The sequence below is a fragment of the Spermophilus citellus genome (genome assembly GCF_964194105.1).
Source record: "Spermophilus citellus genome assembly, chromosome: 7".
Lineage (NCBI taxonomy): Eukaryota > Metazoa > Chordata > Mammalia > Rodentia > Sciuridae > Spermophilus > Spermophilus citellus.
This window is the reverse complement of record NC_138188.1, coordinates 32,175,259-32,246,570: the sequence shown is the minus strand read 5'-3', so window position 1 is coordinate 32,246,570 and position 71,312 is coordinate 32,175,259. Positions and strand designations below refer to the sequence as shown.

At 45.8% G+C, this 71,312-nt stretch overlaps 1 protein-coding gene and 1 long non-coding RNA gene across 4 annotated transcripts; one reads left to right on the top strand and one right to left on the bottom strand.

The window, feature by feature from the left end:
• Positions 1-19,141: 19,141 nt before the first annotated feature.
• LOC308653760 lies at positions 19,142-45,879 on the bottom strand. Its single transcript, XR_014023107.1, has 3 exons — positions 45,778-45,879; positions 32,161-32,257; positions 19,142-19,287 (listed from the first exon to the last, which is right to left on the bottom strand). It is a non-coding gene; the product is annotated as an uncharacterized lncRNA (long non-coding RNA).
• A 6,641-nt stretch (positions 45,880-52,520) lies between these two features.
• On the top strand, positions 52,521-69,202 carry AMOTL2 (angiomotin like 2). Of its 3 annotated transcripts, none has more exons than XM_081300775.1 (10): positions 52,521-52,716; positions 55,401-56,175; positions 58,991-59,312; positions 60,217-60,361; positions 60,737-60,829; positions 63,971-64,266; positions 65,413-65,720; positions 66,203-66,420; positions 66,988-67,164; positions 68,024-69,202. In XM_081300775.1, the coding sequence occupies exons 2-10, from the start codon at positions 55,463-55,465 to the stop codon at positions 68,080-68,082; spliced, it is 2,331 nt and encodes a 776-aa protein (XP_081156901.1). In that variant the 5' UTR covers positions 52,521-52,716; positions 55,401-55,462; the 3' UTR covers positions 68,083-69,202. The 3 variants fall into 3 exon arrangements, with proteins under 3 accessions (XP_081156901.1, XP_081156902.1, XP_081156903.1); XM_081300776.1 differs by lacking the exon at positions 52,521-52,716 and adding an exon at positions 53,278-53,365; XM_081300777.1 differs by lacking the exon at positions 52,521-52,716 and adding an exon at positions 53,403-53,525.
• Positions 69,203-71,312: the final 2,110 nt, after the last annotated feature.

Sequence of the window (71,312 nt, the reverse complement as noted above, 5' to 3'; positions counted from 1 at the left end):
TTTTCCAGCTTCTATTTCTAGATGCTCATTGCTAAAATAGGAAGACACTATTTGGAGATATGTATCGTCTCTCAAGCCACCTTCTAAATTACCTTATTAATTGCAGCAGGATTTTTTCCCTAAAGTCTTTTGGATTTTATGGGTGAACTATAATATAATCAGAAAATTAAAAGTTTTAATTATCCTTCTCAATGTTTATAGCAATTACTTAGGTTGGTTTGTTTGTTTGCATCATTGCATTTTTTGAGTTAGATAGCAGTAGTGAAAGCAGTCATTTTTTCCAATTTCCTAATTTTAATTGAAATTATTTCAGTGTTTCACTATTTAGAATGCTCTTTGCTATTGGATTTTTTCATGTTTTTTAATGTTTCAGTGGTTTTCTTTCTACTTGTGTTTCACTGTGGAATATTTCTTTCTTTCTTCCTCTTCTTCTTCTTCTTCTTCTTCTTCTTCTTCTTCTTCTTCTTCTTCTTTTTTTTTTTTTTTTTTTGGTACCAGGGATTGAACTCAGGGTCACTCTACCACTGAGCCCCATCCCCAGCCCTATTTTGTATTTTATTTAGAGAAAGGGTCTCACTGAGTTGCTTAGCACCCCGATGTTGCTGAGGCTGGCTTTGAACTTGCAATCCTGTCTCAGTCTCCAGAGCCACTGGATCACAGGCATGTGCCACTGCACCTGGCTTCATTGTGGAATATTCTTTCAGGAATGCAAGTCTGCAGTATCCATCCCTAAGACTGTTTTGTGTTGCTATAACAAAATACCACAGACTGGGTTATTTATGAAGAAAGGAGATTTATTTTGGCTGAAGGTTCTGGAAGCTGGAAAGCCCATCAGCCTGGCACCTTCATCTGCTTGGCTTCTGCTAAGGGCCTCATGCCACATCATAACATGGCCCAAAGGTCAAAGGCAAGAGGTCAAGAGAAAGAAAAAGCCAAATAAGTGTGTGTGACTTGCTTTCATAAAAAAGCCACTCCTGGGATAAATGACCCACTCCAGAGAGAATGGCCTCAATCCGTTCATGAGAGTGCAGCCCTTATCACCCAAACACCTTCAACGAGCACTACCAACCCTGTCACATTGGGAATTAAGATGCCAACACTTGAGCTTTTTCTTGTTCCTCCCCCCAAAATTCGGAAATTTATTGATTCCATTTGTGTAAAAAAGTAATAATAACAATTATTATTATTTTACGAATAAACTAAGTATAGACCTCAATAGTCATATATGATAAAGAGCATAGACCTGGGCCCGGACAAACCCAGCTCCTGACTTCAATTCTTTAGATAAATACTGAGGAATGATATAGTTGGGTCATGTTGGGAGTCTCCTGAGAACTCCCCGGGCCTTTCAAACATGGCGGTGGGAAAATTGCCAGTGGGCAGCTAGAATTCCCCGGGCCTTTCAGATAAGGAGCCCCTAATGCAACATGGCGACGGGCAAGCTGCCAGTGGGCGGATAACAAGTTGTTTTTAAAGCCTTCTAATTGGCCCGCCCCTCTTCCGTCCACGTGGACAGTTCGTCCCCCCCCATGAATCTTATGCAGGGTGGACGTGGGTGCACCCTAGGTGATGACCTGACCTTTACTATGATTGGCCCCAGGAGCTTCCTGGTTTAAGATAACTGACTCTCACTTTCTATATAAGCTAGAACCAGCTTGCAGTCAAGTGCTTCATCTTTGTCACTGCTATCTCTGTGTGTGCATTTTAATCTCCTACGACGAACCTTGGCCTTTCAGGTCATATGGTGGTTCCATGAGTAGTCCTTTGAGTACCCTCCATCCTGATTTCCATGAGCTTTATGGGGCCACATTCAAATCATAGCAATCTATTAATATAATCACGTGATTTTCCACCTTTACCTTAAAATATAACAAATTCTGCTATAAGGAGGCTGATTCATAGTGGGATAGGGAGGAGGAGCATGAGAGGAATAGATGAACTCTAGATAGGGCAGAGGGGTTGGTGGGGAAGGGAGGGGGCATGGGGTTAGAAATGATGGTGGAATGTGATGATCATTATTATCCAAAGTACATGTATGAAGACACGAATTGGTGTGAATATACTTTGTATACAACCAGAGATATGAAAAATTGTGCTCTATATGTGTAATAAGAATTATAATGCACTCAGCTGTCACATATAAATAATTTAAAAATTTAACAAATTATGTTGAATGGAGTTCCTGATATTTATTCCTAGAAAGAATTCTACTTTTTCAAAATACATTATTATTGCTGTTGTTGTTGCTACTATTATTAATATTTTACTGGGATCTACTTGGTATCTTTTTATTTATTTATTAATTTTCATATATATATATATATATATATATATATATATATATTTTTTTTTTTTTTTTGGTGGTACTGGGGATTGAACGCATGGCCTTGTGCATGCAAGGCAAGCTGTCTACCAACTGAGCTATATCCCCAGCTTGGTATCTTTATTTAATAGAAACAAATATTTATACACAGCTTACTGTGTTATAGGCATTGTTTAGATCCATAGTAGTGAATGAAAAGTACAAAGTCCTTAACCTCATGAAGCTTACTTTTTAGCAAGCCATTAGAAAATAAAATGACTTTAGGGCTGGGGATATAGCTCAGTTGGTAGAAGGCTTGCCTTGTATGCAAACTGCCCTGGTTCAATCCCCAGCACTACCAATAAATAAATAAATAAATAAATAAATAAATAAATAAATAAATAAAGTGACTTTAGAGGCGGGGGTGGGGTGGGGGGGGGTGCACACCTGTAATCCCAGCAGCTGGGGAGGCTGAGGCAGAAGGATTTCGAGTTCAAAACCAGATTCAGCAATGTCAAGGCACTAAGCAATTCAGTGAGACCTCGTCTCTAAATAAATACAAAATAAGGCTTAGGTGTGGCTCAGTGATTGGAGTACCCTTGAGTTCAACCCCCAGTGCAAAAAAAAAAAAAAAAAAGTGACTTCAAACAACAACAACAAAAAGATTTTCTTTCTTGCTCACAGGTCTGAGAGTCACCTGTGGGTTATCTGGAATTTCATTTAACTTTCTAGCATACATTTTTAGGCTTTTAATGGAAGAATATAACACAGAAAAACCACAAATCATAAGTGAACTGTGAAACCATGAGTCAGGTCAAGGTAGAGAATATTTTATTATTTGCTAATTATTTTTAGGGTTTTAAATTTATATTAAAAAGTAAAGTTTGGTATACAAGTTAAAAGGTTAGTAAATACAATTATCTGTACACAATTATAGTTCCTTCGTTACTCCACACACCACCCCTGCCTTGCTATGGCTTCATTGAGGATGGATTATATGCCCCCATTCCATTTACTCTGGGTCATGTGAGTTACTTTGGCCAGTGAAATGTGAGCAAACACATCAGATATCACATTCACTCAGGCTTGGCTTGACTTTTTATATTGTTGTCCTAATCCAGTGGCATCGTTTCCCTAGAGAAGACATGTTGAGTTGAATGGCTTTCTGTCACTATGACAAAACACCTGAGATAATCACCTTATAAAGGGGAAAGGTTTATTTTGTCTCATGGCTTCAAAGATTTCAGTTCCTGGTCACTTGGCTCTGTTGCTTTGGGACTGTTCATTCAAGATCCAAATTGTAGCAAATGTGGACCGAACAAATCCCCACCCATAGCAACACACAGCCTTCAGGCAATCTTAACCAATCCTGTCAACCCAAAGCTGACCCGCAGATCTTCAGCTTGTCATGGAGGCCATGGAAATTTAGTTTGGCTCTGAGTTGCCATGCAGCATTACAGCAGCAGAACCTCACTCATATAGCTAACTTGATTAACCAGAAAAATCCCATCTTTTTTCCTGATTTTCTTTAAAATCAGAAGAAAACTCAGATGTTTACCCATCTGATATCAGGAGACCTTTCATCACCTTTGCAGTCATTTGTGATAATGGTTCCTTTCAAATGTTCTATTTCTTCTAGGGCCAATTTCCAAAGTTTATATTTGTAGAGGAGCAGTCACGTTAAGTTTTTGAATTTAGTATTCTTGACAAATATTCTAATTTCATTGCAGTTATTTTTCCTTTCTCATCCCTAATCATGTTTTTGCCTGTTCTCTCTCCCTTTGATTGAAGGATTAAGTTTGTAAAGGATTTGTCCATTTCATTTGTCTTTTTATTTATTTGTTATTTACTTATTTGTTAATGGAGATTTGAATCCATAAGCACTTTACCCAGGAGTACATCCCCACCTCTTTAAAAAAAATGTGTGTGTGTGTGTGTGTGTTGTAGATGGACAAAATTACCTTTAATTTATTTACTTATTTTCATGTGGTGTTGAGAATTGAACCCAGTGCTTCACTCCTGCTAGGCAAGTGCTCTGCCACGGAGCTACAGCCCCAGCTCCCTCAACCCCTTTTGTTTGCTTGTTTGTTCTTGAGACAGTTTCCCACTAAGTTGTCTAGGGTCTTCCTAAGTTGCTGAGGCTGGCTTTGAATAATACTATACATATTGTACATCTCGATATTCCACAGTTTACCTATCCATTCACATACTGAGGGACATCTGGGTTGCTCTCAAATTTTGGCAACGCTGCATAAAGCTACTAGAAACATCCACAGGCAGGTCTTTGTGTGGACTCGTTTGTGTAAATACCAGGGAATATGATCACTGAATTGTATGGCAAGAGTGTGTTTAATTTTCTATGAAACTGCCAGACCCTCTTTCAAAGTGGCTGTGCCATTTTTCATTCCCACTGCCGGGTTTCTGTTCTCGCGACTAAAAGGCTCAGGGGTCACTCTAGTTAAACTGGGCTAACTGGGCTGCACAAAATAACCACACAAGAGACACAAATACCTTTTTCTTTGGGGTTGCTGTGACGGCTCCTCTGACCTTAAGGGTCCACAGAAAGAGAGAGAGCAAGAGCACGCCCTGACCCCTTTTATTGAGGAGAAGCTATTCAAATGAGGCAAGGGGTCAGGTTTCAGGGGGCTGAGTCTATCTTCATGATGTCCACTGTCAGCAGGTTGACTGACACCTGGGTAGGCCACACCCAAGGGCACAGTAAGAGGAGGGGACACACATAAGGCACTTCCATGGCAGATTCTGTCCTAAACAGGGCAAGGGGTTATATTACAAAGGAACAGGTGAGCATAGCTTCATCCATGGGGCTGTAGCAAGACACACCCATTTCTGTGACTGAGCACCTCAGCACCCAGCTGGGGAGTGTAACTCAGTCACCCATAAGGTTGGCCTCCCACACCCACCAGAAAGGAATAAGAGAGTTCCTTGCTCCAAGTCCCTGCTAGGGTTGGGTGAAGCCAGCATTCCAGCCATCTAGAATGGTACACCATCCGTGGTGTTTCCTCGTGGTTTCAACTGGCAAATCCTCAGTGACAAACAAGCATTTTCAAAGAGCATGCTTCCTAACTTTCAAGTGGGTTCGATTTGGGGGGGTCACCCCCATAATTATTGGTCACTGATTTAAATAATTATGATCCAGAATAGTTGGTAAGGCCACTACTTATTAAAATTTGTTAAGATTTTCATTAAGCACGTGATAAGATTTTGCACTTGTTCCATGAAGAAGGATATGCTTTACTCAAGAAAGGAAGATTCACCAGGCACAATGGCACAATCATCCCAGTCACGTGGGAGGCTGAGGCAAGATGATCACAAGTTCAAGGCCAGCCTCAGCAACTTAGTGAAACCCTGTCTCAAAATTTTAAAAAAGGGGGCAGGGGCTAGGGATATATAACTCAGTGGTAAAGTGCCCTTGGATTTGATCCCCAGCACCAAAAAAAAAAAAGTGTGTGTGGGGGGGTTCGTTGGGCTATTAAATTAGGGTTATTGATATATTAGTTGATTCCTCTATATTAATAAACATAAACAATTTAAAAATGATTTGATGTACATTTTTTCACTTGATTTGTTTTGAAAGTGATATTCATTCAATAGAAACTGCACTTCAAATTTTGAATTTTGATCTTTTCCCAGGTTAGCAATACACAGGATGGTGACTCTTTTTTGTGATGCTGGGTAGCCAAATGATCTGCAGCTCCCTGTCATCCACTCAATCACAGAGCAAACACAAGCTCTATGTGGTGGACCAGGTGCTGAGCTGTGACATTCAGTAGTCAGGTGCATTAAATGCACTTTCAATTATTGTGACATAACCCCATTGTAAGTCAAGAAGCAAGTTAAAAGTGTGACTCATAGGAACATAAAATGAATACCTGTAGAAGATTTTTATTCAACAGATTAACTAGTAATCGGCAAAATAGTTAAATGACTCAAAGGGAATTTGAAGGCTGGATTTGTATAGGAAATTTGATCAATCAATGTTAGAGTAATGGGGCTGGGGATGTGGCTCAAGCGGTAGCGCGCTCGCCTGGCATGCGTGCGACCCGGGTTCGATCCTCAGCACCACATACCAACAAAGATGTTGTGTCCGCCGAAAACTAAAAAATAAATATTAAAAATTCTCTCTCTCTCTCTCTCTCTCTCTCTCTCTCTCTCTCTCTCTCCCCTCTCTCACTCTCTCTTTAAAAAAAAAATGTTAGAGTAATATTGTCAGATTAGATGGCAAAATTGGTTAATGTCCTATGAGGCAATGAATCATAACCTTTTGAAACAGACTGAATTTGTCCCCAATTTGAAATTAGGAATGGCTTCCTCATGCGAGAGCGAAGACGGCAGAGGCTGCAACCCTCTCCCAACTGTTTCTCCAATCTATTCCTCCAACCCTAACATCCTCTCTTTCAGTATTCTAAGTTCTATAGCAAGCCCCCCTGTGATACCCTTTCTTCCCCGCAGTTAAAAAGATAAAATGTTTGGCCAGGCACGGTGGCATACGGCTGGGGAGACTGAGGCAGGAGGGTCATGAGTTCAAAGCCAACCCAGCACCCAGCGAAGGCTAAGCAACTCAGTGAGACCCTGTCTCAAAATACAAAATAGGGCTGGGGATGTGGCTCATGGTCCAGTGCCCCTGAGTTTAATCCCAGGTATCAAAAAGAAAAAGCATAAAAAGACCAAATGTTTGCTTTAAAAGGAACTACAGATGGGGGCCTCAGAAGTGGAGACAACTTTTGATATGATAAGGAGGCTCCAGGGCCTTCCACCTCTGAAACACCTGTGACATCCTCTCTTGGAAGGAGGCGGAACCTGTGAAGCTCCTGGCCTTTGTCCTGATAAGTCCCCTTCCCCTCATAAAAGCTTTCCTAGTCCCAGAGCTTTTCTAAAGTGGAACTTTTAAAACAGTGAAGTTTCTTCCACTTCCTTCAAAGTAGGCTTTGAATAAAACCTATTTTCCTGCCAATTGAATGTTTTTGGAGCAGTGAGCTTTATGTCTCAGTCCCTTTCCCCCCTGGTGCCCTATCTTTGCCACCTGGGGACACTTTGGAGCTATCTTTTCTAAAACTCAGAAATTATTGGCGTGTTTACTGGACAAAAATTCTACAAGTGGAGGCTGGGGTTGTGGCTCAGCGGTAGAGCACTCGCCTAGCAGTGTGAGGCCCAGGGTTTGATCCTCAGCACCACATTAAAAAAAAAAAAAAGGTAAAATAAAGGTATTTATTTAAAAAAAAAATTATACAAGTGAACATGCAGTCATACTATGTGCGGGATTGTCAATCAACAGCCCTACTTGACTCAGTACATTCCTCTTCTAAACAATCAAAAGATCTTTAGATGGTTTTGTGCCCCCACAAGACTTTAGAAAGACATGATAACCAAATTTCTACTTTATTTCCAATTTTTAAAATAATTTTTAAACAATGCCATTTTAAAATTTTTTTCTATATTATCTGTATAGGTCAAAGAATATGTATTAATACCCTCCCTACCATAACAGCCCCAGTAGTGCAAAAAGTGGGGAAAATATAAGAAATGATTCTTTCTTATAATTATGCCTCATGTTCTGAGTATCTGGGATTACAGGCTTGAACCACCACACCTCGCAAGAAGTGTTTGTTTGTTAGTTAAAAAAAAAAAAAGAAAAAACCAAAACACTTTTTATTGCTCACCCTTGGATCTTTATTTTATTTATTTTTATGCAGTGCTGAGAATTGAACCTAGTGCCTCACACATGCCAGACAAGCGCTCTAACACTGAGCCACTACCCCAGCCCCAAGAAGTGTATTTTTTAAATCACATTTCTAAGAATTTTGATATATCTAGCTACTGTGTTGTTAGCAAGCATGCAAGTTTATATTAATTGTGCTTTATTTCCCTCCTTATTCTATCTAAGCTTTTAACCTTAAATTCCAATTTGTCTGATTAATATAGATAATTAGTATTGTCTATTAATTAGTATTAATCTATTAATATAGATAATTAGTATTATAATATAGTATTCATTTTTTAGTACCTTTTTATCAATACTATTATTTTTAAAAATTTTTTTCAATATTATTATTATTTTTTAAAATTTTTTAGATGTTGCTGGACCTTTATTTTATTTATATGCAGTTCTGAGAATTGAACCCAGTGCCTCACACATGCTAGGCAATTACTCTACCACTGAGCCACAATCCCAGTCCCAATACTATTATTTTTAACCATTCTATGATTACATTTGTTTGGGGTATTCTCTGTAAATAATACAGGGCCTAAAAAAAATGTATAGTCACATTTAAAGTAGTTGTTAAGCTGGGCATGGTGGCACAGGTATGTAATCCCAGCAGTTCCAGAGACTGAGAAAGGAGGATGGCAAATTTGAGGTCAGCCTCAGCAACTTAGCAAGGTTCTAAGCAACTAAATGAAATCCTGTCTCAAAATAAATTAAAACAAAACAAAACAAAACAAAAAGGCTAGGGATATGGCTCCATGTTTAAATGTCCCTGGGTTCAAATCCCTCGTACCAAAATAAGATAGAGTAGTTGTTGATTTACTTAGTTTTCTTCCTTCCACCCTGCCTTTTTTTTTTTTTTTTTTTTTGGTACCTCAAAGGCACTGGACCACCGAGCCACATCCCCAGCCCTATTTTGTATTTTATTTAGAGACAGGATCTCACCGAGTTGCTTAGCACCTCACCGAGTTGTTTAGCACCTCACTGAGTTGCTGAGGCTGGCTTTGAACTCGTGATCCTCCTGCCTCAGCCTCCTGAGCCGCTGGGATTCCAGGCTTTCGACACTGCGCCCCACCACCCTACCTTCTGTTTATTAGCACCGTCAGGTAACATTCCATCCATCCATTCATAACTTTGTTTTACATGCACTTATGTTTAGAGACACCTTATTTAATATGCACTGTTGATTCGTTAACATTGAGCTCACAGCTAATAGCACTATAACTTGTGCCCGGATAAAAGTTATCTAACTGTATTTTCTCCACAATGTGTGTCATGGTCTTTCAGCACTCAGGAGCACGAGGGAGCCCTGCACCTATACTCTATACTCTGCAATCACTTTAAACAATAAAGTTTAAAATTAGCAAACCTCCAGCCCCACCAAAAAGAAAAAAAAAAAGAAAAAAAAAAAAAAGCCCAAAACGTGGCACTAACCTTTCTGTGAAGTCTGATTGATTTTTCCAATATGCAAAGTGAAACAAGAAGGCTACGCATGGCCATGGCCGCATGGCCTTGATGAGCTTCAGCTGGAATCCTGTTGGACCACTCAGAATTCTCGCTGCTCTGTTCATGTCCACAAATGCTGGGTTGATTTGAGAGTGAGGGTTTGGTGAGTAGGTGAACTTGCAAACACAGAGTCTTAGATTTCTTATTTTTGCTGGTTTCTATCTTTCCCTTGTTATTTTGTTTCTTTCTTGGTACTGAAGATTGAACCCAGGGGTGCCTAACCACTGAGCCACCTTCCCAGCCCTTTTTGAGTCAGGGTCTCACTGAGTTGCTAAGGGCCTCACTAAATTACTGAGGCTGCCTTTGAACTGGTGATCCTCTTGCCTCAGCCTCTTGAGCCGCTGAGATTACAAGTGTGTGCCACAGTAACTGGCCCTCTTGTTATTTTCAAAGATCTGTTCTACTTTGGGGGGAGGGGGAGTGCTAGGGATTGAACCCAGGGCCTTGTGCACGGAAGGTCTAAGCTCAGGTCTAAGCACTCTACCAACTGAGCTGTATCCCCAGCCCCTGTTCTACTTCTCCATTCTCTCCTGGTTTGTTTCTGTTTGGAGAACATTTTTTCCCTGAATATTCTCTCCATATCTTCTTTTTTCTCAGCAAGTGAATTGTTCTACCAGGTACAATCCTATGGACTCTATTTCCCCGGAGTCCAGCTTCTAGAAATCTAGAATTAGATGCTTCTCCCTTTTATAGGTAAGCTGAGGTACAATTTATCCTTTATATCCACAGGGGGGTGGTTCCAGGACTCCCAGGCATCAAAATCTGTGTGCTCAAGTCTCTTATATAAAATACGAAGTATTTTCATATAACCTATGGGTATATCTGCAGATTATTTATAATACCTAATACATTGTAAATGTGACATAAATATTATACTGTATAGCTTAGGGAATATGACAAGAAAAAGTCTGCACTGCACATGCTCAGTACAGATGCAACAAAAAAATTATTTTCATTTAGTTGAATCACAGATGCAGAACTCACAGATATGCAGGGCTCACTGTAATTGCCTGGACTTCCCTTGTAACATTTTTCTCGTTATCACTAATGTTCAGAGGCAGAACTAAGTATTTTCTTGTCAGTTCAGCCTCTAACTCAAAAACGTCTTTCAATTTGTAAACCCAGGTCTTTCTTCAGCACTGCACAATGTTTTTCTATTGGTTTATTTATTTATTCAGTACAAGGGGTCCTCTATCACTGAGCAACACGCCCAGCCCTTTTTATTTTCTATTTTTCATACAGGATCTTGCTAAGTTGCCAGGGCTGGTCTTGAACTTGCAATCCTCCTATCTCAGCCTCCCAAATGGACCATAGGTGTGTACCAATAGACCCACTATTTATTATTTATTTATTTTTTATTTTGTCTACTCTTTTTTGCTTCTGGAAGTCTTATTCACACGTTAGGCTATAGATCTACCCTCCCAAACTGATTTTTTTCCCCCTAATTTCTATCTCTTTATTTTTTGCTTTCAGTGAACTGTATTTTTGTTGTTGTTGTTGTTGTTGTTGTTGCTGGGTTGTTGTGTTTTGGTGGTGCTGGGGATGGAACCCAGGGCCTTGTGCATGCTAGGCAAGTGCTCTACCACTGAGCTACATCCCTGGACCTGGATTTTTTACCTTAGTTTTCTCGGTTATTTATCTGAATCCCTATAATGACCATTCTCTCCTTCAGTTCATCCGATGAGCCATTTAGTTGGAAAATCATATATTTTTAGCTCTGTACTCAGTTTGCTCTATTTAAATTTCTGGGTTTTTTTTTTTTTAAGATTTATGTTGTCATCTTTCTCTTTCAGTAGTTTTATGTCATTGGGTGTGTGTGTTGTTTGTCCCTCCTGACCTCCCTGTCTCTGCCAGCTCACTGGGCTCAGGTCTAAGCCCAGAGGCACCTGAAGGAATGAAGGGATGTTTTCTATTGGTAGAGAAAGCAAGGAAACACTGTCCTAATCATGGCAGCTGCAGGCATACTCCCCATCTCCCACAGAAGCATCTGGAAAATGCCTCCCTGGTCTGGGTTCTGAAAGTATCCCAACATCAGAAACAAGGAAACCTAGCCCACTTGTTCCAGGGCTTCTTAGTCCTGAGATAAGGCACAGGGGACCAGGTGTCTTCATGTAGTGCAATGTCATCCTTCCTTTGGGGATCTCAGTCTTTGAGGTCCAAGCCCTCCCTGGGATCCACTTCTCAGCCCTTGTTTCAAGCCTCCCCAGTATCTGTTGAACTAAGGGTGAAGAGCTAGAGACCGGGCCACACACAGGCCCCCCAGGGGAATAGGGTTTGGAAGGTGCTGGGTGTGCTGCTGGGTGCTTCTCCACAACCTGGTTCACTGGTCTCTACATCTGTTTGACTCAAGAGGGAAACGGAGAAAAAAGAAAGCACAACCAGGTTACCACATCCCCAGAATGGGGTTGTAGTTCAGTGGTAAGCACTTGCCTAGCACGTATGAGGGACTGGGTTCGATTCTCAGCACCATGTACAAACATATAAAATAAAGGTCCATTGACAATGAAATATCTAAAAAAAAAAAAAAAGATTTTAAAAAATAAAATAAATTTAAGTTTAAAAAGATTTGTAAAAAATACTTTGTTACAGAAATCACAAAGATGGTATGTAAACAGTAAAGTTTGAGAAAGACTACACCAGAACAATGTCCAGCTTCCCTTCCCCCTCTAGTGTTTGATTACGCTTCACACAGAGTTTCCAGAATGTTCTAATGGTGTGTGTTGGGTGTATGGCTGAAAATAAAAGGAAAAAAAAAAAAAAGAGGGCTCACGATCATGATCAAGCTAGCCAAATAACTAGTTTAATGATTTTCTTCATGGCTGGACAAACCATACATTTCTATCATACGAGTACCACATGCATAGGCAGACCTCGAAATAGAGGTAGATAATTAAAGAAAGCAAGGAAGCAGGAATTGTCATGTTCTAGAAACTGTCCAATTGAGTGATGGCAGCAAGGACACAGAACCCTGGGACTACTAGGGAAAGGCAGGAGAGAAGTTCTGACTGTTCTAAGGGATATCCTCTCACAGGGTTCCTTCTCCATGAGAGTCTGGGTTACTCTAAAGGAGATTTTTCTTAATATCTTTATTTTTATGTGGTGCTCAGAATCGAACCCAGTGCTTCACGCATGCCAGGCAAGCGCGCTACCACTTGAGCCACATCCCAGCCCCTCTTTCTTTCTTTTTAAATAAGAACTTCACATTTCTTTTGTTGTATAGTATTATCAATGCAATGTAGAAGTTTGAGAAAAAGAGCACACGGTGGCACCTTCTAAAGGCCCAAAGGCCCGGCTGGCACACACACATCTCTCAAAGCCACAGACACACAAGTACCTTAAGCACTTGCAACCCCAGGTCACTCCTATTGCCATTATCTCTACCGCAACAAATGGGTCCTGACACATGATGTTGGTGAGTCTGGCCTGGACCCACACAGTTGCTTTATACCTTCCGGAAAGACTAAACGTTGTTACCACTGTTCACTGTTCACTGGTGCTTACTTCCCCGAATGCTGAAGTATAACACCAGGGAAGCACGCCAAGGCAAGTTTAGAAGTTTAGAGTGGAAAGTAAAAGCTTTATTAAAGGACAGCAGAAAAGACTTCTCCCTGGAGGAAAAGAGGACCCGAAAGGCAGAATCCGTGGAAGGGGGAGTTCTTCCCATTTTTATAGCTAAGGTCTTTTTAGTTTTCCCACAGTCGTGTCTTTTGTTTCCCTTTATCTTTCAATGATAAAATGCAGGTGGGAAGGCCCAAAAGGTGGGAGATAAGTGGGCTGGAAGAGTAATGTGGGCAGGAAGGGCCTGGGGCTGGGGCAGCTTTTGATTAGCATTTCCCTGTTTGCTGGGAGCTGTTTCATAAATAGTTGCATAGGATGGGTTCCGGCCCTTGGGGACATTAACATTTCAATTTCCCCAAGTGCTGCTCTGGTTTCCTGGACCCCATTCTCTACAATGGCCTCCATTTTCTTTATCTTACTTGATAATTAGATCCGATTTACCTAACCACACTAACTACCTATCTGTAAATCTGGCTTCAACGTGACACTTAGCTGGGGGCTCACAAAAATGCCTTCCTGGCCTCAGGAAATTTTCTGTCCTGAGAGCTCTGCTTTCAGATCACCTGCCTCAACCAGGTTCAGGTCATTTTGTTGAAGATGGAACAGAATGCACAGGTAGGGGAACAGGTCATCTTTCAGTGTTGGGAAGGGGAGGGGACATTCCCTCCCCTCCACCAAGTGGCTGAGCCATGGTCCACCTCTGATTCAGGGATTTCGGTCCCTGCCCTACCCGGGGTACTGAAGTCAGCTGTGTGCCACTGAAGAAAGCCACTGTGCCCTGGGCACTTGGGCTCACTGGCCCAGGGCCCCTCGTGAGTGTGTGTTGAGTATGTGTGTGTGTGTGTGTCCCAGCACGCACGCGGCTTTGGCCCAGCACTCTCGCCCCCAGCTCCTGGGGGACGCCGGGCACATTTGGCCAGAGCAGCACAATGGCCAGCTCTCCGCGGTTGGCGCGTGGCCGAGCCCGGGGGGTTTCAGTCGTTTTGCAGAATTCTCTTATTGTTCGCGAGTCTCGGTGGCCGTCGCCTGCGGCCGGCGGGCTGCAGATCCATTCACCCGGCGGCCCGGCGTCCCGCGCACCTGCCTGGCGCCCCCACCCCGCCCGCCCGCCCGCCATCTGTCGTCTGAGCGCCATTGTAAGCAGCCGCGCCTGGCGTCCTGGACGACACCCAAGGGGACCCGGAGCTTAGGCCCGACCGGAGGCAAACAAGGAGGGTTTATTCTAGTCCCCGTTTGGAGGTGACCTTGAACAAAATAGCCAAGCCTGGAGCATCCGCCCGCTCCCCCGCCCTCCAGGGTTTCTTTAGGACCTTCTCCTGCACGGGACCCGGGGGTCGGCCATCTGAGCCGGATCCTCCTGTTGAGGACGTCTGGGGTGTTATTCTTTCCGGGAGGAGCCCTGCAGCGGGCAGATCGCGCCACTTGGCTTCCCGAAGAGCCCCCCCCCCCCCCCCCGGGAGCCCGTTTCGAATGCAGATGTGGGTTTTGTCTCCCGGGAGCCTGATCCTCTGAGTTCATCCCGATTGTCCGCGCCTCTTAGGATGCTGGGCTGAAAGGAGAGCTTCTCTTTCCTGCAGTTGCAAATGCAGCCCTTTCAAGCCCCCCCAGCCAGTCTGCCGCCTCAGCCGTCTGCATTTTGCCCATATTTGTTTACTCTCTCACATCCTTCCTATCAAGCGCTTGGCCATATTCTGACAAAGCTGTGGCTTTGTGGTCGTGAGGTCGCGGTGAGCTTGCCTTTACAGACCATAGCCGTGCGCCTCCAGGATTCTACTCCGACCTCCCTCCCAGGCATCTCCCCCTCCTAGGCATCTCCCATCCCAGTGTAAGACTTGCACGGGTTCCCACTACCCGCTGCCCCCATGCACAACAGGGACATCAATTCTCCTGTGGGAAAACAAAGGGTCAAATACCCCAATACCGGAGGCGCCCAGGGGCAGATGTGAACCTTATCTCTTTGTGCTTGTAAAACAAAAGCAATCCACACTCAATTTGGATTGCTATCACCCACAATTCTCTGCTGGGGAAAGTCCTGCAAGGGTCGTCATGGCTCTGGAACTCAGAACCAGGAATGCAGGAAACTTGAGTCCCTATTACAGTGCAGATCCCTCTTGGACAGAGTTGGGGAAAACAAGGAAAAAGAGAAGTGCATCTTTGAATCCCTCTTCCCATTGCCTTCAATTCACAAATGGTGTGTTTGTGTGTGTGCGCGCGCGGTAGTACATGTAAATAACACACACACACACAGAGCTGAATTAAAAGGAGCATAACGATTCAGTGAAAAAGCAAGTCTCTCTCCTGCCTAGGTGTCATTTTTTTTCTTTTCTGTTCCTGGGGCCTTACATTTCCATCTCAGATGCTGCGCTTCTTTATAATTGCCTCCAGCTGTGGGAGGCTCATCAGGACTCACCACTTGCCCTCCATAGTAAAGCAAGGGTAAGAGTCTACTGCAGAGGCTTTAGGACTGAGAAAGTGTTAAATGTGTTCCAGGCCCACGGAAGTGCTGTTAACCACTTTGTGAGCCAAAGTACTCTTATTTGTCCCCTCCTCTTGTCTGGCAGGGTTTGAGGAGATAGGATTGCTCCTAATCCCAGCTACTCAGGAGGCTGAGGAATGAGGATAGCAAGTTTGAGGCCAGCCTGGTGACTTAGCAAGATCCTGTCTTGAAATAAAAAGGGGTAAGGATGTGGCTCATTCATTGAGTCTCCCTGAGTTTAATCTCCAGTACAAAAAAAAAAAAAAAAAAAAAGGAAAGAAAGTGAGTAGAGGCGAGCTGGAGTTGAGCGGGGAGATAGAGACGGAGCTCTGGAGGAATGTCAGTTGGGTTATGCTTTATAACAAACAGCCGCAAAACATGCACAGTAACAAGCACTTCTCTCTTGCTCTGCCTTTGTAGGCTGCTGCAGGTTATGGGTCTGTGAGATGGCTGGGGTGGTTCTGTCCCCTGTGTCTTATTTGGGAGCTGGAATAAGAGGCTCAGCTCTCTAGGGGATTTTCTGGCAATGGCTGAACTGTGAGATGCCAAGCCAAGCTGTACAAGTGTAATACTTGCCTAATGTTCTACAGGTCAAATAAGTCATATGACCCAATCCAGAGTCAGAAGGGATCAGTCCATCTGCCATGAAATAGTGGCAAAGTTGTATATTACCAGGGAACAAAGATTCGGAAGCAATATTTCAATCTCTTTATATTATTTTTTCAGATGATGACATCCATCTCTACATCCTTAAATACTATTGATATAGCTTGGTTCTTGAATGTCCCACAAAGGCCCATATGTTAAAGGCTTGATCGATCTCCAAGGTGGCTCTGTTGGGAGGTAAGACCTATTGAGAGGTATAATTGGGGATGTGCCCTTGAAGGGGACTGTGAGACTTCAACCTCTTCTAGTGCTTTCTTTTGCTTCTGGATAATGAGGCAAGCAGTTTTACACCACCACATACCTGCCAGGTGCAAAAGCAGTGGGTCTGCCCATCATGGCCTGGAAAATTCTAAAACCATGAGCCCTTTTGTCTTTGTAAGTTAATTTTCTCAGGTATTTTGTTATAGTGGGGAAAAGCTAACACACCTACTTGCTAAGATTCCCTAATGTACATTCCAGCCTATAGCTAACCTGGAAGTTGCGAATACCCCACAATTCCCACTCCCCACAATAGCTCCATGTGCACATCTCAGACTTCTCCAGATAGAAGTCTTGACTCCCTGTCCCTAACCCAAGTCTGATTTCAGCAGTGGTCCCTCCTTCTACCTTCTTGTTCAAAGTAGAGGCAGAGGGTCACTTCCTCCAAAACGTGCCTTTCCTTGGTCCAAGCCCCCCAGCATGTCACACCAGAATAACTGCTGTTTTCATATCCATGCCCCCTGCTTCTGCCCTCCTCCCTTCAGTCTCTTCTCAATACAACCACACTGGCTACTCATAAGTTACAGGTCAGGTCATGTCCCTCGTCAGCTCCCATCTCAGAGAAAAGCCAGATTCCTTATAATGCAGCTAGAAGACCCAGAATTGTCCCCGACTTGGATGTCATTCCTGCGTTCTCAGTCCCCACACATCTGTTCCAGTCTTGCTGCCTCCCTTATTGCTCTGCAAATACCACCATGTGCCCTGACCCCAGGGCCTTTGCTTTAACTATTCCTTCTACCTGGAATGTTCTTCCTCAAATATCTGCAGTGCCAGTATCCCTGCTTCGCTTCCTTAGGAAAATCTTCCTTAGCCACCTTATTATCCAAAACCTCACCCAACCCAAACTTCCAGACCTCCTTTCTTATCACCATCAAACACATGAAACAATTTGTTAGCTTCTTTTCCTTATTTTCGGTCTCTAGTGTGGATAGAGCCCTTTCCATGTATGGTAGCCATCCGAAATGTCCATGTCCTAAGAATATCTCTGGAAACCTGGGATGCCTGGTTATCAAGAAGGCAGAGATTTTTCTGTTTTGGTCACTATTCTACACCTATCCCTGGTGCTTACTGGCACTCAGTAAGTCGTGGTTGAATGAATGAATGAATGAACAGTTAGAATGACCATCTAACCATTGTGAATCAGAACATATCCCTGCTACGCTAAAAACTGTTCAGTGGCTCCAAGTTACTGTTTGGATATGAGGTGTCCCCCAGAAGTTCATGTGGGAGACAATGCAGGTGTGTTCAAAGCAATGGGGTTTATGAGAACTGTAACCAAATGGATTGATCCACTTGAGTGGATTAACTGGGTGGTGACTGTAAGCAGGTAGGGTGTGGCTGGAGGAAGCCTTTGGCATTTACTTGTATTTCTGGTACCTCTTTCTTTCTCTCTCTCTCTCTCTCTCTCTTTCTCTCTCTCTCTCTCTCTCTCTCTTGCTCGCTCGCTCCCGCTCTCTCTCTCATTCCTCACTGTTGAGAACTGAGTAAATAAATTCCTTCTGCCATGTCTTTCCACCATGGTCTGTCTGCCTCACCTTGGACCCAGAGCTGTGGAGTCAGCCGACCTTGGATGGAACTTCTGAAATCGTGAGCCAAAATGAACTTCTTCTCTAAGTTTTTCTTGTTAGTTCTTTTGGTCATGGTGACAAAAGATGGCTAAAACACTCAACGTTGTACTTAAGACAAAATCCAAACTCCTCACCTGGTCTCTGAAGCCTGCCTCTCCAGCCTGACTCTCACTGAGTCTGGGCCACCTGCCCCCCTTCCGCCCATCATCCCCATACCTCTAGTTTTTGTAGTCACTCTTTCCTTGACTTTCTTTAAAGGCTCCTGCTCTTCCTTTGAGTTTCAGTTCAGATAATAACCTCCCTAAGCCCTTTCCATGCCACTCTCTTTTTTTTTTTTTTAGAATGATAATTTCAATATTTATTTTTCAGTTTTTGGCGGATACAACATCTTTGTTTGTACGTGGTGCTGAGGATCGAACCCGGGCTGCACGCATGCCAGGCGAGCGCGCTACCGCTTGAGCCACATCCCCAGCCCCTCCATGCCACTCTTCCAAGAGGCTTCTGGCCAGTGCTCCAGCCCCTCAGCCTGTTGATTTCTGGCCCATCACTCTTCACTAACGTGTGTCTTTGTTTATTACTTGCTGCCCATAATTACAGGAGCCACGTCTGCCTGTTTTCTACCACAATCCCAGCCTACACACTATGGGTGCTCTTGGGTATCTGCTAAAGCAATGTTTTATGGTCAGGAAGGGAGAAGGGAGAGTCAGAAAGATTTCATGCACAGGGAGAGGAGTCGTTAATTTTACTGTAGACCAAATGGGCTCTTTGAACAATGGAAGGAGGATTTCCTTGAACCTTGTCAAGGAAGATACTAATGGCAATAAAAACAACATATATATCTTTTATTTGGTACTTAACATGGGCAGGGCATGGTGCTAAGCACTTTCTATTGAATCTTCACAATAACCTTCTTATTATCTCTATTTTCAGGTGAGAGAACTAAGCCTAAGTAATGCTATCTGTTGTATATCTAAAATCCATTTTCCACATCTCTACTAACAGGATTCTGAATGTACTCAGCCCTAGGTGATGGAGCAAAGTATTTCCGGACTCCCTTGCAGCTCAGGGTGACCGTTTGAGCCATTTCTGGACGATGTGAATGAAGTGGAGTCTGTTGGAGGTGGAGGTATTCTGAGAATACTTCTTCTTTCTACCTTAAAGTGGTGTGTTGTCTGGAACCGTGGCAGCCATCTTGTGACCATGAAAAACCAAGCCCGAGGATGAAATCCATCTAAGTATGACAAACCAGAAAGAAAAAGAAGTGCTTGAATATTATGGTCACATTGTTAAGCAGTTGAATCGACAACAGGCAACCATCGACCTCCTATCTTTCTGTTGCATGAATGAAATAAGGGCCTATTTGTTTAAGCCAAATTTGTAGTCACTTGCAGCAGAACACATTTTGAATTGGTAGAAGGGGATCCAGATAAGTTCAAAGAGAAGCAAGTCTAGAGAGAAAAAATCCCGTCTGGAGGTTGTGACCATGAAACTGCAGCAGTGTCAGGACTGGAAAGAAAGCCCAGATCTTGTTATGGCAACTGAAAACTAAACAGATCCCGAAGACACAACTTGTGAGAAGACTTATGAGAAGGCACAAAAGGTCACTTCCTCTGCTGATCGGGATGTGATGGTGGAATTTCCAAAAGTGACAAGGAAACCTGTACAGAATGTTAAGGTACAAGATGCGAGGTCTCAGCCAGGCATGGCGGTGCATGCCTGTAATCCCAGCGGCTCCAGAGGCTGAGACAGGAGGATCACGAGTTCAAAGCCAGCCTCAGTAATGGCAAGGCCCTAAGCAACTCAGTGAGATCCTGTCTCTAAATACAATACAAAATAGGGCTGGGGATGGGGATCAGTGATTGAGTACCCCTGAGTTCAACCCCTGGTACCCCAAAAAACAAACAAGATGCGAGGTCTCACCATATGGGAAGCTATAAAAGAGTCAGCACTTTTTAGTTTCTACAGTGCTCCAGGCACCATGCCAGAAGATTTAGTGTCCGCCCTGGGACCCTCCCAATGGCCTTGCAGGAGAGCAGCTCACAGTACAGAAGAGAAACTGAAGCCCAGGAAGGCAGGGAAGGGAAATGCCCAAGAATTACAGACTCAAAGCAATCCTGCCCGAGCCCAGCAGGGTCTTTCTTTCCACTTTAAGTTTTTTTTTTTTTTTTCATTTTAACATATAAACTAGCAAGCTGATTCTGAAGTTCCTATGCAAATATGAAAGGCTGATATCTCAAAACAGCCTTCAAAAGGAGCTTAGGAATGAGAGGAGTAACACTTGATTTCAAGAATTATTGTAGTCGGGCCTCAGTGGCCCACACCTGTAATCCCAGCTACTTGGGAGACTAAGGCAAGAAGATCACAAGTTTGAGGCCAGCCTCAGCAATTTAGTGTGACCCTGTCTCATAATAAAATAAAAAGGGCTGGAGATGTAGCTCAGTGGTAGAGCATACTTGGTTCCAATCCAATCCTAGTCCAGTACCCCACCCCCACACACACCAAAAAAATGTATATATATTTTAATATATATATATATATATATATATATATATATTAAAATATTAAAGCCAAGTGCAGTGGTACATGCCTGTCTTCAGAAGGCTGAGGCAGGAGGATCCCAAGTTCAAAGTTGAAGACCTGGGGGCTGGGATTGTGGCTCAAAGGTAGAGCGCTGACCTACCATGCGTGAGGTACTGGGTTCGATCCTCAGCACCACATAATTTTTTTTTTTTTAAATGAAGATATTGTGTCCACCTATAACTAAAAAATAAATATTAAAAAAAAGTTGAAGACCTGAGCAATTTAGCAAGACCCTATCTCAAAATGAAAAGCTGTAAGGATCCGCCGAATCGTTGGAGAAAGAGACCACAAGAGGCCAGCTTCATGCAATGGGCAGGAGGGAGTTTATTTATTTATTTATTTATTTATTTATTTATTTCTTTTTAAAGAGAGAGTGAGGGGGGGAGAGAGAGAGAGAGAGAATTTTTAATATTTATTTTTTTTTTTTAGTTCTCGGCGGACACAACATCTTTGTTGGTATGTGGTGCTGAGGATCGAACCCGGGCCGCATGCATGCCAGACAAGTGTGCTACCGCTTGAGCCACATCCCCAGCCCGAGGGAGTTTATTGAAGAGGATCCTAATTCAGCGCACTGAGGCTCAAGGCTCACTCAGGAAGGGAGAGCAGCCCAGAGCCCAGAGCAGAGGTTGAGCAGAGCTTAAGTACACTTTTTGGGGAGGGCGGGGGGGGGGGGGCTTTGCATACATCAGAACAAATCATCATGAGGCGCGGGGAAATTGAACAACAACTCTGAGACGTGATTAGCACATTCATTGGCGGGAACAGGTCGGGCGGGGGTGATTGGTCACTCCTAAGGGGGGGGTACACATTCAAACTGATTGGTTCGGGCCCTGTGACAACTGCACAGGGCCCTAGGCTAAATGGCCAGTAGGGCGTTGTCTTAACTATCTCAGGAATTTCAGGTTCTGGATGTAGCAGAGGAACTTAACAATACCTAGTCTTTTACATTTTAATTCAGGCTTTTGCAGCTTAGAAACTTTACCCTTTCATTCCCCACTCCTTTTTCTGACTACTTTTAATCTTAAAAGTAATGAATCATAATTATTGGGGAGTCTCATTTTTTTTTAATCTCTGTCAGTGGAGCATATTGCCTTCTGATTACCATGGGTTGTCCTGTGTTTTCTGGAATCATTTTTAGCATGGCCTCCATTTTAGATTTCACTCGGTATTAGACCCCGATTTATCTAACTACACTGACTACCTAACTTTAAATCTGGCTTCATTCCCCCCTCTAATTTGGGAACTCCTTACTGCTGTGAGGAAGGGGGACAAAGCTCTGGCTTCTTCAGGCTGAAAAGGGATGGTGTGGGGCAAGCAGTTTGGAGTCCCCCTTAAAAATATTGGGCCTATCGAGTGGCCCATGCTAAAAGTCCAATTGAGAAGTAATAGGCTGGAGGGCCATTCGAGTGGTAGGTGGTCTATAAGAGAAACAAGAATTCATTAGTACTGGAACCAGATTGATGCAGCAAGAAATGCCACAGCACAGAAACATGCCAATGAGTATAATGGCCAAGACAAAGACTAACAATGTTTTTCACCAGGAAATACCAAGAACTAGGAGCTAAGATATTGTTTCCACAACAAAGTTGCTGAGGGCATGGCTTCCATCTGAGCATGTAAATCTTTAAGGGTATTTGTCACATTGTCAGAAATGTCAGGGATGTAAACACAACAACTAACATTTAGGGTTACAGATGTCTTTTCCCTTAAGATATAGTCTAATAATTTAATGCCATCTGATCCTGCAAAATCCTTTACTAGTATGACCTCTGTGTCTAATAGAGAAATCTTTAATTCTGTTACTTAGGGCTGGATAACCATACTAGCAAACATCAAGCCTACCTGCGTTGGTTAGAAATAAAGGCCTTAGACTAAAACTACTCTAGCAGTCCCTTTGACAGTTATCAGGCATTCCTGTCTGAGAATCTCTTTTGTAACCACCAGTTTACTTATTATTGGAAGTTATATTTAACTATTATTACCATTTAAGATGTCCAGGAACAGCTGTGCTTTGGCTGTGACTGTCTTTGCTAAGTGTTTAAGATGAAGCAAGTCAAACTGACTTCTGTTTCTACCCATTGTTAACAGTCAGCTGAGTTACCCTGGGAGTCCTCGGGAACTTCACAGCAGCTTTTCAGTTCTGCTAGTGCCATTTGCGTTAGGATGGGTCCAGGTCTTGCTTGACCATACGGCTTCCCTCAGAAGCATCAGGGACATTTCCCTTCTCTGATGACCCTCCTCTTCACAGCAAATGCACTGATTGGCCTTCTGCCCTCCACTGGTCTCATTAATCTCCCTGCTCGGCAAGTTATGTGGCCTAGAGTTGCAGAGCCTTTTGGAGAAGTCCCCTATTCCCTGACTCAGACTGACTCAGAGGGCAAGAGCCAAATTTTTAATTTTTAAACTTAATCTTAAACATCTAGCAAATAAGTCAACAGCCTTATATTAAGGGTACTGAACTTTAATGTCTATCTCTCTATCCTGTAGGTGGCAACTCCCAATAACTCATTACCTTAAATTAACCCAGGTTGTGAGTTCTTAAAGCAGTACCTCTTTAAAACATTAACAGGCAATCCTTAGACCATCTAAAAGCAAACTACAAAACAAAACTAACTAGGATAAAAACATATTTAGTTTATGTAATAGCTACCTTGAATTCTGGCAGAGTTATACATTATAATCCCCTGTTTGAGGTTCTGGCAATCGTGACAAAAACCAACTTTTGGACACAACCTTAAATGCACTGAAATCTGGTCTATTTTTTTTATAGTCGCTCCCACATGTAGTGAGATGGGACATAGAGCCTTATCTCAAGTAAGGCGGGGTTCTTCATAAATCTTAAGTACTATTGATCTTTGCTTTTTAGACATCATTTTACAAAGCTTACATAAACTGTTGCTCAAGTTAACATGAACATTAGCTAACACAACATAATATCACATCTAAAACATGAATTAAAGGAAGGCTGGAAGCTTTTAACCTCTTGTAGGAAAGTAGCAAAGTACTTTTGTGTTTTACAATAAAACCTTTATCCAGATTAGGCTCTCATTAACTTAAAAATACATTTAAATTGTGTCTCAGTGTAGAAAGCAACATAGAACTTTATATATCTTACTGATAACAAGTCTAGTTATAGAACACAAATGATATAATTGAATCTCCAACATGTTTTTCTCTTTGAGCCTAAAATTACCATACAACTTTAGAACACCAGCTTGATATAATGCTCTTTTGAAGCTTTTACCTTACAGACTTATATACCTGGAAGATATGAACACATTAGTAACATCACAGTTACATTGATGATTTTATATTAACCAAGTTTAGCTTTTAAAGAAATAACATAGCACAATTTTTTTAAGATTACTTGCTCAAAAACTTACACTTATAACCAACTTGCACAGACCTTTTTTATCACTTACTTAAACTTTCTTAATTACTTAATCATATAGACTCTTATCCAGAAACACATTTCCCTCTATTAATCCATACCTAGAACCTTCTAGTTTCTCTTTTTCATCTGTTAACCTCCTTCTGTTCACATTTTGAAACAATACTTGTAAACTTTTGAATTTAAGCAGATTATTTCATAGACATCAACATTTTATTAGGGTCTTTTTGAACACCTAGAAAAACTTATAAGCTTAATTTAAGACCTCTTTTTTATCTGTTTACCCAATTTAAATTGAGCCATTTGAATCACGTGAATCAAAGATATTTGGATCCATTTTTAATTTTTCATGAGGGCTCCTCATCTGTCAATTGCCATATCACTACAGGATATATGGACATACACACAGACATACCGACATACAACACGTAACACAAGAGTAACACATAACACAAAAGGCCTTGCAGCTTTCTCAGGTGAAATCTCATTGCAATGTTTAAAAAACTCCAGTTGATCAAAAATAGAACTTCTCAGAAAAACATTAGCTTGTCTGTAGGATAAAAATCATGAGCTCAAAAAAAAACATAGAATCTAAGAAAAGGCAAAAGTCCTAGAAAAAATTGACCGGCTAGTAATTAGTAAATGCCATACAATTTATTCTTTGGTTTAATCTAGTTTGAGTTCCCATAAAAAGACACTTTTACCCTTTTTTTTTTTTTCCCTTGGGCCTCAGATCTGTCTCCTACTGAGTGCTCCAGGCTTCTTCTCTTTGCATATCAATTTAAGTCCTGGCTGAGGTCTGGAAGGACCTGGGAAAACCGGAATTCTGAGCAGAAACTTCATGCCTAAGGCATTTTAACCATAAGTCACAGTTTTAGGTATGGATGTTGGAAATTATGATAAAAGTTTAAGATACAATTTACAAAATTTCATCTTTATATCTTCCTACACTAGAAAAACTTGCTCACACAAAACTGAAAATAGGATCTCTACCATCAGAAGAAATTTCTTTAGGATCATTAAGTCACCTTCTTTGTTCTGAAGTTCCTAAAGTAGTATTAAGTTATTTTAAATCACCTGAAAAAAAAAAATCCACACACTACCATGTATATCTAAAATTAAGCTTTGAAAATTCCCAAGACCGGGCTGGGGATGTGGCTCAAGTGGTAGCACGCTCGCCTGGCATGCGTGCGGCCCGGGTTCGATCCTCAGCACCACATACAAACAAAGATGTTGTGTCCGCCGAAATCTAAAGAACAAATATTTAAAAATTCTCTCTCTCTCTCCCCCTCACTCTCTCTTTAAAAAAAAAAAAATTCCCAAGACTGTTGCTAATTAATGTCATTTCAATAAGCCAGACCAATGTTTTAATTCAACACTTTTTTCCTAAATCTTACACACTGAGAGAAACAGATACCAAATCATAATTTACTATCCTTGCCCAAATCAATGCACTGTATACCTAGTGAAATCTCCTTAGGCTACCCAGTTCAAAAATTGATGAAAAAATAAAACAATGATTGGGAGTTACTTGCCAACTTGGAAGTAGAGTTCTTTTAATTTTCTATCCTAAGTATTTAATTTCTCCTGCATGAATTATCTGAAATCAAACTAATCAATTACCTAACCCTAACTTTTAACTGCAAGATTATGCAATGCTTCAAACTCATTTAGATACCAGATGTTACAATGAAACATCTTTTAGACACACATTTAGCCTAGATTATCCCCAAGAAACAATCTATAATAACCTTTAAAACAGACCAGATAAGAAAAAATCTCTCCAGGTTTTGAACTTCCATTTAATTATGACTCCTATCAGTGGCACCTTAGATTTCCCATGAGTGGACCAGATGTTCTCACATAGGGGCAACTATAGGTGTAAAATCAAGGGTCTCAGTGTGACTGACTTTACTGCATTCAGGTGGAGTAATCCTTACAATGCAGCAGGGAAAGAATGAGGAAATTTCCCCAAAGCGAAAATGGCTCTGGCAGCTGCTGGGAATTCCTCCGTTTTCCCTTTCACTTACAGGCTGGGGATGTGTAGCTCAGTCGTAAAGTGCCTGCCTAGCACGAGTGAGACCCTGGGCTCCAGCCCCAAACTGCAATGCATGTTCAATAAAGGACTTGCATCCAGAATATTGAAAGAACTCTAAAACTCAACAACAAGAAGAGAACCCAATTTAAAAGGGGAGGGGTAAAAAAATTTGAAAGGACACAGCACCACCAGGAAGATATAAGCTCATCAAACAGGCAAATGAAAAGATACTCAACAACATTAGTCATTAGGGAAATTCAAAACAAAAACAAGATACTACTGCATTCCATTTAACATGGCTGAAATGAAAAAGATTGGCCACTCCAAGCACCAGTGGGTGGGTAGAAGTGATGCTCTCGTACATTATGGATGAGCATGCACAACCGCTTTCAAAAATCACTTGGCAATTCCTTTTAAAATGTTATCTATATACTTACCATATTAACCTGCTAGTCCTCTCCTAGGTGACTACCCAGGAGGAAAAGAATGTATGTTCATACAAACACTCATACATGAAGCAACAAAAGAAATAAACTATGTGCACAATATGGATGAATCTCAAGAGAATTATAGAGCTGAGGTTGTGGCTCAGCGGTAGAGTGCTCGCCTAGCATGCATGGGGCACTGGGTTCGATCCTCAGCACCACATAAATATAAAATAAAGATATTGTTTCCACCTATAACTAAAAAATAAATAAATATTTTTTTAAAAAGAGAGAATTGTGCTAGGTGGGAAAAAAATAGATAAAAAGGAGTACCTACTGGATTCCACTTATGTAAAGGTTTAGAAAACATAAACTAATTAGGAACAGAAAGCATATCAGTGGTTATCTGGGTATGAGGGGTTGGGGGTAAGGGAAGGACCATAACCAGGCACAAAGAAACTGGGAAGTGATGGATATGTTCACTCCCTTGATTGTTTTTATTAGTCAGCTTTCCTTTACTATAATAAATAGATGAGCAAATCAACTTATAAAGACAAAAGGTTTGTTTTGGCTCACACTTGGCCCCACTTTCTGAAACTGTGACAAGATGGCACATTGTGGTGGGAGCACAAGAGGGAGAAAAACCACTCACCTCGTGGCCAAGAAGCAAAAGAGAGTGAGGAAGAGACGGGGTCCCACAGTTCCCTTGAAGGACATGAAGATGTCTCTTTAGGCTTTACAGTCTCCCAAGAACACCACTGTGGGGACCCAGCCTTTAACACATGAACCTTTGAGGGACATTCAGGATCCAAACTGTACTAATGGCTTCATGGGTGTGTGCATTAAATCAAAACCTGAATTGTTTATTGCATGCCAATAATATCTTTTTACCCAATAAAACCTTGTCTGAAAATACTCAGGAGCACTGAGGGGTAAGAGGGAATGTCAGAACCCTCACCAGATCACCAGGGCTCAAGAGCACAAGCTCTCACCACCCCCCACAGGCTGCCTCCCTACCCCCAGATGGCCAGAGTCTGTTGGCAGGAGCTATGTGGATGCAAATTACGGCTGGAATAGCTGGAATTCTTCATCTAAATTCCAGGAAATCCAGGGGATTCTGGGCACCATATGAAAATGTAAGAGGGAAAAAGTGGCTCATTTTCTAAAGAAAAATGAACTGTCTATGATGAAATCCAGGAACCTCTGCGACATCGCCCCCCCCCCCCCCAGGCCTTTTCCTTGGTGTTCCTGGGCTGGGGTGGGTGTTGGAAAGAGAAAGCTCCAGATCCACCTGACCTCTCCAGTCAGGGTCGGTGCTCACTGAGGCTGGCAGGAGATTCTCCATGGACATCCAAATAGGTGAGGGACAGGCTGCCGAAGCCCCAAACTGAGACATAGGAAATTAGACTGTTGGTGGAGGGCGTTAGAGCTGTGACCTGTGCCACCTGCAATTTTTCCTGGTGGCCAGACTGAGCTGAGGGCTGTTCCTAGCAAGCTCTGCTCCTTGGAGGTCACACCCACACCTCACACCCCCACCCTGACACACACCGACCCTGCTACCCCAGCGGTGGGCACCTCGGCAAATCGATTACCGCTGTTCTCCTCACCAGATCGAACTCTATCAGCAGAGTTTATCAATTTGTAACTTGGCCTTAATATTATCTAGTCCTTTTCTGTGTCAGACATTGAGTGCCTACTGTATGCCAGGCACTCTTGTAGTCTCTGGGAATCCTGGCTTTGCATTCCAGAGGGAAAACAGCCCACAAACAGGACCAAAAAAGGGAAGGTACAATGTGTCAGAGGAGGAGCAGGGGACAAGGACAGGGGATAGGGTATGGGCAGAGCTGGGAGAGGGAGGAGATGGCATCCCACCTTTCTAAGGAGACCCCGGCTCTTTCATCTCCTAGGATGGTCCACCCACCCCTGATCTTACAGCAGACCGCAGAGAATCAGGGTTAACTTTGTTGCCCCCCCTCCATGCTGCATTGAGACCCCCTCACATTCTTAGTAGCTTCCTAGTCAGGCCCATCCCGGCCCCGTGACTACCCACTGTTTCAGGCTGCTTATCCCTGGGACCAAGAAAGAGCTAATTACCCCCAGATTTGAGTCCTTTCCTCATGTCCCTACTAAGAACCCCCTAATCTCACCACCTACACTTAGGAAGTTCCTGCCCCACAGTCTCTCATTATTGCTGCTCCGTTACCATGCACCTTCCATTTATTCTGGACTGCTTCTCCACCATGAGCATGTGGCACCAATTCCCATTTCCTTCCTGTGCCGATTCTCATGGCCTCTTCCCCTAGACGCTCCTCACCTAGAATGCCTTCCTCCAGTTCCAACATCTTTCATGCTCAAAGGTGAAGTTCTCACCCACCTATGTCTAAAATCCTTCCCCTGCCCACATTAGGCCTAGGAACCCCCCCCCTCTTTTCTCCATCTCCAACAGCAGATGAGGTCTGCACCTCATTACTGAGGGGTGTCTCTGTGCCACTGTTGTCTCCTGACTGTTGACCTGGTCCCTCCCATGTCCTTTTTCCTTCTGTACCCTTGAAATCCAAGTTGGCACTGAGCACACAAAAGGTGCACCACAGATCCAGCTCATTCCACCCCTAAGAACAAAGCCTTGCTTTGTCCAGATCTCTCCCTTTCCATTTGAGACTTGAAAAAGGTTTGGAAAATTCCAGCATGGGAGTATTCAGCCTTATTTGAGTTGTGCAAGTGGGGAAAAAAATGTGCTTCTCCAAAAAATTACAAAATTCCCCAGCCTTTCCTCCCAAAGCAGTGCATAAACCTCTGAGCCCAGTGTGTGAGCTCTCCAGTTTCTTCACCTCCCTAAGGGAGTGAATTGTCCTCCATTTCTACATGGTGTGCACACATGTGTTTGGGGGTGAAGGAGGAGGATGTGGAAGTTAACCAGTCTTGAAAATGAAGCATGTAACAAGTGGAAAGGAGTAAGCTTTTTCAAGGAGCGTGTCCCCTGGCTTTCCAGTGTGTAAAGGAAGCCGTGTCTTAACAGTAGAGTGCTCCTCTGTCTCTATTCTTCCTCTCCATTTATCCAAATTCATTCACTCACTCAACAAACACTAACTGAAGGTTAAATGCAGTTGCAGCCTTAATTGCAATTGCAGCCCCTAACGTGATTCCCAGCGCTCCCCATTTCCTGGGACTTCCATCTTGGGGGACCTTCCTCCCTTGAGTTTGCACTGGACCTACTTAACTGGCTTCAATGAAGAGACCTCAGAGAAAGTGCTGGAATGCCAAGGGCAACATTGAGTCCAGAGACATTCCCTTCCTTCTTGTGCACACTCTCTCTCTCTCGCCTACCGTCTTATATGCAGTCAGTTGCCATGTTGTGAGCTGCGCTATGAAGAACCCCGAGTGCCAACCTGCAGTGCAGAATCTGCCAACGGTCAGCAAGGAACCGAGGTGCTCAGTCCAAACAGCCTGAAAGAATCTGAATCCTGCCAACAGCACATGAGCTTGGAAACAGATTGCTAGGGTTTGGATGTGTCCTCCAAGGACATGTGTTCAAAGCTTAATCCCAGAAGCCTTGTGGCATTGGGAGAGGATCCTAATGAGAGGTGCAGAGTCACGAGGGTGCAGCCCTGGTGAGTGGATCAATGTCACGATTGCAGGATTAGGTTAGTTACCACAAGAGCAGGTTATTATAAAAGTGAGTCCTCCCTCAATGCTTTCTCTTCTGCACACGCTGGCTTGCACCTTCCCCTTCCGCCATTTAACATGAGCACAAAGACCCTTCCCAGTTGCAGGAGCCATGCCCCTGGGCTTCCCAGCCTCCAGATCTATGAGTTAAATAAACTTATTTTCTTTACAAATTTCCCAGTCTGTGGTCTGCTGTTATAGCAACAGAAAACAGACTGACACACAGATTTTCCTCCATTTGAGTCTTCAGATGAGACCGTAGCCACAGTCACCACTTTGTTGGCAGCCTAGTGGGAGATGCTGAGCCGTAGGTCTCGGCTAAGCAGCATCCGTATTCTGACGGACTGTAATGTAATGTAGTAAACACTGCTTTAAGCCATTAAGTTTTGGGGTAGTTTGTTTTGAAGCAATAAACATGACATAGGATACATGTCATATGACAATTATGTGCCAGGAGCTCTTTTTGACCCTGGGGACACAGAAAAAGTAAACATACCTATCCCTTCCCTCATGTAGCTAACTATCTAGTGAGAAGACTTTGGCAGATGATCGATAAAACTTTATGGCCTCAATGGTCTGGGTGAGTCCCTTAGTCTCTCAGATTCACATGTCAGAAACTGAATCTCCAATGCAACAGTATTGGGAGGTGCAGCCTCATGGAAGTCCTTTGAGCCATGAGGGTGGAGTCCTTCTGAATGATGGGAGAGGCTTCTCTCTCCTCTGCTCCTGACCACCACATGGGGACACAGTAAGGGAGTCCAGCTCCTTGATTTTGGACTTTCTCGCCTCCAGTACAGTGAGAGAAACCATTTCTATTCATTATATATTACCCAGTCTCAGTTATTTTGTTATAGCAGCACAAAACAGGTTAAAACAAGGACAGAGGGGGCTGGGGCTGTAGCTCAGTTGTAGAGCACTTGCCTAGCATGTGTGAGGCACTGGGTTCCATCCTTAATACTATATAAAAATAAAGGCACGCTGTCCATCTACAACTACAAAGAATAATAACAATAAATAAGAAAAAAAAAAAAAGGACAGAAAAAAATGAAGCCTGAAGAGGAGTGGGGGATGGATAAGGGTTCCTGGTGAGTGGTTGAGGTGGAAGTCACAGAGGTTGTGTCTTTAAACAGGGCAATCAGGAAAGGCCTTCAAGTGGTGATGTCAGAGTGAGCCATATGCTGCTTAGGCAAAGAGTGTCCCATGTGGATGGAACATTCTAGAATAAGCTTTTGTTTTACTTGGCAAAGTAAAATTTAGAGATGGGAGGGCTCTTGGCTTGCCTTTCTATCTTAAAAGAAAGCAACTAAACACTAGCAACCCATCAGAAATGCATTCAAACTTTCCTCCTGTCCCCAGAGAGAGCTCAGAGGCCAGACGGGGTACGGGGTACGCTGTGCTCCCGTTGGGTCGGTTTTTACAATTCTCAATATAGGCAGTTAACTCACCTTGGCAGCTGGGATTTCTGTGATTTTAGAAGAGAAAAGAAGCTGCCCTTCTGGTCCTACTGTCTGCCCTGGCATGGCTTTCCTGTCTGACTTGCAATGGGAGACCTGGGGGCTGGAGAGCTGGGGGATCCCAGCCGGAGGCACACCTTCTGGAGGAGACTTGAACTGTCCGGTTCACGTTTCGATCCTCTGTGTTACCAGTTCACATTGGGCCAGACTCCCCACCCCCACCCCCACCCCCACCCTGACCCTGGATCTCAGAAAGTGAGTGACTGTCCAGAGGTGGTCAGAGCCAGGGCCATTGATGACTATAGCTGCTACCCACATGGGCCTTGAGGCTTACCTAAAGAGTACAAGCAGAGAGCTGCTTATAAAATGTTTTTGGTCAATTATTATATTGTGTGTATAAACGAACATGTAACAACAAATTCTACTCACATGTATGATTATAATATGCACCAAGACAAAATGTGAGTGGAGCTGCCCTTTGATAAAAATAGTTCTGACAAATTATTCTAATGTGTGAGAAAACAGAGGTTGGGTTAGACTCAGCAATTCTTACCCCGGTGGCCCATGCTGTAATTGTCACCCAAGCGATTTGGGAGGCTGATGCAGGAGGATCGCAAGTTTGAGGCTAGCCTCAGCAACTTGGTGAGACCCTGTTTCAAAATAAAAAATAAAAATAAAAAAGGACTGGGGATGTGGCTCAGTGGCAAAACACCCCTGGGTTCAATCCCCAGTGCCAAAAAATAATAAGAGACTCAGTGATTCTCTCCTTCACACCACGGTGCTTTGCCACCACGTTGTGAAGGTGGACATGGAGACCCCAACACCACAGCTGCCCAACAGAGAATGCTGATTTGTACTAGGAGATGCTAAGAGCAGCTGCCCTTTGAAATCCTATAAGAGTCAGATCCGACCCTTGGGTCACTGCCTGTGACTCCTGCCAAACACTGGCTTTACTAGATACCTCTCATAGCCAAGAAAGAGGATGTGAGCTTTCCACCCAGCCTAGGTAACCCAGCTCTTCACCGTGTCCTCCCCTGGAATAAGAGTGCTCTACTTCTGCACACAGGAAGGAAGGATGGGAAAAGGCACTTTCCAGCCAATAAAAAATGGGAACTTCTTTTTTTTTTTTAAATCAACAAACCCACCTTGAGGAAACACTTATGGGACAAAAGAAAAATGATCCCAAAGGGCAGCGTGGAGATGCCCAAAGGAACAAGGAGCAAGGAAAAAAAAAAAAGTACAGGAGTGAGTGGCTGGGTGTGGTGGTGCATGCCTGTTCTCCTAACCACTCAGGAGGCTGAGGCAGGAGTATCCTGGGTTCAAAGCCAGCCTCAGCAACCATGCGGTGCTAAGCAACTCAGTGAGACCCTGTCTCTAAATAAAATACAAAATAGGGCTGGGGATGTGGCTCAGTGGTCGAGTGCCCCTGAGTTCAATCCCTGGTACCAAAAGAAAAACAAAAAACAAAAAAACATGAACACAAAAGCACTAGATGAGAGACAGAGTGAGATAAAGTCTTTCCCTTGCACTGTAGGGTGGAAGAAAATGTTCATTTAACAAGTCAAGCTCTCAGGTGACCACTAAAAAAAATAGAGGAAAGAATAACTCATAAGCTTAGGAGGATGAACAATAAAAACTACTAAGTCCAAAAGAAAGCAAGAAAAGAGGGAAAAGAAACGTAAAACAAGTAAAATTTTAAAAAACAGTAAGATAGTAGATTTAACTCCAAATATATTAGTAATTTTATTAAATATAAATGGGCTAAAAGTTCCAACTGAAATCAAAGATTGTCAGACTGGATTTTTTTAAAAGAATACTGATTTAAGGACATTCATTCACCCATTTTCCTGGTTCTCCTTAAGCTTTGCCTTCTTACTCCATGGAAGGCAAATTTGATAGCTGGAGCTGCAGTGTTTATCTTACAATCATGAGGCTACTTGAGTGTGAAGCTGTGGCCAGAGGATGGAGAAGCAGGAAGAGAAGAAGAATCCGAGACACTGAAGACTTTACGATGCTACCATACCAGCCCCAGCCTGCCCACCTGCTCACTCGATGCTTTAAAAAAAAAAAAAAAAAAAAAACAACTGTTTAAGTTCAAATCACAATTTGTGTAGTATCTGATGTTCATGACCAAACACAATTCCAGATACACAAGCTCAGGACAATATATCTGCAAAAGCCACTGATTGTCAGATACTAACCTTGCCCCCAATTAAAGCCAGTGGGTTGTACCACATAAAGCCTGTAAGGAGCACATTGTCACCTGACCGCAAGAGAAGAGGCCATTGGACCGATCAGATCACAAGGAAGTTTTATTTTTGTAAAACTTTTTCTTTTTTTGGGGAAAAAAAAAAACCCTAACATGCACAAAATGTTGTAAATCTGATGTCAGCAAAATAATAAAATAAAATTTCTCATATTTCTAGCAGCATTTAGAAAAAAAACTTTTTATTTTGAGATAATTTTATATTCACATACAATTATAAGAAATACACAAAGATCCTTTGAGCACTTTTTAAAAATTTGCTTTTTATTAGTACATTATGATTATACATAATAGTGGGATTCATTATGCCATATTCGTAGGAGCACATAACAGATCACAGGGAACCGCCATTGACTTGGACTAGCCTTGGGCCTACACCATTAAGTGACCACTTCTCACACCTACAGAAATACTGCTGCGCTACCTTACAAGGAACAATGAGATGAGCGGTTTCCTCCAGGCAGCCACTAATCATAGAACAGCTTGGATCTACGTAGATGTCCAAGGGTTCACTCCACGCACTCGACAAACATTTACAGAACATTTACCATGTACTAAATAGGGTCCCAGCCATCGGGGATACGGTATTGAACAAAATGGGTAAGACTCTTGGGCTACATGAGAAAAACAGTTAATAAGAGAAATAGAGTGTCGAACAACAATAAGTTGATGTGGGGGGGCTGGGGCGAGAGAAAGGGATCAAGGACTCGGGCAGGCTGTCATTTCATTAAAGTGATAAGGGTGGGCTGGGGATGTGGCTCAAGCGGTAGCGCGCTCGCCTGGCATGTGTGGGGCCCTGGGTTCGATCCTCAGCACCACATACAAACAAAGATGTTGTGTCCGCTGAAAACTAAAAAATAAATATTAAAAATTCTCTCTCTCTCTCTCTCTCTCTCTCTCTCTTAAAAAAAAATAAAGTGATAAGGGAAGTTCAATGTGACGTTTGATAATGACCTGAATGGAGAGAGTGGAAGACCAAAAACAAGGGGAAAAGTTTGTGCCCAAGCCGAGAACAGAGTCCAGGATGAATAAAACTTATCCTCAGGAATGGCTTTTGCTGGGGCTGCTGCTTGCTTGGCACGGCCCTGAAGTCTTTGTTAGGGGAACCTGGCACTAAGAAGGTCCCGCTGCAGTGGGGAGAGGTGGGAATTTAAAGAACCGTTCCATAGAAAGGGTAATCATGAAGCATGTTCTGGATGTCACTGGATGGATGGCTCCATCAATGCTCCCAACCTTGTGCCGACCTTGAGGTAGGGACTGTTAGGATGCTTCTTTTTTCCTACACAAGCTGCGAGTTAGATGAATCTTTTTGTCCAAGATGGCAAAGCCAGTGAGCAGGTGGGAGTCTTTCCCAGGCAGGTGCACTCAGCCCCTCACACAACCAGGCATTCCCGTCTCTAGCAACTGCCCGCCAGGCCAACACGCAAGAGCGGTCGGATCTGAAGGAGTTCCACCAGCTCAGAAGCAGAGAGAAAGGACCCGAAGGAAGACTTTGCCCTTCTTGGAAGTCTAGGCCGAGTGCTTCCCTCCTCCTCTGACTTGGTATTGTAAGGGGGCATTGTGGGTCCAGTAGACTGCTGGCAGTCACAGGTGTGGGGGACAATGGGCCGGCCAGGTCCCAGTATGAAGGTATTTGCAGTGGCAGAGGCAGAGGTTGTCCTCTTCGTGTTCCCCATGCCATCCCCTCACCTGCTCTCCATGCACACTCCTCTCTGGACCTGCCTCCTTTAGCCCTTGTCCCTGTGGAAATGCTTTTTGTGCCTCCAAAGGAGAGGGCCTGGAATGTTCTGGGATAATAGATCTCCCAGGGAACCCCATCTGGAGCAGGGCCACAGCTCTGCCAGCTGCTCACCATCAGTAAGACCTTTCAGCCACAGGGACAGCAACAGGGACTGGACCCCAGCAGATGTGAAGACACATGATGGGGTCCACCCCAGATTTCAGATGCTTCTTTCTGAAGGGCAGAGCCAGTGAGTTCCCCGGGAAGTCTGCAGAAGAGAGACCCAAAGTCCTTTTCCTTCCTCCCACTTTTATTGTATCTTCAGGGCCAGGCCCCGTGAGGGGCGCTTTTCATCCTCACAGCAAAAATCCAGGAGGAAAAATCCAGGAGGAGACTGAGGAGCTGTGAAGTGAGAAACCACAACAAAGGCAATGCAGGCTCCTGACCTGGGGTCTGCGTCCCTCTCTCCTCCCTCCATTGTCCCCTTTCTGATCTCTTAATCCTCCCTCTGTCTCCTTTCTTCCTTCTCTTTCTTCTTTTCCTCTTTTTCTTTCTTTTCTGTATTAAATGATTCAATAAATATTTATGGCCAGGCGCCTATAATCCCAGCCACTCAGGAGGCTGAGGCAGGAGGATCTCGAGTTCAAAGCCAACCTCAGCAAAAGTGAGGCACTCAGCAATTCAGTGAGATCTTGTCTCTAAATAAAATACAAAACTAGGGCTGGGGATGTGGCTTAGTGATCGATTTCAATCTCTGGTACCCAATAAATGAATAAATAAATAAATATTTATACGTCGATTGTTAGATCCCTACCCTGTGATTGGCACCGGGGATCAAGCAGCAAAGACAAAGTCCCTCCCCTTCAAGTTCACATTCAACTGGGGATAGACTGACCATAAAGAAATAATCAAAAGCATAGAGTATTAGGTGGCAGTGGAGGAGAGGCTGTGTCAGGTGTGTTGTTAGCCATGGGGAAGGGGAAGGGCGGTGAGGGTGAAACTTACAGAGAGGAAACCAGACACATGCTCCAAGGAGAGTCCACAGGTCACAGGACTGGGGATGATAGGAAACGTTATCAAAGCAGGCCAGCATCAGGACACGGGAGCTGGAATGTCCAACCATTCCCAAGCCACAGAGAGTTATAATCCCTTAAGGAAAGTATTACGTAAAATCATGGGAACCTTATCAAAGCAGACAAGCTTCAGGAAAATGGGCCCAGAACTTTCCCCCCCAGTCATGATTCATTATAATTCCTTAGGGGAATGACTGGTTCCAGACCATATTACCACTACCTCTTGTGACTAGATCACCAGGACTCTTCTTTATCACCAAAACCAGATCACAACTACTGCTGTGACTGAGTCATCAGGATCCTCACATAGAAACTTACTAAGGGAGCTGGGTTTGTGGCTCAGTAGTAGAGCACTTGCCTAGCCCGTGTGAGGCACTGGGTTCCATTCTCAGCACCACATGAAAATAAATAAATAAAATAAAGGTCCATTGACAACTAAAATATATATATACCTTAGAAGTGAACCCTGTGGCTCTAGTCAGTGTTTTGGATAACGGCCGCCCAACCAACATCTTAACTTCAGGCTCCTGACAAAATCCATGTGAGAGGCCAAACTGCTCTCAACTTCTGTCCACAGAGACTGATAGAAATAATAGTTAGTTATTGTTTGAAAAGTCACCAAGTTTGGGATAATTTGTTACACAGGAGCAGATAGCCAATACAGCAGGAAGAATGTTGAGAAGACATAGAAGGGAATCCAGAGAGGAAACCAAAGGTCTGCCTGTCCACCTGCGTGTGCCTTCAAGCTGAGCATGCAGGGATCTCTCTGCTCATGGATGCTGATCTGTCCAGAGGTGCATCCACAACCATCGCTGTTGACTGTTCTGCATGCCTGTTTATATACATGAGGACAGTTCTGAAAGCAATTTCTCTAATTCTCAGGGGCTATTATGTGATGGCACTCAGTTAAATTCTCAGTAGAACTTTTCATCAAATCTCACAACAAACCTTTGAGCTGAATATTATTATCCCGAGTCTAAGACTATATCTGGTACACAGTAGATATGTACATTAGCATGGACTAGAATCTGGCAATGTATAGACACCCAAATTTCAGAGACTTATTAAAGAACAAAAAGTTTTAGTCCTTTTTCATCAAAATCCTAGAGTTTTGGGCATGTAATGTGAAAACCCAGTGAATATAACCTTGACTGCTGTATTAATCAGAGTTGTCCAGAGAAACAGACCCAATAATCTATATACACATAAACATCTTACAGGTGTGTGTGTGTGTGTGTGTGTGTGTGTGTGTGTGTGTGTGATGTGTGTGTAAAGAAAGAGACGCATTGGTTTTAATGAATTGTCAAATTTGAAATCTGCAGGGGAGGATGACAGGCTGAAAATTCCAGCAAGCATTGATGTTTCGGCTGCACAGGCAAAGGCAGTCTGCAGGTAGAATCCCTTCTACCTCAAGGGACCCCAGTTTCCTCTCTTGAGGTCTTCAGCTGATTCAGTGAGGCCACCCACATTATGAAGGGTAGTCTGCTCTGCTCAAAGTCTACTTATGTGATTGTTAGTCACATCTAAAAAATACCTTCACAGGAACATCTAGATCAGTGTGTGACCAAACTGGACACCATGGCCTAGCCAAGTACACCTAACCACTGAGACACATCCCCAGCCCTTTTTATTTATTGATTTTTTTTTTAGACAGGATCTTGCTAGGTTGCTTACAGCCTCAGTGAATTGCTGCAACCCTCCTGCCTCAGCCCCTCGAGCTGCTGGGATTACAGGTGTACACCACCATACCTGGCTAGCTTTGGGCTTTCCGTCCTCCTACTTGAGTTAACAGGATTACTGACATACACCACCACACCCAGAAAAATGCAACTATTTTGAGTTGCATTTTATATCCATGAGGGATTAAATGGATTCTTTTCCTATGAGTAAAAAAGCATAAATATTTCTGGGGAAAATATTTTGCCATGTGCTTTGCTGAGGAGGAGATATTGCTTAAGTATGTCAAGCATTTTATTCTTTGATATTTATTTATTTATTGTGCTTATATGTTGCTAAGCTATTGCCACACACACACACACACACACACACACACACACACCTGCCTCCACATACTAACTCTGTGCATCAGCCATGTGAGGGACACAGGAGCCTTGGAAGATCCAGGAAACCAGGCTGGACAATTCTCTCTGTGACCCTGGGGGTACCTATGGGCTTGCCAGTAACTATAAGGCTACAAATTGTTTTTACAGACTCATTTCCTAATCTCTTACCTATACCTGTGGGAATGGAGATAAGATCAGATGTGAGATAAGATCCTACAGGAGATTGTGGTTCTCTGCTTTTGTGTCTTTTCATGAGAAGATTTCAGGCAAGACAACAGCCTTAGTGAAAGTATAGCAAAGTTTACTAGAGGTGAAAGAAGGAATGTGAAGCACCCGCAGGGAGAGAGGCAGATCCAGCTTTTATTGGGGCAGAAGGGAGATCGTTAGAAGGTCCCGCCCAAGTATCACCACTGGGCTTTGGATTGACAGACTATATTAGCCAACAACCTAAAGGCAATAGCTGGCTATCTTGGCCTGACTGACAGGTCCTCATTAGAGTATTACAGAGAAGCCAGGCACGGTGGTGCACACCTGTAATCCTAGAGGCTTGGGAGGCTGAAGTAGGGAGATCATGAGTTCAAAGCCAGCCTCAGCAACAGAGAGGCCCTAAGCAACTCAGTGAGACCCTGTCTCTAAATAAAATACAAAATAGGGCCGAAGATGTGGCTCAGTGGTCGAGTGCCCCTGAGTTCCATCCCCAGTACCCCCCTCCCCCAAAATATGAACTAGTATTATAGAATCTTTGGTCGGTGGGCTCCAGTCTTTACCATTTCCCAAATCTGGACATCTCTGATCTGAGTTGTTTGCAAAAACCTGTCTTAGAAATTAGACCCATTTGAGCAAATAAATCCTTGCCCTTTGGTTCTTACCCCTGCATTTATCTTTGGACTTCCTGTTGTCCTGTTGTCAGAGGAACACTTTATAGGGCTGAAATCAGTCTAGGGTCCCGAAATAGCTCTCCTGTTAGACCTCGAGGTGCCACAGACGCAGGGCTGCTCATTAACTGATTTGTTCTGTAGTAAACATTTTCGTAAACACCTGACCCACTGTTCATGTCTTACTGCTACCTATCCATAGAGGTGTCTCTTGGACTGCTTCCCTTCTGCCTCTCACCCTCACCCTCTGTTCTGGGCAAAGAAGTATCTCCCAGATAACCTGTCAGGACACTGACCACATACCCCATTCACATCAATGAGAAATACACGTCCAATAAAAGGGTACCTTGTTTGATAGTTATTTGCCAAAATGTGTTTTGGTCAATTGTATTCTAATGATCATTGTAATAACTGGGAATGAATGTCTCATTTCTAGAACATTTGAATCCTAGAAATTATGTAAATGTATGATTCACTTTTATTTATATTTTTATTGCAGAGAAATATAAGGGATCAGCAAAAGACTTTCTAGAATCAAATTCTTTAGGGGAAGAGAATAGAAGTACTGTACTTCACTGAATGATCATGGCCATTGTGTTAATATATATTCATAACTATTCCATGCATCCTAATCTTGAACCAAAGCCAGTTTAGTAATAAATTATTTTAAGTAATGCTAGCACAACTTAAAAAAAAAAAAACTTAACATAATGGTTGCACCCCACTTTTTTGTGGTGTTGGGGATTGAACCCAGGGACTTGTACATGTGAGGCAAGCACTCTACCATCTGAACTATATTTCCAGCCCTGCACCCCACATTTTTTTATCAAAAAAAATAAAATAAAATAAAATTGGCATAAAATCTGTGATGATTATACAATGGAATATGGTACAATGACAATTTTTTAAAATTTTGGATTCTTGGGCTGAGATTGTGGCTCAGCAGTAGAGCACTTGCCTAGCATGTGCAAAGCCCTGGGTTTGATTCTCAGCACCACATAAAAATAAATACATAAGCTACACATGACTTTACAATGATCTTGGCAATTCATACATTTGAATCAATTGGGGTATAATTTCTCATTTTTTTTTAAAGAGAGAGTGAGAGAGGAGAGAGAGAGAATTTTTTTAATATTTATTTTTTAGTTCTCGGCAGACACAACATCTTTGTTGGTATGTGGTGCTGAGGATCAAACCCGGGCAGCACGCATGCCAGGCGAGCGCACTACCGCCTGAGCCACATCCCCAGCCCATAATTTCTCATTTTTCTGATTGTACAGATTGCAGAATCACACTGGTCACAGAGTCACCTATATACTTACAGCAATCATAATAAAAAAATTAAAAATAAATTATAAATAAATAAATACATAAAACAAAGATACAACTACAACTAAAAAACAAATATTAATATTTATAACCAGGGCTGGGGATGTAGCTCAAGCGGTAGCGCGCTCGCCTGGCATGCGTGCGGCCCGGGTTCAATCCTCAGCACCACATACAAATAAAGATGTTGTGTTCGCCGAAAACTAAAAGAATAAATAAATATTTTTTAAAAAATATTTATAACCATAATATTTATGATTATAAATATTAATATTTATAAATATTTTTAAATGTTGGATTCTTTAAAAAAAGGACTTCTCAGCCAGCATGGTGGCTCACATGCCCATAATCTCAGCTACTTGGAAGACTAAAGCAAGGAGGGTTACAAATTCAAAGCCAGCCTCAGCAACTTGGTAAGAAAATTAAAAGGCTGTCTCAAAAATAAAAAGGCTGGAGATATAGCTCAGTGGTAGAGCACCATTGGGTTCAATCCCCAGTACCAAAAAAAAAAGGACTCTTCCTCTATGTATTTTTTTCCCAAAGCATGCATACTTGTGATTATTAAATTGTGATGATATTTAGATTCCACATGACATATTTAGAAGGGCAACTAAGCAGTATCAGTTTGAAATGTTGTTTTTACTGAAAATTGCATGATTTAGAATATTTTAAACTTCAGACATAAAAGTTTAATGATAACTTAAAAACATGTTAGGGAGTCAAAAATATTAGGTATATTGTGAAGAAATATTTAAAGGCCACTAGCCTGGCATATTTGACACATACCAGTGGAGCCCACCCAGCTCTCCCTACACCCACAGCAGCCATATAGCCTGGAACCAGGGACCTGTCAGACCTTACCAGTAGTGGCTGTGGCATCTATTCAGTGGCTCAGCCCGTCTTCACTTCCCAAGAAACAATAGCCTTCTATAGCTAGGCAGTATCAGGCACTTCCTAACCAGTTAGGAATTAATTCTTACAACAAATTTATGAGTAGATAGCATTCTTTTTCTTTCATAGTTGAGATATGATTGGTAGGCTTGAAGATCCGTACATAGACATATCCATTATGCACCATTCTCAATATATATATCCTGGGCTCTTCCTTCAGCTAAGGTGACCTTCTTCTTTTTTTTAAATTTTTTTTATTATTTTTTATTTTTTTTATTGGTTGTTCACAACATTACAAAGCTCTTGACATATCATATTTCATACATTAGATTGAAGTGGGTTATGAACCCCCAATTTTACCCCAAATGCAGATTGCAGAATCACGTCGGTTACACATCCACAATTTTACATAATGCCCTATTAGTAATTGTTGATTTCTGCTACCTTTCCTATCCCCTACTATCCCCCCTCCCCTCCCCTCCCATCTTCTCTCTCTACCCCATCTACTGTAATTCATTTCTCTCCTTGTTTATTTTCCCATTCCCCTCACAACCTCTTATATGTAATTTTGTATAGCAATGAGGGTCTCCCTTCATTTCCATGCAATTTCCCTTTTCTCTCCCTTTCCCTCCCATCTCATGTCTCTGTTTAATGTTAATCTTTTCTTCCTGCTCTTCCTCCCTACTCTGTTCATAGTTGCTCTCATTATATCAAAGAAGACATTTGGTATTTGTTTTTTAGGGATTGGCTAGCTTCACTAAGCATAATCTGCTCTAGTGCCATCCATTTCCCTGCAAATTCTATGATTTTGTCATTTTTTATTGCTGCATAGTACTCCATTGTGTATAGATGCCACATTGTTTTTTTATCCATTCATCTATTGAAGGGCATCTGGGTTGGTTCCACAGTCTAGCTATTGTGAATTGTGCTGCTATGAACATCGATGTGGCAGTATCCCTGTAGCATGCTCTTTTAAGGTCTTCAGGGAATAGTCCGAGAAGGGCAATAGCAGGGTCAAATGGTGGTTCCATTCCCATCTTTCCCAGGAATCTCCAAACTGCTTTCCAAATTGGCCGCACCAATTTGCAGCCCCACCAGCAATGTACAAGTGTACCCTTTTCCCCACATCCTCGCCAGCACTTGTTGTTTGACTTCATACTGGCTGCCAATCTTACTGGAGTGAGATGGTATCTTAGGGTGGTTTTGATTTGCATTTCTCTGACTGCTAGAGATGGTGAGCATTTTTTCATGTACTTGTTGATTGATTGTATGTCCTCCTCTGAGAAGTGTCTGTTCAGGTCCTTGGCCCATTTGTTGATTGGGTTATTTGTTATCTTATTGGGTGACCTTCTTCTTGATGTGGGGAGCATGCCTGCAGCCCCTGCAACACTGATAGCCTGCATGTAGCTCAGCTGCCTGGCTGCTGCCACTCTGACTGCCAAAGATGCTAGGACTGGTAAGTAACATTTTGTATTATTTTACTTATCCTTGGAGAAGTTAAGGTGCAAGTCACTACCTTAATATTTGTTGCCCAGAGAGTAAGTGGACCGTCTCCATTTAATAGAGAGGGGAGAGAGCTGGGGATATAGCTCAGTTGGTAGAGTGCTTACCTCGCATACACAAGGCCCTGGGTTTAATTCCCAACACCACCAAAAAAAAAAAAAAAAAAAAAAAAATGTGAGAGGGAGAGATGATGGAGGGGGATAGACAAGTCACAGACTAGGAGAAAATATTTACATAAAGAGCTTATATCCCAAATATATAAAGAGCTCTTGCAATTCATTAAAAGGAAAGCAATTCACTGGGGTGGAAGCTCAGTGGTAGAGTGCTTGCCTTGCACTTGCACGTGTGAGGCACTGGGTTCTATCCTCAGCACTGCATAAAAGTAAATAAAATAAAGGTATTGTGTCGATCCACAACTAAAAAAAAAATTTCTTTTTTAGAGAGAGAATTTTTTTTAGTATTTATTTTTAGTTTTCGGCAGACACCTTTGTTTGTATGTGGTGCTGAGAATCTAACCCGGGCTGCACGCATGCCAGGCAAGTGCACTACCGCTTGAGCCACATCCCCAGTCCCTAAAAATATTTTTTTTAAAAAAGGAAAGCAATTCAAGTTTTTAAGTGGGCACATTTAGACAGATATTTTATAAAATAAGATATGGTGGTGGGAATGTAGCTCAGTGGTAGAGTGCTTGCCTACCATGGGCAAGGCCCTAGGTTCAATTCCCAGCACTGAAAAAAAAAAAAAGCCCAATATCACTAGTCACTAAAGAGTTGCAGACTAAAACCTTAATGAGATACCATTACACACTAGACTGGGTAAAATTAAGAAGACTGGCAAATACCAAGTATTGGCAGATGTGGAGTATTGGGAACCCCTACCACCCATGGCAGGGATCCAAAATGGCACAGCACTTTGGAACACAGTGTACCAGTATGTTATAGGGTAAAGCATATATTTCCCATATACCTACTTGTTCTATTCCTAGCTATCGACTAAAGAGAAATGAAAATGTATGTCTCCACAATGCCTTGGATGTGAATGTGTATAGCAGCTTTATTTGTAGTTACCTCAAACTGAACACAACCCAAGTATTCATCTCCTGGTGAAAGGGCAAACAGTCCACACTATGGAATACTACTCAGCAATAAAAAGCAATGAAATAGTAATATTCTTCCCGCACCAGCCACTTCAGATTTGCCAAAAGGGTCTGAGAAAGCAGGCTGGAGAGTCAGGACCCAACAGACCTCCTGACAGAATTTAGCGGAGGATCTGTCAAAACAGGTGCTGCATTATTTGCTGTCTCCAACTCTGGAGCCATCTTGGATTCTCCACTAGAGTGTTAGGCTCTCTACTCCCATTTGTCCGCTGCCTGATATCTTTTGAGGTCAGCCTAATTTCTTTCCACCTGTCCTCACTTACTAGGGTGACTTAAGCCAAATATTCGGCTTCTTTCCTACAGGCATTTTCAGTCCCTTCACCTAGATAGATGCCACTGAATCAGTGCCCACGGAGCACACCCTGAGAGCCTCTGCACAAAACAAGGAGATCTTATCATGTTTCCCAAGAGACTCTCCAGGCTTCAACCCTACCCTGCCAAACAGAACCTTTCCAAAGAGACTCAGAGCTCAGCCTGCAGGAAGCAGCAGAAGGCTGAGGGAGGCGAAGCCCTCTTCCTCACCCTCTCCTACGAATACCCAAAAGAACAGGGGGGGACCTGGGTGCAGAAGCCTCTGGCCAGCCTGCTCCTGTAGCACCACCAGCTGTCCTGAAGTCAAGGGTACCCAAAGGGAGCACCAAGAGCCTCCTGAATTGCTGCTCAGCCCCCAGCCTTGAGTGTTTCTGTCCAAGGTCATGGCTTTAAGCCCTGGAGTACCAGAGTGAGTACCTGTGCCTCTGTGGTCCAGAGTACTAACAGAAGGCCCCACACCCCAGGCTTATCCTTGGCAGATGGATGGGAACCCAGCCCACAACTTGGAAAGCAAGTCCTGAAGTGGTAGAACCAGCCAGACAACCCAGAGCTTGCCAGCTTCCTGTCCTAGGTGCCCACACCAGTCGTGAAGAGGCCCCGGAATGAGCTCCTGCGGTGGGAAAAGAGAGAGAGGAGGCTGGATGGGTGGAGCCTCTTCACCCTGGCTCCGCCCCAAGCTACAAGGAGGAAAGAGCCTGAGCAAAAAGTCCAAGCTGTCAGCAAAAGAAATCAGGAGTGGAGATGGGAAGAGGGTGTCAACAACATTCCAGAATGTGGAAAAACAGATCGATGAGATTTTCACTTTCTCCCCATCGGGGAATGTTTAGGGAAAGAGAAGTAGCCAGCTCAGCACAGCCTCAGACAATCTCAGGAAATGGAGGCACCAGCACCTCGAGGAAGGTGGGGTGGGTGCAGTTGGAAACAGGAAGTCTGGTTGGAACTCTCCAAAATGCCCTCCCTCCCCCTGTAGAAGCAAGATCCACACCTCAGCTTTTGGCCAAACTTCAGTGTTGTCCTCTAGAGAGACCAAGCAGGTGAGGCCAGCTGTGGGGTCCTGGTGTGGCTTACTACCCTGACCACCTTGGGCATCTTCTCTTGCTGCTGTAAAACCTAGAAGCCCCGCTTCCAGCAAGAAGAGGCACCTTCACTAATAAACTGACTGGCCCAAGGCAATGACCTATGTATGCTGCTGTTTGGGGGGGGGGGGGGGTCACCAGTATTAATCAGGGCCACAACCTTATCCCCTCCTTTTCCTGTGAGCCCCACCAAAAGACCAACTCAGCCCCACACACAGGTCTTCCATTGGCTGCTAAATGCCTGAATCTTAAGTAGGACCCAACAGCCAAGAATTAAAGTCGTTTTGGGAAAGCTGTAACTATGAGAAACAGAGACCAAAACAAACAGAAAAAAAAAAAAGGAACTCTAAGGAAATGGAGATAATGTGGAGATTGGAACAAGAATATAATTTTCATTAGAATTACTACTGCCAGGGGAATAAGAGAAGAGATTAATTCATGAACCAAGAAGCCAATGTTAGAAAAAGGAACCCTGCACCAGAAACAGCTCTTGAAAATTAAAAATAGTGAAGAAAAAAAAAGAGAAAGAAAGAAAGAAAGAAAGCTGCAAACAAAGAGGAGGAATTTTCTAGAAAAGAAGAGAAAAGAATACTAATGTATAAGAGTAGAATAAAGACACTGACACATGAACAGGTTTTTTTTTTGTTGTTGTTGTTGTTGTTGTTGTTGTTTTGTTTTTAATTTGTTCCTATAGATTCATTCTTAGGAAGCTATAACCCAGAAACAGGAGGACAGGAATTCAGGAAACAAGGGACCAGAGTGAAGTGAACTGAGGGGACTCCACAGCAAGATGAAGAGAGGTCTCAAATGCAAGTTGTTTTCGGGGACCAAAAAAGGTGGCCCACTGTCCAACTCTGCAGAAGGGAGGCCACCTACACAGAGATGGACCCCATGGAACAGCAATGGGTCCACATTTATAGAGGGGATTTATAGAGTTCTCTCTGGGCACCAATTAATGCCACATAGAAAGAACTCCAAGCAAATGGAGTCCAGGTAAGGTGGGGCATGTTGGTAATCCCAGCTACTTGGGAGGCTTGAACTTGATCTCAAATTCAAGGCCAGCCTCAGCAATTTAGCAAGATCCTATCTCAAAATAAAAAGGGCTAGGTGTGGTGGCACATGCCTGTAATCCCAGTGGTTCAGGAGGCTGAGGCAAGAGGATCAGGAGTTCAAAGCCAGCCTTAGCAACAACGAGACTCCACTCAGTGAGACCCTGTCTCTAAATAAAATACAAAATAGGGCTGGGGACGTGGCTCATGGTCATGATCAGGTGCCCCTAAGTTAAATTCCTGGTACCCTCCCCCAATAATAAGTAAATAAATAAGACTGGGAATGTAGGTCAGTGGTAGAACACCCCTTGGTTCAATTCCCAGTATTAAAAAAAAAAAAAAGATAGTAAACATATCAATTTTCTTATGTCCTTTGGAATCCCTCTGTTCTGGGACTCCTGGAGAGGGACATGTGGGTGGCCATGTGGGTGGCTGAAGTTCAGTTGCCACTGAGGAATGGCTCAATGCTTCCTACTTCTGTTTTAGTGGGACAGGGGGTCTGTACTGTTAGTGCACATTCTGCAGATGGGTGGGGGGGACATCTCACAGTCCAAGTTGACCTGTTTGAGAAGCACCTCCTCCTGGATGCCTGCTATGACTGCCTCCCTGAATCCTGCTGGCTTCCTTCAATGTGGGACTCTACTCTGCAGAGCACTTCTCTCCTGTATTGAGAGCCCCACAAGGATGAAGAGAGGCTGGTTCTGAGTGGGGACTCAGGAAGTATTTGTTAAATGAATGTGTGAAATACAGGACAGTATAGATGCACAGAGGGTGAATGGGTGAGTGAATGCAAAGTACTTTACCAGTGTCAATGACATAGAGTTGTTTGTATGAAAGCTGGTGTGTCTTTAAGGACCATGTGAAAGCCCAGGAGAAGCTGAAATGGGAGGAAAACTAAGAAACAATACAACTGAACCCAGTGTCCATTTTTTAGAGGGATCTGGGAGACATCTGTATCACAATGAAATCTTGTCCCATCCCAAACATCTCATCTCTCCCTCCTCCAATCCTTCCCATCCCCACTTCCAAAACCAGACCCCAAGGCCTACCTGGGGAGCCCTGGGCTGAGCTGAGGTGACCCAAGCAGCTGGGAATGCAGCTCACTAGGGGGCACTCTTTGGTCATACTGGCCCTTCCCTAGTAGACACAAAACCGAACCCTGGGCCCTTTCCTACAAGGCCTGCAAACCCAGAGGCTTCCTGCATTCTCTGAAGCCTTCTATCAAGAGCAGAGGATTTTTTTCTAGACAGCAATGGCATGCCCGCCAAATCAGTACCCACAGTCCAAGGTAGCTTTGCAGAAAAGGCAGGTGACTGAGACTAAGCTAATATTTCTAAAAGATCTTCCTTTAGCTGGGGTGGCACATACCTGTAATCCCAGCAGCTCTGGAGGTTGAGGCAGGAGGATGGCAAGTTCAAAGCCAGCCTCAGCAACTTAGCAAGGCCCTAAGCAATTTAGTGAGACCCTGTCTCAAAATAAAATATAAAAAGGGTGGCGAACAGAGGAAGTGGTTAAGCACCCTTGGGTTCAATCCCCAGTACAAAAAAAAAAAAAAAAAAAAAAAGATCTTTTTTATTTATAGGCCTGAAGTTCCCAGTTCCAATCCCTTCCCTTTTTGATTGATGACTCAGACATAGACTGAAGGGTGCACTCCCACAGTTTCTCCTCTTATTTGCCTATATCCATTAGACACATGTTTCAGGCAGGACTGGGAGTGATGGAGGAAATGGCAGCAATGGTCAGAGGTCCCTTCCCATTCTGTGGTCTCACCATTTGCAAACATCTCCCCAGTCCTTGACCTTCAGAGGCAAAGGACCACAGAAAAAAGCTAAGAACTCAAGGGGTGCATGCAATTTGGAAAGACAAGGATCCTTCATTTTTTTTAGGAAACCATCCTCTGACCTCAACCATTATGGAGTTTTAATTCACAAAGGCTTCAAAGTTGGATTTAATTCCCAGAGACACAGATTGGGGGGAGGGGCGGGGGGGGCAACATGTGAGAGATTCCAGGGCCTAGAGTGCAAGGGAGCTGGGACCTCAAGGAGCAGAAAGCAAGGGCTTGGGAGAGAAAATTTAGAGGGAGGGGTGGTGACGGGGGTGAAGAGGGACAGGACTTTGCACAAGGACAAAGAGAAGAAGGCTCTGACTTGGATCCTCTTGTCTTAGAAGTAGCACTGGAATTTCCATCTCAATGTCCAGGGATCTTCCTGTAGTTTGCTTCCTGCCCCAGATTCTGGTAGGCTTCCGGTTCCCATAACCTGTCAAAGGGAGTGTTCAGGGGAGGCTGGAAAGGGGAATTTCACAACTAGCCATCTTCTTTTGATGTTGCCATCCAGGCCCTGAAGCCCCTCCTCCACCCATCAACCATTTGGAAAGTGAGAGGGACCCGGTTCCTTCTCAGCTCCATGGAAGCGGGCTGCTATGGGAACGGGGTTCCCCCTAAGAACCCCTTAATATTTCTGTCAGGTGCAGTGAGATGCAGCTGCAGGGCCAGACTGAATTTCTATCACTGGCACAGACCCAGGCTAAGGAAGAATGAGGGTGTGATTGCCTGGATCTCTTGCAAAGCCCCATACACACCTATGATACACCACGCCCCTGCGGACCGCCCTCTGCAGGGCAGAGGCCTGAAGCCTGTCTTGGTCTGAGAACTGGGTCACTTCTGCATCTTTCCTGGGCAGGATTCCAGACAAAGCCAGCCACACAGTCACCTGGGAAGAATCATTACCCGCGGGTTGGGAAGGGGGAGGTGGGGGGAGGGGCAAGGCAGACCTAGAGACGTGGATGAGGAAGAAAACCCTTGTCTCTCTTCTCCTGTCAGCAAATATTTATATGCAAGCAGCCTGGCCAGCCAGTGCCCACCTATGAGTATCTGCTTCAGGCACATTTGAGCACACACATACTTCAGACGCGCGCGCACAACGTGCACAACACACACACACACACACACACTTTTTAGAATGGCTTTATTAAAAATTAACAATGTTCTTGGCTATTGAGCTTGCAAAATTTCCTTGTCCCTGGTTCCCTCCAGCAAAGTCTGGGAATTGGAAACTCCATGCTGAGGGGAGGAAGGGAGGGCCCGGCCAGTGGTTGTGATCAGTGCAGGCTCTCCTGGGGGTCTGGGACTGTCATCCCTTCACCCAACCACTCTGAAGAGCCAGGCATAGCTGCCAGCTCAGGCAGGTTCCACTGAGGCCCCTGGCCCTGCCCTGCTTGAGAGACCCTTCCCTCCATTCTTCTTACAGAAAGGAGAAAAAAAAAAAAGAAAATGTTTTTCTTCTTTTAGAAAGTTTACAAATTTATCCATTCAAGTGTTGGGATCCCCCTACTCCTCCTGTCTCTCTGGGTCCATCTTGGTCTGCAGCAAGCTTGCCCCCCACTCTAAGAGGTACCTCCTTAACCCCAGCTGCCCTGAACTGACCCCTTTCTGCAACCATTTGAGGAACATTTGTTAAGCATTTTGTTAGGTGCCCCCCCCCCAAGCCCCGGAAAGACAGGACTGTCCCATGTGGCCTTTGTCCTGGTTTTGCAACCCCAGAGTGCACATACCCACACCCACTCTCATTCATACCTCCACCAAGTGTTTCCAAGAAAATGCTATCCACAAGGCGAGGCCTCCTGGGAACCCCTTGTCTCTTCCCTCTCGTTTATAAAATTCCTATCTACTGTGTCTAGTTAAGAGAGCCATATAGTGGCCGTAGCTTCTCTTTGTTAGCTTGCCATAAATGACCCATTTTCTCATTTGTCTCAGATCCAATCACTATTTGAAAGGTAATATTTGGCTTCCAAATAAACCACACACACACACACACACACACACACACACACACACACTTTTTTTAAGGAGGGCTTTATTAAAAATTAAGAATGTCCTTGGCTTTCCTATCCTCTACTATCCCCCCTCCCCTCCCCTCCCATCTTCTCTCCCTACCCCATCTACTGTAATTCATTTCTCTCTCTTGTTTTTTTTTCCCTTTCCCCTCACTTCCTCTTATATGTAATACAACATACACTAGTATGGCAGTAGGTAAAAAAGTGGATGTGTAACTGATGTGAATCTGCAATATGTATATAGGGTAAAAATGGGAGTTCATAATCCGCTTGAATCAAATGTATGAAATATGATATGTCAAGAACTTTGTAATGTTTTGAACAACTAATAATAAAAAAATAAAAAAATTCTCTCTCTAAAAAAAAAAAGTAAATAAAGTATCTTGAAATTAAAAAAAAAAAAAAAGAATGTCCTTGGCTATTGAGCTTGCAAAGTTTCCTTGTCCCTGGTTCCCTCCAGAAAAGTCTAGGAATTACAAACTCGATGCTGAGGGGAGGAGGGGAGGGCCCAGCCAGAGATAGTGATCAGCCCAGACCCTCCTGGTGTTCTGAGACTGTCATCCCTCCACCCCACCCTCATCTCATGAACCTATGGAGAGGCCCAGTGTGGTCAGGACTCAGGAATGGCCCGAGGAGCTGTGGAGGTAGGGAGGAAGGTGCAAGTGACCCTATCAGAATAGGCTTTGGGAAGAAGGTGTTCTCCACCTCACAGCCTGGTGGCTATATAGGGGAGGAAGGGGCTGGGGGCAAAGAAGTTTCCATGTAGATGAAAAAGAGCAGGAGTCAAAGAAGTAGGCACAAGGGAGAGTCCCTGGCCAGCAGGGGTGTGGAGAGAGGTGAAAGAAGAAAGAAGAGACTGGAACAGGGAGAGGGCAGGTGGAGAGAGGAGAAGTCTCAGGGCTTGCCCTGTTCATCTAGTGAATCCTGATTCAGGTGGGCGAAGAAGGGAGATGGCTTCATCAATGACTCTCTGTGGGACCCTAGGTAAGATGTTTAACCTCCCTGGGCCTTGGTTTCCTCATTTATGACAAGAATGATAAACGAACTTGCATGGTGACATGGGAGGGCAGAATGATGACAATGAAAAGCCAGTGGCGGCATGCTTAAAGGGGCGCCGATTACTGCCTTAGAAGAGTTGGACAGAATGCTCAACAGAGAGTGATTCATTTGGGTAGGTGGTTCGGATTCACCGGATTTCTCAACCCAGATTCACACTTCCTGGGGAGACTGGTCTTAAGAACTGGCGAAGGTGTTTGTAAACAATAAAAGTGCAATTCAAAGGTTGCCGCTAGGGGTGAAAACAGAGGGGGTGAGGGGAGAGGCTCGCCACTGGAAACAGAATCATCTCTTTGCTCCGGTACGGTACAAATGGACTGGATGTGGACGTCTTTGTAGCCTAACCCCCCAAAACAACGCTCCGAGCACCCCTCCCTCAGCATCCCCGGGATTCGGGGTGCACATCCCAGCGTGGCTTCCAGTCGAAGGCTTTAGGGATGACGGCTGAGCAAGGCGGGGAAGAAGGGGGGCGTGATGGGCCGAGTTGGATTAAATCGTCCCCAGCAGCTCAGACGGCGGAGCAAGGGGAGAGGACCAAGCGCGGCGGCGGGGGGCCGGGGCGGCGGGGGAGCGGAGCTCAGCGGCCAGCCCTGCGCCCAGCCCGCAGCGCCGCCTCCCGGGAGGAAGGCGGGGGCCGGGCGGGGGAGCGGGAGGAGGCGGAGGGCGGAGGAGGGCGGCGCGCTGAGAGGTTATTTGTGGTTCGCTTTGATCCCGAGGGGGAACCTGAAACTCTCACATTCCTGGCATAGCAGCCGCCTCCAGCGCCGGCCGACCCTGGGGCTGCGCGCTGGAGCCCGACCGGCACAGAGCGTCGGCGCCACGGACGAGTGCGCACCTCCGCTGTGGAGCTGAGCGGAGTCGGGTTGGGACGTCTGTTCTGACCGCGGCGGGCACCAGCGGGTCTCGGCGGTAAGGAAGGCCGCTGGGTGCTTCCAGGGACTGCGTGGGGCCGGCCGATCGAGCCTGAGTCTGGGTGCAGCCCGGCCTTTTCCGGGACCCGGCGTCCTCAGGGCGCTCTTTCCAGGCAGCCGCAAAGCCCAAGTACACCTGGAGAGCGCTGCGCCGTGCGCTTTGGGCGGGTGGGAGGTCTCTTGAAGGTGCATGGATCCCTGGAGGCTGGAAAAGGGGGCAGACTCTGGGGAGCGCGGGGTCGGTACTTTGGTTGGGGGTCCAGTGAGGGGGGGCGCGGGAAGAGGTTGCAAGGTCCTCTTGCAAATCAAGGTCCTTGGAAATCAAGGTTGCAGGGCCTTGGCAGCCGATTTGGTTAGGTGAGGGGGTACAGGTGTCTGCCCCCAACTAGCCCAAGAATTCCTCTTTGTCTTCCTTGGAAAATCCTCTTTGGAGCCACGAACTGGCTCTCACTTAGAAAGAATGCAGTCTGCTGTCCAGCCCGGTGACGTCAGCGCTGGAGTATTTGGAAAACAAAGAGGGCTGGGGAGGGAGGAAGGGAGGCGGACCCGCGACGCTTAAAGACCTCTCCTGGCTGCGGACTGCCCTCGCCCGCTCGCCCTAGGCTCTCGGGGCGGCTACCGGTGCTTGTAGTCCGCCTAGGGTCGGGGTAGGTTGGGATCCCTGGTCGGCTGCGATCTGATTTAGAGACTGGCTTTGGTTCCTTTGGGGAGAGTGAAGCTAGGCAAAAGCTTGCAGACGCGTGCTTGCTTTCAAAGGAGGCTTGCCGAGAGCACAGCGCTCTAGCACCTCAGGGGTGCAAGGTTCGGGTAAGGGAAGCAGGTTTTAATAACGGTTGAGCTTTTAGGTATCTGAAAGGTTGTGCATCTCCGAGACAAATTGGCGATAAGAGGCCTCGGAGATTTTCCTTGCGTCCAGTCCTGGCACATTGTTGGCGCGCCTGGAATCTGTGGGGAAGGTTCTGCATTCCTTCTTGCCGCTCCCCGATCCTTCTCAGCAGGAGTCAGCTCAGATAGTGATTAACTTAGGAAATGCCTCACTGGCAAAACCCCATGTGAACTGACTCCTGTTGGCTTGTTTTGCCTCTGGTAACTCTCTGTAGTCTTAAACATCCGGGGAGGAGGGTTGGGTGCCAGGAAGCATGGGTACCTAGGTGTCCTCCAGACTGGTCTCCCACTACCAGCTCTGGGCAGCTGGAATCCTGGGAGCTGGGGAGTGAATTGGGAATGGCTGTTCTGCCAAGCCCAAACAGACAAGGCACTGGAGCTAGTTTTGTGCGGGAGGAGAGGCTACATTCCCCCGTTGCCCTTCCACAGTACCTGTGGCAGTGCAGTTTGTTTGGTTTTCTCTGAATCCCAGTTTAGAGATTTGTGTTGGAGGTGTCTGTGGAAAGGAAGCTGGGTGAGGGAGGCAGGCAGCCTTCCAGGCTATGAGCCACTAGGAAGGAGCCCAGGCTTAGAAGGGAACACCTTCCTTGGATATGATCTCCCTAGATTTTGGACTCAGTCTCCAGCCCCAGGTGGCTGTAACAAAGAGCTTCTCCCTCTCCCTCTCCATTTGGCCCAGGTAATTGTTACTGATGTCAACAAAGATATTGAGTGATCATCCCCTATGTCCCTAGAGGACCAATGGGGGCTTTTCCAAGGAGCAAATTGGGGAAAAAAAAATCAAAGACACCATGCCATTCTTTCTTAACCCTGACTCCCTTGCAGTAACTGTGAGCAGGTGACCAACCTGCTAACCTTGCTGGGTAGCACCTTTTGGCTTTATCTCACCAAACCATTGTCCTATTGTTCTGTAGCCTCCCCCACCCCGTCCCTTCTTCTCTGGTCTAGATGCCGGTTCTCCCTCTTCCTACCTTGTAGAACTACCAACAGACTGCCAAGGTCTTCTGTGACAAAGAGTCCAAGATTAATTTTATCAGCAGCCCTTGATGAAGTAGAGCCTAGAGTCTATCCTAGGAGCTCTCTGATTCAGGAACAGTGAGGGCAGAGGGAAGAGGGCTGGGGGAGGACAGAGTGTAGTAGATTGTGACAAAGCTGGACTTATCATGTGTCAAAAACTAGGGCCCCTGTTTACTCCTAGCCTGGACAGCTCAGTGGTTGGATCCGTCTGGAGTTGTCCTTAAGAATGTTTGATGGGCCCCTGACTGCAGGAGCTGAGGTTCCTGCTAGATTACCCTGTGGGTTTCTGTTGTATTCTCTAGGCTTAGTAGGTCTTCATGAATATCATTACAATGATGACCTTGCCAAGGATTTACAGTGTTCTGGAAGCTCAGTAGTCAGTGCCTCTATTCATTCTCAACTCCCTGAGCAAGCAGTATTTGCTTTTTTAAATATATATATATATATATATATATATATATATATATATATATTTTAGTTGTTGTTGAACACAATACCTTTATTTTATTTATTTAAATGTGATGCTGAGGATCGAACCTTGCACATGCCACATCCCCAGCCCCTCCCTCCCCCCCCCCTTTAAAGGAAGAAACTGAGGCTCAGGGGTTAAGTGACTTGCTTTAATCCATAGGTGGTAGCGTTAGCATTTGGACCCAAGCTTGCATGAAACCTTCCCATCCCAGCCTTGTTCTTTACCATTGTGCTTTCAACCTGCTATAATGAAAAGCCCTCCCCTTTCTCACATGCTCCCACTGAATGCTCTTCTGTCTCTCTTGCCAGGTGCTCTGGGGCCAGGTGCCTGCTGGCCATTGTCTAGGCAGGTGTGTGCAAGCCAAAGAAACATGAGGACGCTGGAAGATTCCTCAGGGACAGTCCTGCACCGCCTCATCCAGGAGCAGCTGCGCTACGGCAACCTGGCGGAGACACGCACGCTGCTGGCCATCCAACAGCAGGCCCTGCGGGGTGGGGCCGCAGCTGGGGGCTCCCTGGAGATCTTGGCACCTGAGGACAATCAGGGGCTCCAGCAGGCCACTAGGCAAGAGCCCCAGGGCCAGGAGCACCAGGGTGGTGAGACCCACCTGGCAGAGAACACCTTCTACCGGCTGTGCTCACAGCCCAGCAAGGGCGAAGAGCTGCCCACCTATGAGGAGGCCAAAGCCCACTCTCAGTACTATGCAGCCCAGCAGGCGGGGTCTCGCCCGCAGGTCGGGGACCGGGATCCTCGCGGGGCCCCAGGAGGCACCCGGCGGCAGGATGAAGCTCTGCGGGAGCTGCGGCATGGGCACGTGCGCTCCCTGAGTGAAAGGCTCCTGCAGCTGTCCCTGGAGAGAAACGGAGCCCGGGCCCCCAGCCACATGAGCTCCTCCCACAGCTTCCCACAGCTGGCGCGCAGCCAGCAGGGTCCCCCACCCAGGGGCTCCCCTGCTGAGGGCCCAGAGCCCCGTGGGCCCCCACCTCAGTACCCACATGTTGTACTGGCCCACGAGACCACTGCTGTCACTGACCCGAGGTATCGCGCCCGCAACAGCCCACACTTTCAGCATGCGGAAGTCAGGTAACAATCCCCATCGTGCTCTTCAAATCTTGGCTTTCTTCCAGGGTACTCTCCAAGGCTGGAGAGTCTCAAGATCACACCTTGGGTCTGAGCTTCCCCACCTACCCCAGTTCCTGATCTAATCCCTCCTTGAGAAGGGAGAGCCAGTGGCTGAAGGAAAAGGGAACTTAGCCAAGGTCACATAAGAAGTTCAGAGGGCTGGGGATGTGGCTCAAGCGGTAGCGCGCTCGCCTGGCATGCATGCGGCCCGGGTTCGATCCTCAGCACCACATACCAACAAAGATGTTGTGTCCGCCGAGAACTAAAAAATAAATATTAAAAAAAAAAAAAAAAGAAGTTCAGAGGAGCATTGCCTAGACTCAGAGGTAGACACCTGCTTAGTTGTAACCTTCAAGTAAGTAGGGTTCCCAGAGGATTTGAATTGTAGCAGAGGTTAAAGGTGAGATTTCAGAATTTCCCAAAGACAGAGAATGGCAATCATTGCTGAACTCTCCCCAAGTTAAGCAGAAAGGTGAGACCTCCCCTGAAGGTGTTTTATATACATATTTTTGGTAGTGCTGGGGAATAGAACCCAGGGCCTTGTGCATGCAAGGCAAGCGCTGTACCAACTGAACTATATCCCCAGCCCCTAGAAGGTGTTTTAAAAACATGCTTGCTATGATTGTTGGGAGGGGCTCCTAATGAGATTATAAGAACCAGGTGGCCACCTTGTCAGCTGTCAGCTGTCCTGTCTCTGCTCTTCATTTGAGTGTGAAGAGAAACCATTAGAGGATGTGATTTATCTTAAAAAGGCACATACATGGGTGATAAATGGCTGTGTGGAGAGTGGAGGCAGGAAGCCCGATGATTGCAGAAATACAGGTTTTAGATAGAAGGCTCTTCCATGGTCATCTCACTTGGTCCTGAGAAGCCAGCCATCACTCCTGCGTCTCTACCCAGAAGGGTCTAGGAACCCCCACCAGAGATGCCCCATGGATTAGTAACTTTCTTCCTTCTGGTGGCTGAAGGTCAAAGTCTGGTTCTCTTCATTCTTGCTGAGTCTTCATTTAGTCACCCCCTTTCCCACCATTTGGCCTTTCCTGGGAAAGATGCCTTTCCTTGCTCTCGAGAAATGAGTGACGTGATGTTGCTGGTATGGAGCAACCAGAGGATGGAGTCTCTTGGTTTCTCTCCAGCCTCCACCCCATCCAGACTCCCACCTTATCTCCCTTCTCAGGACAGATCAGGAAGAGTATCGGAAGCTGAGTCTGAGGTTTCTTCTTTTGGACCAGCCCTATTGAACCCCTGTCAGGAAAAGATAATATCTCGGGCAAGGAAATTGACTATTTGCAGGAGAACAAAAAGACATGGGGTGGGGAGGGGGGACAAGGGGCAGGGAATGCAAGTGTGAAGGCTATTCTTTCTTGGAGCTAAGTCATCTCCAAAGAATGTGTCTACCCTGCCTGGTGCAGAGGGCAGCAAGCTCTGAAGCCACCTTGAGAACTAGCCACATGTAGCAGAGAGAGTTTGGACTTCACAGTGGAGACCTTCTGGCCAGCTCTCACTGGAAGCCCCACTTTAAGTAGTAAGAGAAACATGCCCACTGCCCTCTCTTTTGTAGCTGATCAGATGAAGACTATTTGTTGGGAGCTGGGTCAGGAATTTTAGCCGAGGGAGAGTCACAGGCTTGAGGGCTGAGGAGGTGGACCTGGAGTGGATTTCAGGGCTTCTGGAATTTGGACAAGTCTTTGTGAATCTGAAATAGTTGTGACAGTGGGAATCCTAAAGCTCTAGAAAACCCTCTGGCTTTTTGTTCCTCCCCTCAACATGCAGCCCTGAGGTTGATGTTACACCAGTGCGAGGGGCCAGTAGAGCATTGTTCCCTGTTCCCTGAACTCACCCACCATACTAGTCCAGAGATGGCCCCTCATTCTTTAAATTGAGTGAGCTGAGTCCCCATTAGGAGAGGTGGGAATGAACCCCCCATTATGGGAGTACCAGCACTCTACTAGGCCTTACCTGTGGGCCTGGAGACCTTGTGATTAGCAGAGGAATGGCAATGCCATGGGGTAGAGGCACTTGCCAAGGGTCAAATGGCAGGAGCTGTGATTTGAACATCTATTCATCAGACTCTTATCCTGCAATCTGTCTTGTCTAACCATTAACTGGAGTCTTCTAAAAATGTTTTCAGTGTTTGCGGGGGTGGTATTACAGGCCCTGAAACAGAAAACTTGAATGTGCTGCTTTGGCGGTCCTGAAAGGGGCAGCTTATAACAAACACAGAGTAGCTGCTGGGGACCCACCACCAAGTGGCCCCAGGGTCTGAAAGGCTACATGATCGGCGACGGTGGCCTCCAGACCTCAAAAGAACCTTGTATAGATTAGGAGGATCTAGGCTGCATTTTTTAAAAATATTTATTTATTTATTTTTAGTTTTTCGGCGGACACTACATCTTTGTTTGTATGTGGTGCTGAGGATCGAACCCAGGCCGCACGTATGCCAGGCGAGCGCGCTACCACTTGAGCCACATCCCCAGCCCTAGGCTGCATTTTTTAATGGTGCCTCACTTAAGCACTGGTTGCTTAGGAGGCCCAGGATTGCTTAGGCTGATCCCCAAAGCCCTGACCTCAGTGAGGCAGGACACAAAGCACCATCCTCCATTAATCCCTCCAGTCCTCTTCTTTGGCTCTTGAGAGTTCAGGCAGACATCATTTGGAAAAAGCCTTCCCCACTGGTTTCTGCTAACCCTGGGAGGCTGTGTAACAATCAGCAGCCATATTGGTCATTTATTAATATAGGTATAGTCTCTGAGCATCATCTCTTCTGTTTCCCCAGGATCCTGCAGGCCCAGGTACCTCCCGTGTTCCTCCAGCAGCAGCAACATCAGTACCAGTACCTGCAGCAGCCCCAGGAGCACTCCCCGCCCCCACCCCCACCCCCTCATCCAGCCGCCCTTGGTCATGGACCCTTGGGCTCCGCCAATCCACCTGGGGTGGGAGGACCAGCGAGTGCCCAAGCCTCGTCAGCCACCTCCGGCAGTGCCCACCTTGCCCAGATGGAGGCCCTGCTGAGGGAGAATGCCAGGTTACAGAGGGATAACGAGAGGCTGCAGAGGGAGCTGGAGAGCTCAGCAGAGAAGGCAGGCCGCATTGAGAAGGTAGGCCCTGCCAGGGACCCTGGGGGTCTGGCTGGGGAGCGGGCAGTGCAAAGGGAGATGGGATCCTGAAAGCCTGGGTCTGGCTGGACTTCTCTCCACCCTTCCATTCCCCCACCCCCTTCACTCCTCATGCACCCTCCCAAGCTGACTCCAGACAGCTGGGCAACAGCCGGAGGCCTACAGGCCTGGAGCATGAGCAGTTGCTGGCCAGTGGCAGTTAGAAAGAGCTCATTCACCAGCCCCCTGCACCCTTGCCCTGCACACACCCCTCCCGCAGACACCTCCCACAGAGAGCCCTTTGTGTCCCCCACACAACAGCCAGTCTGTTCTAGGCCAAAGAGAAAACCCCTCCTCTTGGGAAAAAAAGCCACTTGTTGGCATGGCAAGCCAGCTAGGAACACGTGCGGGACCTGTGGCAGCCAAGTGGGAGGGGCAGCCGGGCCTAGGCTGGCCTTTGGCTTGGATGGGGCCACTTCAGGGGCAGATATTCTAGACAGAGGCAGCTCAGGCTCTGGTCTTTAGTGGAGGTTTACCACTGTGCACCAAAGTTCGGTTTTAACGGATAGCCTCAGGCTCTCATGATTGTCCTTTGGTGTCCTGTTGATCCACCCAGAACATGCCCGATCCTGACCCTTTGCTCAGAAAAATGCTTCTCATTGAATGATGGGCACAGAAAAGCTGGGTTCATTCAGCCTCTGGTCCTTGGGGCAGCAGATGGGACCCTACTGTGGTCCCAGTAGTCTGGTCCACCTCGGGAGGCTGCAGGCTTCTGACCAACCCACTGGAGCCATCTGGAGCTCCTGTTCTTTGCCCTCTTATCTCTCCCCTTTTCTAATGGAAAGTGCTGCCAATCTCCAGCCTGGGATCCCTCCCCTTCCTTCAGCTTGCTGTCTGTCCCTTGCAGCTGGAGAGTGAGATCCAGCAGCTCTCAGAGGCTCACGAGAGTCTGACAAGGGCCTCTTCCAAGCGTGAGGCCCTGGAGAAGACCATGAGGAACAAGATGGACAGTGAAATGAGGCGGCTACAGGATTTCAACCGTGATCTTAGAGGTGAGGGCTGGGGAGAGTCTTTGGGCCCTCTGCACCAGGGGAGTCTTCATAATCTCTGTTCTCTGCAAACATAAGTGCCAGGCTGAGACTCTTGGGGAGCCACCCTTATGGAGAGATTCTTGTCTCTGTGTTCTGGGTTTTGGAATTCCTTATGGAGTTCTCACCATATGGCCCAGATCATGACCTCTGAGAGGGTGCTCCCTTCTTATTGGGACCTGAGCTGAGCTGGAACTGTGAACAGTGAGCTACAGCAGGTCCTTATGGGCCCATTCCCAGCCCAGAGGATGCAGCCTCACAGATAAAAAGAACCCCAGGGAAAACCCAAAGCACGCAGCATCACCTAACACCGAAACATCTTTCTTTCGCATAAAATAGAGAGATTGGAGTCTGCAAACCGCCGCCTGGCGAGCAAGACACAGGAGGCCCAAGCTGGCAGTCAGGACATGGTGGCCAAGCTGCTTGCTCAGAGTAAGTAGTGGTCTCCCTAAGAAGCCTAACCAATATGCAGGCAATAGCACCACTGATCTCTTGGATGGAGAGAGAGGGTTGGTCCTTTCCCTTGCAAAGCAGTACTTTGGGCACAAGTTTATTAAATGGCTACTATATGCCCAACACTAAACGAATGGGAGAGAGGGTGGCTTCCATAGAAGAATAAGATCTGGATCTCTGTTTATTGGGAAGGACAAGAGGGAAGTTGTGGTTTGCTGAGCTATGGTATTGACCATCATTGCAGTGTTGGTCAGCATTTGCGGGTGCATTGGGCAGTAGGGGATACAGGATTGCCCTGGTCACAGTAGGATGAAGGAGAATGAACAGTCGGAGGTTTTCAGGGAGTCCCAGACAGCAGAAAGTTTGGGAGTGCTTGATGGGAATGAGAAGCTGGGGAGGATGGTGGAGAGCCATCCATAGCAAGGCAGCCAACAGTCTAAAGAGGTTCTGGAGGCTTCTCTGTAAAGGAGGAGGGCCGTGCATCCTTGAATGATGAATTCATTGACTATCCCATCCATCCCTTCATTCATTCATTTGTTCATTAGCAGAACTGGGCTAAGCACCTGACAGGTATTTAGCAGAGGGTGGGAGCAGGCCCAGGAATTGGCATGGGAGGTCCAGAGAGAAGCCATGAGCTTAACTGAGGAACAGATTCCCATACATTCAGAAGTGTTCATGATTCAGGAGACTGATCAGGAGATCCCTGGATCAGGAGGCCTAACTGGGGCGGCGGGGGGGGGGGGTTTCTGGGGATCTCAGGGGTGGAATAGAGAGCCACAGGTGAAGAAGCCATTAGATAGCTCCCCTGGAAGTGCATGGAGAAGCCACTGAAGGCATCAAGGGTTTGAGGAGGTTGAGGCAGGCCAGGCTACACCTGCCCCAATAGGCAGGCAAAGTGAGGTGGCAATGGCTACCTCTCTCTAGAGAGGAGTGGAGGGAGAAAAGGAAGAGGAGGTTGCCCTTGGGAGAGTATCCATGGCAGGGCCAGGCAGATGAGGGGTGCCCTGTAGGGAAGGGAGGGCTGGCTTTTGGGGCCTGGCTCAGCCAAAGAAAGGAGGAGGATGGGGGGAGGCAGGCAGGAGGCGTTTCCGCTCCCCAGGGAGCTGGGGAGCCAGGCTGTTCTTGGCTTCCAACTGGAGCCATTAATCTCACAGCAGCGGGTGACCTGGATGCCTGGCATTCCAGAGCCACTGGGCTGTTCCGCTCCTGGCTGCCCCCACCCCCTGCATGGCCCTTGGAGGCAGGGAGATCACAAAGGGAGAAAAAGGAGACTGGAAAGTGGGGGTGGGGGTACCTAGCAGGCACTTCTACATCTCCTGGCCAGGCTGCATGGAAGCCTCCAAGGTCCAGCCTTCCACCTCCATCAGGAACCTTAAAGATTGTGATGGGCTGAAGGGCACAGGCAGCTTTTCTTGGCCCACAATAGGCATTTCCCAGGGCCGCAGGACCAGTGGAGTTCTCAGGGAAGATGGCTCTGGTTGACCTTTTTGGCAATCAGACAGCACTAGTACAAAAATGTGGCCATTGCCATTTCCAACGGCTTTTACCCACAAGCAAGCCATAGAGCTGGCAGCTCTGACCCCTCTGATCAGGCCCTGCCCTCCTGCCAGCTCTGCCTCTTGGGCATCTGCCTCTCGCTCTTACAGGTTCTCAGACTGTAAGGTGGGATGGACTTCTACCTCCTAGTCAAACTAAGGCAGGTCTTGTGTGAACCCTAAGTAACAGGGCTCTGTGGACCCAAACAGAAAGGGGTACTGTCCCAGTCCATCGTGCCTGACCCCACCCAACCCACTCACTGGGTGTTAAGAGTATGGATAGTTCAATTTCAGTTTTTTCTTTCTAAGCCAAAGAATGAGACCAGTCAGCCTGGGCCCAGTCTTCAAAATTCTATAGTGAACCAGGAGCTGACCTGGGTTGACTCTGTCGCCTTCCTGTCCTCCTGCGGGCCCTGAGTCAATGGATCTTCCCTTCTGCTTGCCAGGGGTAGTGAGGGTCTGATATGACAAGTCCTTAGTCACACATGTCTAAAATTTAAAATGAGTTAAGATGAAACCTTCAGTTTCTCCATCTTACTAGCTCCATTTCAAGTGCTCGATAGCCACATGTGGCCTAGTGGTCACTGCTTTGGACAGCACAATATAGAATAATTCCATGATAGCAAAAAATGTCATTATTCCAGAGATAGTGCCTTTGGGTTTATTAGACAGGCCCCATGGTCCCATCCACCTCCTGCTCTTCAGTAAAGTAAGAAGAGCCCATTTCTTGGGGACCAGCCTGAGACTCCCAAGCAGCCGGTGCACAGAAGTGGATTTAAGCCCAGAACATTGGCTAGAGGACTCTGATCTGGCCCAGGCCTCAGTCAGCATTAAAAGTCAGGATAGCTGGAACCACAGACACCAATCTTTCAACCAGAGACATTTGCAGTGTGCTGCAAGAGTTTGTGTTCCTTGGCCAAAATCTAGGTCCCCAGACCATGGGAGGAAATGTGGTACTAAACAGGAGAGACCTGGATCTGCAGAAGGAGATGTAGGGGCCCATTTAGGGGCAAATACCTCACACCACAGCCTGGGCTTTTGGAGCCAGACCAGCCTGGATTCCCATCTGGCAGCCCCAGTCCCACTCCTCTGTTTTTCCCCCTCTAGGTTGGGGAAGAAACTTGTCCTGCTCAAAGAATTTAGTGAAATGAGATACTTGCATGCCTGGCTCATGGGGTGGTAGATAGTGGTTCTCTTGTCTCTTTCTTCATTCTCCCTCCTGAATGATGACGATGTCACTGTCCCCCAGAGCATTCATTTTCTCACCTATAAAAGGACATCATAGGCATCCCAGTTCCTACCACCAGTCCGCAAGTTACCATGAGGCTCAAGGGAAATTGTGAATTGTGGCATCTGGCACAGGTGCAGTGTTTGGGGCTGTCCCAGTAGAAAGGTAGTATAGCCTATTTGCTCCTGCAGGGGTCCTGGAGCCAGGCTCTGTCATTTACTCCTGACTTCATCTGAGCCTCAGTTTCCTCCTGTGAAATGGGTTCATCACAGAACCTACCTCCTTGGGACTGTCAAGAGAGTGGGGCCAGCCAGGGTGGTTGCCATCACTGACCAAGCCCCCTCTTTCTCCCTGCAGGCTACGAGCAGCAACAGGAGCAAGAGAAGCTGGAGAGGGAGATGGCGCTGCTGCGCGGTGCCATCGAGGACCAGCGGCGACGTGCAGAGCTGCTGGAACAGGCTCTGGGCAATGCTCAGGGTCGTGCAGCGCGTGCCGAGGAGGAGCTGCGCAAGAAACAGGCCTATGTGGAGAAGGTGGAGCGGCTGCAGCAGGCGCTTGGGCAGCTGCAAGCGGCCTGCGAGAAGCGGGAGCAGCTGGAACTGCGTCTGCGGACGCGCCTGGAGCAGGAACTCAAGGCCCTGCGCGCACAGCAGGTGAGCCGGGAAGCCATGCAGGGGGCAGAGTTAAGGCAGCATCTGAGGAAGCCTCAGCCTCCTGGGAACGCACCGGTGTCTGATCCGTGTACTCCCTTTACCCAGTGGCCACTCATTCAAGTAGCAGAGGCTCTGCTACTTGGCCTGAGTCCAAGCATGGGTGACTCTTCTTTTTTTAGTACTGGGGATTGAACTTGGGTAGTTCACCTTTGAGCCCCATCCCCAGCCCTTTTTTTGTATTTTATTTAGAGACAGGGTCTCTAAGTAAAGGACCTTGCTAGGAGTTTGGCTTTGAAATCCTGATCCTCCTGCCTCCGCTTCCCAACCTGTTGGGATTATCGTCCTGCGCCACCATGCCTGGCTAGGGGGAATTTTTTTTTTTTTTTTTAATTGGTTGTTCACAACATTACAAAGCTCTTGACATATCATATTTCATACATTAGATTGAAGTGGGTTATGAACCCCCAATTTTACCCCAAATGCAGATTGCGAATCACGTCGGTTATACATCCACAATTTTACATAATGCCCTATTAGTAATTGTTGTATTCTGCTACCTTTCCTATCCCCTACTATCCCCCCTCCCCTCCCCTCCCATCTTCTCTCTCTACCCCATCTACTGTAATTCATTTCTCTCCTTGTTTATTTTCCCATTCCCCTCACAACCTCTCATATGTAATTTTGTATAGCAGTGAGGGTCTCCCTTCATTTCCATGCAATTTCCCTTTTCTCTCCCTTTCCCTCCCATCTCATGTCTCTGTTTGATGTTAATCTTTTCTTCTTACTCTTCCTCCCTGCTCTGTTCCTAGTTGCTCTCATTATATCAAAGAAGACATTTGGTATTTGTTTTTTAGGGATTGGCTAGCTTCACTAAGCATAATCTGCTCTAGTGCCATCTAGGGGGAATTTTTTATGTTTTATTTTGAGACAGGGTCTAAGCTGCTTAGGGTCTCATATGGTCCTTGGCCACAGGATTCAGGGGTAGGATGTGGGGATCTGTGCTGCCTCTCTCTGGGCACAGCAGCATGGAGAGTCTGTGTTGGATGAGGCTAAACAAACACGTGGGAGTAGTAGGCATCTGTGTGAGGATGAGGAGCTACTGTACCACGACTCCCACCCTTGACCTCAGTGCATCTTTCTCTGCAGAGACAGACGGGCACCCACAGTAATGGTGGCAGCGGTGGTGGATCCCCAGAGCTCAGTGCCCTGCGACTCTCAGAACAGCTGCGGGAGAAGGAGGAACAGATCTTGGCGCTGGAGGCCGACATGACCAAGTGGGAGCAGAAGTATTTGGAGGAACGTGCCATGAGGCAGTTTGCCATGGACGCTGCTGCCACCGCAGCTGCCCAGAGGGACACTACTCTCATCCGACACTCCCCCCAGCCCTCGCCCAGCAGTAGCTTCAATGAGGGCCTGCTCGCAGGTGGCCACAGACATCAGGAGATGGAAAGCAGGTTCGACATGGCAGGCCAGGCTCGGGCCCTGTGGTGTGGGTGGGGTGGCTGAATCTGCCCTGTCCTTGATCCTTGGTAAATAGGCCTCTGTCCCCACTCAGCTCAGTGGGCCCTCATTTCTAAGCTGACTCTATATTTGACTAACTTCTTGGCCTTGGAGATGGTAGGCTCTAAGCTTCTCCACCTTCTCTGGGGCTTTGCCCTTCAGGACAAGAGAGGGTCATATCATTGCTGCCTTCATTGAGTCCAGGACCCCCCCCCCCCACCCCATGACAAGCTTTTGCCATGTGAGAAGCACTCAGAGCCTCACAAGCCTGGGCTTAGAGCGTCAAAATGCAGAGCTGTGCTGGCATCTGCAGCCTCACACCAGGTCCCTGATGCAAAAGAGAGGGTTCCCCCACCCCACTCCCCGGGGCTGTAGGGAGGGAGGCAGGCGCTGGGGCTGTGGATCTGATGAGGGTGCTTGGCCTTTCTCCCCTCAGGTTAAAAGTGCTCCATGCCCAGATCCTGGAGAAAGATGCAGTGATAAAGGTCCTTCAGCAGCGGTCCAGGAAAGACCCTGGCAAGGCCCCCCAGGGCTCCCTGCGGCCCGCCAAGTCAGTGCCATCTATCTTTGTGGCTGCAGCAGCAGGGACCCAGGGCTGGCAAGGGCTTTCATCAAGTGAGCGGCAAGCAGATGCCCCCACCCAGCTGACTATAGGTAAGAGGAGGCTCGTGGGGGTGGGGGTAGATGGAGATTTCTCAGGTTCAAACACAAAGTACCAGACCTTTCCTCCCGGCACCAAGGATGAAAAGAGCCAGGCATAATAGAGTTTTCTGTGCAGATCCATCTTCTATACAAACCCCTTCAAAATCATCTGTAGCCAACTCAGCCTGATGGTTACTCCCATTCACATTTAGTCTTATCAGAGTTATTGCAAATCGTGAGCAATCCGTACAGCCTTCAGTGTGTCGTAGGTTCTGTTCACTTGGGGTGTTTTTCTTTTCTTTTTTTAAATTGAAGCAGCACTTTGATTTTTTTTTTTTTTAAGAGAGAGTGAGAGAGGAGAGAGAGAGAGAGAGAATTTTTAATATTTATTTTTTAGTTCTCGGCGGACACAACATCTTTGTTGGTATGTGGTGCTGAGGATCGAACCCGGGCCGCACGCATGCCAGGCGAGCGCGGTACCGCTTGAGCCACATTCCCAGCCCACACTTGGGGTGTTTTTCATAGAGGCTACCCCTTATAAGCCAGGTAGTAACCATCCATCTCCTGCCTTTCCCCCAGACAGGGCACCATCGGAGGAGACAGCAGCTACAGCTCCTCTCCCTGCCCATACCAAACATGGGAGCAGAGATGGAAGCACCCAGACTGATGGCCTGCCAGACAGCACCTCTACCTGCCTGGCACCAGAGCCCGATGGCCTGCTAGGGTGCAGCAGTGGCCAGAAAGCAACCTCTCTGGGTGAGCTGTGCATTTCTCCTTGGCTTTTGTGCTGGGTGGGGCTGAGGGTGCACTTGGTATGAACTAGAACACCAAGGCCCTCTCTCCATCCCCTTCCTGGTCATTACCTGTCCTCCATGGGGAGCCCTTCATAATGAGAGGTGAGGAGAGGCATCTGGCCCATCTCAGTGTGTGGCTATGTGAGTAGAGGGATCGGAAGCCCTGATTCGAGACAGATCCAAATTCAGGAAGAAAGCAACAGAACAGAAAGCACTTTATCTCCTCCTTCATGGTTTTCCTGACATATTTCATTGCCAGTCTAAATAGCTAAGATAATGAAGCCTGGCAAGTTATCCTGAGGGCACTCTCAAGTTAGGAGACTGTATAAAAAGGAGTCCAGGAAGGAGAAACTTGAGAACATGCTTTTTTTTTTTTTTTTCTTTTTGGCTCCCCTTCTACATTAGCCTTTGCATATTTGCCTGTGCCTCATGATCTCAAAAAAACCACAGGCATGGAAAGAATGCAGCAGCCTCCCTCCCGCAGGGCCCTCCAGGACTCCCTCCAAGCCCTTCAACCAGTTCAAAGTTAGAAACAAAGGCAACTTCCCCATTGGAGGCTGGGGGTCTGGGCTAAGAGCTGAGAAACAGCAGAGTGTTGTTCTAGGTTGGCCTGGTTATGGGCTGAGGGGCTGGAGGATCACAAGTTCAAAGCCTGCCTCAGCAACTTTGCAAGACCCTGTCTCAAAAATTAAAATAGAAAAGGGCTGGGGATATGGCTCTGGTTAGATCCCCTGTGTTGCGAAAGGAGAAAAAAAAAAAAAGTACCAGGAATTTAAAAGAGCAATCTGGTAACATGTGCCTATGTTCTTGTCTCTCCCCAGACTCCATAGCAACATCCCGAGTCCAGGATTTGTCGGACATGGTGGAGATACTGATCTGAAGGAGGTGGTGCCTTGAGGACCCTCAACCTCGCCCTCTCCTCCCCTGCCCTTGGCCATTCCAGCAGCTCCTTCTTCAACTGCTGCTTCCCCGCTTTCCCCAGCCAATGACCATCTGGTCCTGAGAGCTCAGGACGCAGTGCTGCAGGGGAGAAGGGAGCTGAGAAGAGACCAGCTCCCTAGAAGACTGCTTCTTAGTCCATACTCCCCCCCTGCCCATGAAGAATAAGGATTCACCCTCTGCCTGCTGCCCAGGGCTAGCAGATGGGGTAGCAACTAAGAGCCCAGAAAGGAACTGAGCCCACTCTGACCTGCCACCTGCCACTTGGCACTCAGGCAGGGAAGGGGAGGGGATGTGTTGGTTTTGGGGGCTGATTGCCCAGGGTAGCTGCCCATGGGCATCAGTGGGGCTGGTTCATGAATCAAGCCAGCCATGTTCTTTGGCTAAGTGTGGTCCCAGCCAACCTCATCTGCTCTCCAGTTCTTCACTGTCATCTTGGGATCGCTGCACCTTGAGTCTTTGGGGGACTGTTGAGGATGTGAGTCCTGTGGAAGCCACAGTCTCATCCCTCCTCAGTTAAGAGTGGGTTGGGGCCATTTGAGTGGCCTGGGAGACAGTTTCCAGTTTGTAAATAATTCCCTTGCTTGTGGAACAGAGAAAATCGAGGCATGCTGGTTCTGATTTGTCTTCAGGGGTGGTGTTTCCCTGTCCCTGCTGCCACAGTTCCTGAAAACTTCTGACTGGCTTCCCAATTGTTATTCCTTCTCAAGTTCTTGGTCCATGGATTTTGATGCTGGTTGTTTCAATGGGACATTGGCTGCCTGTCCTTCCGTCTGGAGCCTTGTATCAAATGCCCCATGGGATCCCCACCATCAATCTGGAAATGGCTCCACAACTCCTGTCCCTGGGACATCCTGTCAGTGTGATTATAAATTGAGCCAGAGGAAATGAGCCACCACACATGGACAACTGCCGTGCCACTTGTAGATGGAGGTGACCCACCCAGCACCAGTTCTCTGAGGAAGCTGGAGTTATCTTATTCTCATACTGTTGTCTGTTCCCACCTGGAGGGATTGGGAGAGGATGCTGTGCTGTTGAAGACTAGTCAGTGAGCTACAAGATGTGACCCATGCGCAGCCCCCAGGCAGGGCCAGATACTTTGAAACTAGAGTGGCAGCCTGCAGCAGCAGAGATTTTTTGACTTTGGTCTTAAAAGTCCTCCAATTCAGTTCAGTAGTGATTGGTGGGTTTTAGCAGTTGCCTTTACTGTTTTCAGTTCTTGAATATTTGTCTTTTTTTTTTTTTTCCCCTTTCTTGTTTTTTAGTTCTGTACATGTTTGTTTCATTTCCATGTTCCCCAAGTGATCTTTTTAAACATTTGCATTTGCTGGACAATTGCATATTTTTTTAATTCCCCAACCCCTGAAAAATACATTTGGTTCATGTGCATTGTTTACAAAGCAAAAAAAAAGAAAAAGAGGAAAAAAAAACAACAACAAAAATATCATGAAAGGAAAAAAAAAAACAACTTAATATATTTTGGATTAATATTTGGTATTTCTTTTAAAGTATTTTTTGTGCTGTGAACATTTTCTGCCAAAGACCGTGATGTGTGTCTGTATGTTTAAGTTATCATAAATATTTAAATGTAAACATGGCTGTTTTGTTATGCCACCCTGTACCAGGATTGCTGCTGCATTCCACTGGGTGTAACAGTATTTTAATAAAAAAATTTATGAAGAGTGATGTGCTTGAACTGAGGGAAGGAAACGGGGTAAGGATTTTATAGGGCCACCCATGTCAGGGTCCTATCTCTTCAAGAACCCAAGAGAAGTCCTAGGAATTCTGTGAAGTTGCTTTAAGAAGAGTTGGAATGAGGATGTGGTTGACTTTTCCAGAGGAAGTTCTTAGAGTGTTGGGAGGGGCTGAGCACAATGGCTCAAGCCTGTAATCCCAGCAGCTCGGGAGGCTGAGGCCAAAGAATCAAAGTCGATCAAAGCCATCCTCAGCAGTTTAGCTAGGCCTTAAGCAACTCACTGAGACCCTGTATTTAAATAAAATACAAAAAAGGACTGAGGATGGGGTTCAGTGATAGCATTCCAATCCTCCGTACAAAAAGAAAAAAAAAAAATGTTGGAAGGGAAAGGAGACTGTGTCAGATGGTGGCTTCCCTGGGTAGCTTTGACCATACTATACAGTAGGAGTAGTACTCCACTGTGTCCAAAATTGCCATTCTTAACCCCACTCCTACTTTCCTTCCCATCCAAGTAACCAGGCACCATGCCTATTGTCTGCCTGGACACATGCAGAGGATGTTCATATGTGTGGCATGTTCTTGGGCACCTCTTATGCTATAGCATCACTCATTCCCAATGCCTGGGAAAATGTATTGCTTTGATTCAAAAAAAGAAAACCATTCTCAATTTTTGGATTACTTCCCAATGGTAGCAGCAGACAGAAAGCTGACCATCAGGCAGCCAGACAGGCTATGAGACATGTAACAGCACCAGTTACCCCATGGCCATGGGTGAGGTATCCTCAGACAGGTATGGGGACTTTGTAGCCATGTTGATGAGTAACCAAACTGCTATCCTAGAGAAGGTGTCCCTATGCCAGCCTTCCTGCTCATGGGAATGGAGTTAAGCAAGTGGAAGAATTCAGAACCTCCAAAATTTTTCTAGGAACTTTGAAGATGTCAACGGACCCTACCAAATGAGGTGATCACCCAGCCCTCCAGCCTGCTTCCTGCCATCTGGGCAACATGCTGCCTTGCTCTCTCCAAGCCCTGGACTGGGGTTTTGGCTGTGCAAATAGATTTCTCACCTGAAAGGCAGCCTGAATGATTGGCTCCTGCACTAGTCCTCTGCTAACATTCTGTGTTCAAAACAAAATGGCAGGTCCTATGGCAGGGGGTTCCTACTCAACTCTATCTGCCACATGCACCCCCAAAAGCCCTGGACGGTGGGGGTTGCAGCTGAGACCCGGAGCAGTAAGCCCAGAGCACCGCCCCAACCCAGTACCTTTGGCCAGTGGCTTTTGAAGAGTTTGTGCCTTTTGTGGAATCTAGTCTGCTAGGAGCCACCTTCTTAGTTCCTTGGGTTATGATGAAATCCATCCCAAGGTACCCATACATGTTCAGGCATGTATACTATGTGTGCATACATGTGTCTGGCCACGTATCCCAGAGGAAGGTGCAAGGAGCACCATACTTTCTAGCTGGTGCCCTTACAA

What these genes read in the sequence shown, in the direction of transcription:
- AMOTL2 (XM_081300775.1), top strand. Translation starts at nt 55,463, where the DNA reads ATGAGGACGCTGGAAGATTCCTCAGGGACAGTCCTGCACCGCCTCATC. An exon ending in TTTCAACCGTGATCTTAGAG is followed by an intron (nt 60,362 to 60,736) that starts GTGAGGGCTGGG and finishes CGCATAAAATAG; the next exon opens with AGAGATTGGAGTCTGCAAAC. An exon ending in CATCAGGAGATGGAAAGCAG is followed by an intron (nt 65,721 to 66,202) that starts GTTCGACATGGC and finishes TTCTCCCCTCAG; the next exon opens with GTTAAAAGTGCTCCATGCCC.